Below are 59,156 nucleotides of genomic sequence, written 5' to 3'. Positions count from 1 at the left end.
CAGTGGCAATGAGAATTCAATATTCAGGAAAAATTAGGATTATGAGGAAATGTGCATTATCAGTGCACTGAGATAGTACCTTGTTAGCATTAAGCCAATGATTTATGTTCAAGCTACAGTATGTTATGTTTGATAAATGTGTGGGATTATGTTTAGGTTTCTCTTCAAGAAGTACAAATCCTTATGAGAAATAATTTAGGTACTACATTCTCAGGTATTGATTTTGACACTTTTTTCTTCTACTATAAAAAGAAAGGTGTAAGAAGTTCAATCAACTACACAGCAACATTATCCCTGCTCAATCAGTTGGCCCAAGTGCATGTGTTATTTGAACCACACATATTTTGGTCTGCTGCTGTTTTCACACATAAGGCCAGAGAGTAAACTAGTAGTTTGAGACATTAGTAAGATTGTGGTTTGGATCTCTGAGGTACAGAAATGTGATGTTTCACACACTGCTCTCTAATGGACCTTCTTCTATCTAGAGCCTCAAAGGAGAAGTGGCAGTAGGGGTACTGAGCACTTCAGAGACACCTGAAAGGAATAGTGAATGGTCTCAATATTTGATTTAATCCACCAATTTTGTCATTCCTCCCATTTCTCATAACATGATTTCACAGATCTCACGCTTACTAGGATAATCCATTTACCTGCAGGTGTGAAGACCAGGCCACATGCAACTACGCCAACGCCGAATCGTGCCAGTACGCAGCTGATCGAACAGCTGGTCGAAAAATCTATGCACAAACTGTCAGAAACCTCCCGGGGAAGCTCATCTGTATGCTCCTTGTCCTCACCAGAGTCTTGACCTGACTGCAGTTTGACATTGTGTCTGACTTCAGTCATCAAATGCTATCTTTTTTTTTTTTTTTTTTTACTGTCCAAAGTGGTGGGGTGGGGTTGTGGTATGAGGACACTGACCATAGGTGCCTTTTATTGATGGAACTTTGAATGCACAGACATACAGTGATGAGATCCTGACAACCATTTTGGTTTTCATCCACCAACATCTCCTCATGTTGCATGATGATAGGTGTGAGACAGATGTGATATATCAAGATGCTGATTACACAGCGCAATTATTGTGCAGGAGTGCCTTATAAGCGAAAGTACATCACATTGGACTCACACCCACAGACCACATGCAACCACACCAAACCTGGATTGTTTCTTCGCGTGCAAGCTTGAAGATGACTTCCGTGTGAGTGCTTGACCGAGAAGGCCTGATTGATGGTGTGGCGGAACAACAGAGAGGATCATCCATCAAACTGGTACTCCTGCCTAGGCAGAGAACTCCTAAGACTCTGTTAAAGTGACTGGATTCTTGATCATCTGATTACTTAAGGAAATAACAAATTTCATTTTAAATTAAATTCAAAAGATTTATTAGATTGACTGGGAAAATGGGTGAGAATTTTGACCATAAATTCTCATCCATTCACCATCAAAGAATAGCTTTACCTTTCTATGTGCCCCGATCATATATCAGCTATAACATGAGACCACTGATGACCCAGTGAGTTGTATTTACTCTAATGTGTGTGAGAGAGGATGTAAGATAGGATATCAATACCCAAGAGATGGAAATTACCATAATTTCTCCTTTTCTTGACCGTAAACCCTTAACACCAAAAGCAACATGTTCATCATGGAAACTCCAACCGTGTACGTCACAGCTGTAGATTTTGAGGTTCTAGTCTTTAGACACCTGAGATTGTACCTCTATTGTGTTGTGGGTGTGTTGCTGCTGCTGGAGAGAGCACCTGAAGAGTAGTTTTGTTGGAATTCCTTGTCACTGAGGTTACTATGTCCTTTACAAAAACTAAATGGTTATGTGACACTGTGACATGAAAGGGGATATTTTTCCTGCCCAGGGTCTTTTGTCTTCATCATTCCCATGTAGGAATCTTTCCTTTAGATAAAACACAGTGATGCAGCCATGCAGGAAGTGTCAGTACAGGAAAATCTTTCCAGTAATGGGTCACAATATCAGTCTTCTCTCCTACAGTAATCATCATGCGTTTAGTCAGTTTTGTGATAGCTGCCGTGTCTATATTGGATAAGATAAGCTGAAGAGTTGGTCTGTGTTTCACTTTCCTCATTGTTAATGATTTTTTTGGTGACAACAGTCCTTTATCACTATTAGTTATTTCCTTACCAATTATTGGTCAGAGATGTCATGTTCTTTGTACTTGTGAAAGACTGTCTGACAAAGTCACTGTAGCCTGTTGCTTTTACTTTACTTCAAAGTGAATCAGTGGTCAACCACAGGGATAACTTCATATTTGAGATCTTTCCATTATATATCAACGTTTCTTGAATGGAACGTTTAAGCTTCTGTCAAGATATGCCACAGTTAATTAATTAATTAAAATTAATTTCCCTTCAGAGGGATTAATAAAGTAAACCAACAACAACAACCTCTGACAAATCAGCTGTATACAGAACAGAACAGTGCATTGCACAGTTGTAACAACCTGTGGGATATTGGCAATATGGCAATATGACTTTAATTAGACAGTTGGGTTTATTTTTGGCTCACTCATCTCATCTGTATTGAAATCAGCATGGATTTGGGGCAGGACACTGTTTATATAATAATATAATAATTAACATTATTAGTGGAGTGAATGCTTTTCTCCACAGAGTACGAATGTTTAATGATGTTAGTCACGAGGGTCAGTGGCAGGGGCCGGCACAGGCAATGCGCGTGGCCGAGCCCATGGTTGCATGCGTTTCTCACAATAAATAATAATGTCAATGAAGCGTGCTTTTTGCCTAAACTGGCCCGACAATGGCTTAACACTCTCCACAAATGCAGTACTGTGTATGTGCTCAGTGTAGTACTGACCTCTGTCTGAAAGATTCAGCAACAGGTGGTGAGGAGAGCAGAATGGATCATTGCTGCCCCCTGTTCTCCATCCAGGACACCTACACAAACAATCAAACAAAAGATGCTGTGACCAAAATGTTGAACTATCCCTATAACACATCTCTAATCAGTCTCCCATTAGTCTCTTCAAACATAAATAAGATCATTTTGGTTTCTTGCACTGAATATTTGCCCCATTTTGTGTTTATTTTGTCTCTTTCACATCCCTGATCACCACAGACTGCCATATGTGGCCTGGCATCTGGACATGAGGTAGAGTTTAGAGAGTGAAAAAACACTGAAAGGTTTTGTTCTATGTCATTCGTGTTGTGTGTTACTGGGGTATTGCTGGCTGCCCTGTTCTCTCTGTGTGGCTCGATTTTGATGAGAACGAAGCCCTTCAGGTCATCCCAGGTACATCAGCTGCTCTATATTTTCACAATTTCTGTCCAGAGCCACTGACCTGGTTGGACTTTAACTTGAATCGACTATGTGATGACATAGGTGAACTTCTTTTCCTCCTCCTGTAGGCAGTCACTGTTCTGGCATGTTGCCTCATCGTCAAGCTGTCCGCCCCGGAAACATGCTGTCAGTCAACCAGGAAGTCCCAGAGGAGCTGGTGCAGGCTGATGAGGCTGTGTTCTGGGCTGATGTCTGTGCGTTCAAATAAGTAAAATATATACAAGCTGAAGCTGAATATTATACAAGTTGTGTGATTTCTGAATTTGATTTTCTTTTTCTAAGATCCATGATGGACTCCTCGTCCATGCCACTGATGTCAAAGTCAAAGTGTCTTTATTTGTCCCAAACAGGGAAAATTGATTTGCAGCCAGGAAGATCCGCACATTCAAACACATACACAAATAGACAACACCAAATAACATGTAACATATAACGTATCATGGGCAGATTAAAAGGACCTACTGCAAGATAAAATGATTAAAAAGTGCCAATAATGTACACTGTACAAACAAATAAATAATAAACAGCAGGGGCCTAAAGTGCAAATGCAACAGGTTACAACAGCCATAAACAGTCTGTATATACATACAATTAATTATCTACTGTTTAGCAACTGAATGGCCGTGGGGACAAAGGAAACCTTAAATCTCTGATCTGAAAAGAGCAGGCACCTTCCACCGACGGCCTGAGGGCAACAATACAAACTCAGACTGGAGGGGGTGATCCACACACTCCAGAATCAAGGGAGCCTTCCTAAGAACTTGCCTGCTGTACATATCAGTAAGCTGCATTTGACTCCTCCCTGTAACCTTACTGGCCACTTTAACAAGGTTGGCGAGCCTGTTTTTATTGGCCAGAGTCAGGTTTCCATACCAGGCAACCACACAGAACATAAGAACAGATTCAATGAAGCTTCTATAAAAGAGGGTCATCATCTCAGAACAGACATTAAAAGAATACATTTTTCTCAAAAAATAAAGCCATTGCTGTACTTTCTTTGTTGTGGAGGCAACATGAGCGTCAAAACACAATTTATTGTCAACGACCACTCCCAAATATTTATAACTGTCCACCAGCTCAATCTCTGCACCTTTAATGCTGGTTAATGCAGGACAAGGTTTGGACTTCCTAAAACTGATCATCATGTCCTTCGTCTTTGACACATTAATTTGGAGAAAGGATTTATCACACCATGATACAAAATCATTTATGGCGGACCCATGCAACAGCTGATCCTCTTCAAGAAGACTCACGATGACGTCGTCAGCAAATTTAATAATGTGACTGTTAGCATAGTTGCTGCGACAATCATTCGTGTACAGTATGTAGCCTATAGTAAAGGGGAGAGACAGCACGGAGATGTCAACACGTCCCAGAACAGGTTTGTGATCTGATGTTTTCCTACCTGTGCTTACCTCACACAGGTAAGACAAACAAGAATACATTAATCCCTGCAGGTTATAATTGTATAGTCTCTGATTTGGCTATTGATCCTGACTCTTTCTATTCCTGATCGACCCAGGAAAATTCCATTCTTCAGTGTTAACCTGTGTAACAGCAAAAGTCTGTGAAAACCTCTTGGATATGGTAGTTACAGTACTGCCATAGTTGTTGGAGCAGTTAATTGCATAAAATTCAAAAGTTTGAGATAGAGAGATTTTTATTTTTTGTGTGTGAGTCTACAAAATACAGAAAAGTCAAATCAAACTTTACTATGATGTATTTAAAGTGTACTCATGCTGTGTATTAAAGCTGTCAAAATCTGGCACAGTGTGTGACAACAACTAAATCTTTCCTCCTCTGGTCTCATCTAATTTGTGCATCCTAGAAAAACATTTTACTTAATCCAACGTGTTTTTTTTTTTTACCATTTTGTAAAATGTCTGTTAATAACTATAAACATGACTGTTTCCATAGTGTGGTTCTTCAAAGGCCAGACATCTACTATATCAGGTGCCACCACTACAGTTATGATTACTTACGTATATATCGAAGTATATAATAATGCAATAATAATTTAACTACTAAGCATTCAAGAACCCACAATCTAGAAACCCATAAAGAGTGATTCTGACCTCCCACCAGTCCGACATAGGCCTCTAATTGTCTAAATGGCAACACTTAATTTTCTATCTTTTTATGTCTTTTTTTCTTTTTTTAAACATCCTGCCTTTCAGACAATTCCTTTAATAGCCTATTTATTCCCCAAAAGATTTTGCACTGGTTTGGCTTAGGCAATGATGAAAGGAGTTGGTTAAATTTAATAAAAATGACCAGGTAGAGGCTAGACAGGACAGACAGACAGAAAGAGAGAGATGGAAGTAAGTCCAGAGAAGTAGGAGGCAGTCACCTGTTGAAAAACGCACATTTCCCTTATATTGAAAGCCTTGTCGGAACGGTGTGATGTGCCAGTAAACCCCTCAAATACTGAAACATGCACACTAAATCTTTGCACATGCTATTTTTTAGTGCTTATTGGTAGACCGTAGACAGTTGAATTGGCTTATAAATCAGGCGACCTGTGGAATAAACCACTGTCTGTCCAAACAAAACACATGTTGCTATATGTGGAAACCTGTTTTTCATACTATTTAGATTTTTTTTTTTTACCTGTGTCAATTTCATTTTAGTATTTTTAAGAAAAACAAAAAGAAATGCATAGCAGTGATTTTTCCATTTACATAACTTTTATTAAACGTTGACTATGACCTTGACAATACAACATCAGAGAACTCCCCAGTGAAGCTGAGACAAATTTAGGAGATACCGTAATCCCATATTTGCAAAGTTGGCAAATCTCAAACAAATGGGTTTTGAAGTAATCATATAAAAACATCAGCTGTCACCAAATGTCAGCTGGGGTGGGCTCCCCCGTGACCCTAAAGACTGAGCATTATGACTTACAGTAATGAATGACTGAATGAATGCAGACAGACAGTATGCAGTTAGACTTCTTAGGCCAGTTTCAGCGTCTCTTTAACTAAGACACCTACTCCATCATAAACCTGATGAATGGGAGCATTGCACATGAAGGCACAGGTGGTGACCAGCTTGTTTTTCACATCAACATGAGCTTCTTCCACTTCCTTGTTCACATGTTTGCAGCCCATCTCCTTTAAAACACCTGCTGTCTGAGCAAACGGCCACCTGAAGAGGACAACAGAGACACGAATGTACAATACAGTCTGTATGTATAAATATCCATAGACATTTGCTGCTGATGACAAACTCTTTGACTCACTTCTCACAGTCTTTGTCCTGTCCCACGGTGAGCTCACAGCCAGGCAGGATTTTGGCAGCGAGGACGGGGGAGATGCAGCACATGCCCAGAGGCTTTCCAGCTTTGTGGAAAGCCTTGATGATCCTCTCCATATCTGGCTGGATGGTGCAGTCCTTATTCTTCACTGCCCAGTCACTCAGGTTCTTAGCCACACCAAAACCACCTGATGAACAACACACACACAGGATTAGTTTACAGTAGCATACAGTAGGTTCATTTATGAGGTTCATTTATGGCTGACTCATCCTCACCAGGGATGATGGCGGCATCAAATGCTGAAACATCTAACTGGGCCAGATCAGTCACCTCACCCCTGGCGATACGGGCACTTTCCTGCAGGACGTTTCTTTTCTCTGCTGTAGGTTTCCCCTCACAGTGGTTTACAACGTGCATCTGATCTACATTTGGAGCAAACATCTGCACCTGAAATGAAACACTGACATGTAAAACATTCTTTATCAAGTCTTTATGGAGTTGTTATTAAAGTTGACTTTATCCCAGTGGGTCAGGATTATAAAAGTGTTGTTGTTGTGTTGATGGCAAATAAGTGGACCAGAAAGTTGAGCTGGATACAACAAGGACCTCATAATGGGACTGAACACTAAGGTGCAAAACAAAACAAAATAAATACATAAATGATAAATTAGCTCTCTCACTTTTGCTCCGGCACGACTCAGGTGGACGAGGACAGCAGAGGCCTCGTGGATCTCTGTGCCATCATAGACGCCACAGCCTGAGAGGATGACTGCAACACACTTTGCCATGATTCCTATAAACACACAAAGCACATATATTCAATGTAAGGTCGGAAGATATTTAGACTGTACAGACTACAGAATTTCAATTTTGTGATATGAAATGTTGGCTGTCAGGACCCAATTTACCAGAAGGTAGTGATTTTGTTTACATAGAAAATGATGCTAGATGTGAGAGGAGAGGCCGGGTACGGCTCTTGCCAGGTAACACTGTAGACATCAATTAAGAGAAGTTACATGAAGAAGTTTGAATCTCTGCTGGAATAAATACATGCACTATTGAAGATAAATATGTTGTACATTTTCCACTGTTTTTCTTTTATCACATTAATGTCTAAAATTAACCTGTTTGTAAAAAAAAAAAAAAGTCTAACCATGAAAGCAGCTACTGTATAGCAGTTATAGCAAGCAGAGTTAAAGTAAAAGTATATTTAGGTATTCCTCACCCTGTGTAGCCTGGTGGTTGTGTTGAGTGGAGCTGCCAAGTAGAGGTGTGCAGACTGAACTCTGGGGCAGACTCTTTATAGTCCTGCCAGCCTTTCCTGTCTCCACCCACATCAACTTGCTGTCCAACAGGCTGACATCATGAAACACAACAGAACCAGTTTTAGGGATAAAATGCTGAATCACTCCTCCCAGTCCTTCTGTTAATTGCAAACTTTTCATATGCAAACTCCATAACTCTGCCGATTAGAAACGTAAAAGTTCTCTACCGCTAATTGTGACTATATTTATGAATTAGGTGAGTTGATTTGTACACACATCACATCACTTTTCCTATTTCTCTCCACATGCAGTAAATCTGTTTGCCTCCGAGGTTTCCCTTGCGTATGACGTCAGACGCAGCCGTATAAAGCGCAGCTTTACGATGAGAAGCTCACTGACTCCTGCCATGGCTCAGCTGGACTCAATACATGCGTCTGTTGGCATACTAGGAATCTCTGCCGGTAAGATTTTGTTTTTAAAACAGTTTCAGATCTGATACTAACAATATACTTTGGTCAGTTGTTTTGTTGGGGCTGTTATTAAATCCGATGTTACTCGGGAATCCAAGCTTAAACAAATTAAAATATTTTAATTTTTGTTTATTTGGGATTTGTTTATAAAATGAAATCGTAGGCCTAGGGGCGTTTTCAACCCTGCAGCCCTTTCCCCACAAACATTTTCAGTTTTACAAGCTATTTTTGGCCCGTTGTCTTGTTGTTGCTAAATGAATTAGCCTATTATTCGGGAATTTAAGGTAGCATAAATGACAGACAAAAAAAAAAAATCTGCTGCAGTAACTTAGATATACATAGCCTACAATATGATATCAGTTTAATTTTTTTGCAGACTTGGTGATGCAGGAAGCAAAAAATATATGCTGCTTTTGTTATAACCTACAGGTTCACTTCTGCTTTTGGTGAACGACTATGCCAGCTCTCCTGCAAAAGACTTCATCCCCCACACTGCACTGGGGGTTCTGCTCCTCATCATTGCATCTCTCTTAGTTTATGCAGGTTGGTTTTGAAAACTGAAATCACACATTTAGCAAGGCAAGGCAATAATAGCCTAATTAATTTGTGCCTAAGCCTGTTTTGTTTTCATGAGTGAAAGTAGTAATCCTCTCCCTGGTCTCTCTCATCTGTCCCTTTCTGTCTCTCAGGTGTCCGGCGCAGTCTGTCCCACGCCCAGCTGTTTTCCTCTGTGTGTCTGACTGTCTCTGCCCTGTGGTGTGGTTCAGGTCTGGTGTACATCCTGGTGGGACAGGGAGTGGTACGGCCAACAGACCTGAGGTCCTCTCTGATCCCAGGTCTGGCAGCGTTCACTTTAGCTCTGTTCATCATCGGCAGCGTTGCCCTCATAGTAAAGAAAGCTGTTCTGGCGGTCATAGCTATTGTTATTAGCTTAGCAAGTGCCCATCAAATTGCTGGTCTTGTGGCTGCAGGGTTCGGTCAGTCTGCAACAGCTGCTAACTACCTCCTGGTCTGCCTGGTTGGTGTTTACTTTGGATTTGGGCGTCTGCTGTCCATTATCACTCACGGTAAAGTGGAACCTCCAGGAACAGGCCTGAAGAGAAAAGCTGAGCTGAAAACAGAGCAGGACCAGGGCTGTAGTGACGCGGTGTCAGTGGCTTTGGTGATGAACCTGCTGTCTGCCTCTGTGTTGGCCTGTCCTCTGTTAGGTGTGGTCCCTCAGCTCTCCATCGGTCACGTGCCCTGGCTGTGGACGGCTGGAGTCTACCAGCTCGGCATGTGTGTCCTCTTTTACAGAGCACTGGACACATTAGCCGCCACTTTTTGTGGCTTCACTGCTGTGTTGAGATTTGCAGAAGGCTACAGTGCTCTCTTATCGCTCTACTCAATCCAGCCTTTCTCCCCAGTTCCCTTCCCTGTCGTCTTCTCTGTGCTTTTCTTCATCTTGGCTCTGTTCAGTTTTCAGAAGAGCTTGGTGGAGTTACTCTACCAGTTATTCTTTGTGGCCTATTGTATTGCCATTGCAGCCCAGCCTCGAGGCTTCTTCCAAGCAGGCACTCAGGGTGTCCAGGCAGCTATATTCATAGTCTCTGCCCTCATGCTTTTAGTTACCACTTTCAACATGGTCTCCAGCACCAAGATTCCTACAGGCCAGGGCTATTTCAAGGTTTTATTCTCCAGGACGCAGCAAATTACCATCCGAGCACATGATAAAGAGCTGCACACACCTCACCTGGGCTACTCCAAATACGCAGATGCTGAGGTGTTAGGCCACGCCTGCAACGTATTGGCTGCTTTTGCCATCACAGCCACAATTGGTGACAGAAATCCTCTTTCTGTTCTGGTGCTGCCCTGGGTGGTGGTGGCTGGCGGGGTGCTCCAGCTGCTCTGTGGCTCAGTTGCTTTTTCTCGGGGTAAAACCTTCGAGAGTACAGTTTTCATCGTCTATGGCATGATGTGGACAATCTGGGGACTGACACGGTACGGTGGCCTGTACGGTGACACCAGAGGCTTCAGTGTGGCTGTCGGCATCATTAGCTTCATGCTGTTTAATGTTTTGGTGACAGCTGCAGCACTGTTTCTCAATCTCACCTGGTTTGCCTACACCTTCACCTTCCAGCTCATCCTCATTAGCTTCCTGCTGGATGCAGTGGGTGCTCTGCCTTTTGGTTATGACATAGGAGTCACCATCATCTTCGGCCTCGTCAGCTTTTATTGTTTCCTCGGCCAAATGTTCAACAGCACCTTCCAGTCCCCGCAGATCCCCTTTGGGAATCCTCTAATCAAGCTGAGTGGTGTTGGGGGAGGCGTAAATGTCTGTCCACACGTACCAGCCCGTAAGGCCACATCTGTCCAGCAGATTGCAGGTGAGATATAAAAGACAAAAATGCGGATTCCTAAAATGTACATATGATTATGTACTTGATATGAGATATTTTTCTTCTCTTCTTTTCTGCAGAAATCATGAAAAATGGCGGCATTTGTGGAATGCCTACTGACACTGTCTATGTCCTGGTGGCAGCTTGCAACAGGCCTGATGCTGTTGTTAAAGCTTACAAGTCAGTTTTTTAAGACCATGTCCTGACCTGCATTCATTTATTGATTCACTTTCGTCACCCTCTAATTGTTGTGTTTGACTTCAGGGTGAAGAAACAGGCGCAGGACAGACCCATGTCCATGTGGATCTCCTCAATCAAGCAGCTAGAGCCTGTGCGACACCTGCTGAGCCCCCTGCTGCTGGACTTCATGGAGGCTGCATGGCCCTCCTCCATAAGCATGGTTATACCCAGAGGTAGGTGTGTCTTTGCAGATGCAGATGCAGATGCCTCACTCTTTTGTCCTGTGATCTAGACATACAGTATGGCACCTTGCCTATTTTTCACGTGATGCACACAGCTCCCAGCACACAATAGACAAGGAAATACATTGGAATCATTCCAGCAACACTGACTCCTTCCTTTATAGTTGTCATTGATGAAGCGGAATCTGAATATGTCACAGACATTAAATATTATGATTTTTTTTTTTTATTTTTTTTTTTTAAGATTTTAGAAACATTTTCTGTGTAAAATAAACCAGAAATTAATATATAATGAAAAGAAAACCAGCTCTGCAGTAGCCTGCAGACTGTATGTAGAGAGACAGAGTGGTAAGTAGCAGCAATGCAGCCATGACACATACCTAACGTAGGTAATACAGTATGTTTCCATGTTTGTGCTCATGTCTTTGTGCCCTATGTTGCATGGTGTGGGTGTATTTCCAGAATGATATTGGTCTCTTGTCTTACACAGGTCCATGGATGGACATTTTTGGTTTAGGAGATGCTGCCAAACACATAGGGACTCCTCAAAGCATAGCTATCAGAAACCCAGACTGTGCTGTGGCCACCCACCTCATTAGTAAGGTAAGCGTATGACAAACTGTACACTGAAGGTCTCTAGGTTAAAACTTGTCGGCAGAATCTTTGAAAATAACTCTTGATTCTGCAGGTGGGGCCCATCGCAGTAACCTCAGCCAACCCTACAGGCGAGGCAGACACAACTCACCACAACCAAGTTTATGCCAAACTGGGAGACAAGGTACTGTAATGATAATAATTTCACTTTATTTGTTTCATTTTTTCAATTTATTTAAGAGAAAGTACAATGCATATTCATAAATATCTGCATGTTAATATACCAGATTGGAGCCCCAGGCTAATTTCCATAAATACAATAAGCACTTCACACAGTAAACTCTAAACATGTTGCTGGGTTAGGTGGAAGGTGTCCTGTGTGATGGCCCCTCCCCAGAGAACATTGCATCTACTGTGGTCGACTGTACTAAAATTGACACGGGACACATAGGTTTCTTCAGAGTTGGTCTCATTCCTAAATCCAAGGTAATATAACCATATTGTTGTGTTCATACAGAGTACAGAGTGTATTGTATGTTCTCACTAATGCTGTCTGCATCTGTGTCTCTGTCTGTAAGGTTCTTCAGATCTTTGAGGAGGTTCAGAGGCGACACAGACAGGGACAGACCAATCCAGCTTTTGAGTATGATCTGAATCTACCAGATACACAGGACCTAAGTTCAAGAGAAGAATACACAACAGAGTCGGGAAGAGGAACTGACAGCACAACACCATCCACAGTTTCACCTGAACAAAGCCCAGACCTCAGAAATGGGTCATAGAGTCAGTGCACTTTTTTAAAAAACGCTGCCAATTGTGTCTTGAATATTGTATTATAAAACGGTATGAACACTGGTGTGTTTCTTTATGTGTTGTTTGTAGAGCAAACTGTCAATTGTTTTTAACTCCCAAATTCTAATGTACTATCTTCTGCTATACGTATGTATACTTTTTTTTGTGTGCGTGTTGTCTGTGGTGTGGAGTCCATAATATTAACTAAACTGGTGAAACTGCATTAAAATAAGCTCCTTGAATACTCATAAATTATACATAAAATAAACTATATTTTTGATGTGGTTTAAATCATTTAAAGACAGGAACACTTACTGCATACTATAAGCTGCTGTCATGGAATTAAACACAGTCTGTTGCACTTTTATACATATTTAATACCTGTTGGTGATTGAATATGTTTAAATCTATACCTTGTGAAGAAACAACCTTTGTGAAACACCTTTGGTAATAAAGTAATAAAGTTCAATACAAATACTTTTAACGGCAATACAGATACAAGTATTGCAGTTCAAACAAGAAATTAAAACTCATTTCCTATGACAATGTCATCTGTTCATTATTAATTGTTATTAATTTTGTTTCTCCCAGAAAACCACACAGATGTGCTCTAGTCTGAGAGATTATTGATAATGTATATTGGTACAATATTGATGGTTTTCAATCTTTTTTTTATGATAAATGCCTTATATTCATTGCAACCACCATCAGAAAGCCTCACTCAAAACTATCTTTTCTATCTAGCACCAGATTCATGTCAGCTAAATTGTTTTATTTTAGGTTATCATGCTACTATCTCCAACCAAAGGTCCACTGAGTTTAAGATGAATCCCATGATGGTGATTTTAATTAAATGCATTCTCCATAATCTATGGATAAATTCAGCATGCATGTTTATGGTATGGTTTATTATTATTTTGTAAATATTGTTTGTTTGTTTTTGTTTTTTTATCAAAATTTTATAAAAACAAAACAGGAATTGCAGCCACTGTGGAGATTGACTGAATTAATGCATAAGAGTAGAAAACAGAGTCTGCAGTAAATCAGTTACATATTTTCTTGACTTGTAGGAAGAACATAGATAGTTACAGTCCGTTTGAGGAATTTTCACAAGTATTTTTTAGACTTGTTTATCTCCAGTACATACAACTCTACACATACTGTATAATGAAACTCATGGAAACTGCTATTCATGTCGTCACCATATAATTCCTTCCTCTCTATTAGTAATTTCTTCCTGTTAATGAATCTGTCACCAGGACAAGTTTCTCCTCATTTTATCTCTTCATTTTGTTTTGCTCATCATGATACCTTTTGTGTTAAACAAGGAAAATACCAATACAATGACAATGTAAACTCTGGAATTCTGGTAGTGAACCTCCTGTTCACTACCAGAAGTTTCCTTGTTTAACACAAAAGGTATCATGATGAATGAAGAGATAAAATGAGGAGAAACTTGTCCTGGTAACAGATTCATTAACAGGAAGAAATGAGGAAGGAATTATATGGTGACGTGAATAGCAGTGATTAAAAGTGATTAAGCAGTTTTAATTTAGTTTTTATTTTTGAGGAGTTTACTAGTTTTTATTTAGTTTTAGTCTTAGTCTAAGTTTTTCAGGTATTAGGAGAGCCTCTGTGAGACCTTGGAAGATGAACTTCCAAATTTGTGGGATTTTTCCCTTTTAGTTGCATAAATGTTCCCATCAGTCCTCATCACGTTACATTCGCTCTTATCTACCTGTGGGTCGGTCTCAAAGTAGTTTATATTGAGCTGTGGCGTTTTCTTCTTGCAACTTTAGCCATCTCTAAGAAAAATAGAAGTTAATGAGTTAACTTAAGTTCGGGAGCAGGGCCACGCCTCAACCACACCTCTAATCACTGGTCAAACCTACAAACACCCGGTCAACCCCTTCCTTCCTCTGTTTGCCTCGATTTCTCGACTCACTCTCATCCCTCCATCCTTCCCTCCCTTCCTCCATCCCTCTCTTCCCAGCGCATTCCCTTTCAGATCTCCTCCAAGGTATCGTCTGGGGGGCATGAATCCAGCGGAACAACGCAGAGACAGAACCCCCACTCTGAGTCTCCCTCCACCTGTCTCCAGTTCATCCTCCCAGACCAGACGCGCTGACATCAACCTTCCCTCACCTTCCCTCACCTTTTCCACTCTGTAGATATAATTCATTCATCCTCAACACTCCATCCCATTAAATCAGCTAATGGCACATTGTTGTGGCGTGGTCCTTGCTAGTGAGCTAAAACTAAGCTGATGTTATCTGCAGTTCAGTTTAGTTTTAGTTAGTTTTGCATTGTTCATTGTAGTTTTCATTCTGTTGTCTTCTTGTTTTTCAGTTTACTAAATAATTTTTTCACTGCTAGTTTTAGTTTTTGTCTTTAGTTAACTATAATAATCCTGTAATGGACTAAATACTGTAGATTGGAATCTATGATCTGATTAGGTATGTTTATTGTCAGGATACCATAGTTTTTCAGACAGTGCATTATTTCACTAGGTATTGAAAGAGGATCATTCTTCATTCTTTTAATTGTATGAGACAATGGTTTTGTTGGTTTTGTACACAATTCGTACATGCTGATATTGCATTTGTTCATAAAACCGAAATCATATGAAATGAAATAAAAAAGTGAAACATATAGACAATCCGGAAGTTCTCAAGGAAAATGTCCCATGATTAGAATAACACAACGTGTATCTTATTCTTTGGCCCATTACCATCTGTTATCAGATCAAGTATTACATTTACATCATATCATCTTTTTAATCTTGTGTTTTTCTGAAAATCAACAGTGCTTTAGCCAGTCTTATAAATCTTTTTTTCATGGCCTATTCATTGACAGAAGTTTGTGTTTCTCTTCAATTGTCCATTGTGTTGTCTATTTGTATTTTCTATACAAGTGTGGCAGGACGAAGGAGGGCCCGGGCGGGGGCGAGTAAGAGTCATGTGTGCTGACCATTCAACCAAAGGGATATCCCTGTGGCCAAGTAGCTATGGGCACATGATCAATTGGTGGCATAGTGACAGGACCGTCAACTGTCACACGAGGAAAAATGCCAAGGCCACTTTTGTCAGTGAGTCACTGTAAACCTCATAGCCAAAAATACCATTTCTCATAAGAGGAGTGTCACCGAGAATCGAAGCATTTTTGTTTTTTGTTTTTTTTCATTAAGCCACACGCTCTTCCTGATGAAGCTTCACAGTGATGCTCATGTGTGTTTATGAAAGAAAATTCCAAAACAATTGTTTCATTGTTTCACTGGGGCTTGACATTGTACTGCGATTTTCTGGCACCTTTCTTCCTCCTGGAAGTCCCCATGACTTACTGTAAATGATGGGGTGATCGGGCTTTCACTGTGGCCGCTCCTAAACACCGGAACGCTTCAGCCCCAGTACTACAAGCTATCAATGACCTGACATTTTTTAAATCCATGCTCAAAACATTTTTATTCAGAATGGCTTTTAACATGGAATGATGCTGTGACATCTTCTTGTTTTACACGTTTTCATTTTGTTTTAATATGCAATGTTTCAATGTTTGTTTTATTCTTGCTGTGTTCTTAAATTTTTATTTTTTTTATTTTTTAAATATAATCTGTAAAGCACTTTGATCATTTTAGATGCTGTAAAGTGCTAAATAAATGATTTGATGTTTATTTGATTTCTGAATGACACAACCAATTTACACTTGGCAACAGGAAGTGTGCCATTGACCTACATTACATACAAATCTTGATTGAATCTTCATTGAAAAACTTAAAGGGATAGTTCACCCAAAATGTCACTCATTATCTACTCACCCTCATGTCGACTTAGGGCTGGGACAAGTTTCAGAGTCCTCCGTGCCTTCTCTGAGTTACAGGGGGTCTCGGCGCAGCACTGCATGTCCATATGACAGTTGCGAATGGGCCTCACTTTTCTTCGTCCAAAAAGACACACCAAAAAACATCCAAATACCTCCATAGTGGTCATCTGTAATGTCCCTCTTGTATTGAAGCCCCAACATGAGAAATTGTTCCGAAAAAAATTAAATAAGTATAGGTTTTAAGCTTGTTTGTAGCGGAAGCTCCCAGTGTTGCTCTGCCAGAATCTTGCGCGATTTGCGGAGCCGTGAACTAGGTGTCAATGCAAATCGCGAGAGATTTGCACAGACACAAAGCAGTGAATTGAGACACTGGGAGCTTCTGCTACAAACAAGCTTAAAACCTATACTTATTTAATTTTTTTCGGAACAGTTTCTCATGTTGGGGCTTCAATACAAGAGGGACATTACAGACGAGCACTATGGAGGTATTTGGATGTTTTTTTGGTGTGTCTTTTTGGACAAAGAAAAGTGAGGCCCATTCGCAACCGTCATATGGACATGCAGTGCTGCACGGACCCCCACTGTAACTCAGAGAAGGCACGGAGGACTCTGAAACTTGTCCCAGCCCTTAGTCGACATGAGGGTGAGTATATAATGAGTGAAATTCGAATTTTGGGTGAACTATCCCTTTAAGTTCTTGCACTACTTGATTGTTACACTGTCCTGTGTTTTTCGAACACTATTGGGGTGATGTTTGATGATGATCATCCTTTTTCAATTATTAGTAAAACGTGGTTTAAAATCATATGACATCAATTATGATGAAAGATCTCATAACTCATCCTAGAAACTATCCCATAATTACAAGACAACACATGTTGCAGCTTATTCTTTGGGCCATTGGAATCTGTGATTCCATCACATATTTCTGTTACTGTATATTGTCACTGCAAAGGATTTGATTTATTGCATGTTGAATTTTGACAGCTGTCCCAACAACAGTAACCTGGTATTTAGACAGGTCAACACATTTTGGTATCTGTGCTTTGAGTGTTCTGAAATGTGTGTTGTTCACTTCCGTTCTAAGGTGTCACATCAGCTCAACCGTCCCTAAACATTTGCCTTAAACAGACAAAGATGTGTATTGGTCTTTCCCTGTCAGTCACGTACCTGCAAGTTCATTTGTCGGGTTGCAGCATTCCTTCTTCCTTCGTCTTGAGGTCCATGTCATTTCAGTGGAAATGTTAAATATTTGTTGTACTGTTCACTTGTATTCACTTAACAATGACAATTCTAGAGAGTTGTTCAAGTGTGTCTTTGATGCAGATTTGTGACCGATACAGAACGATAACATCTACATCTGTTAAGACCCGGAGGTAGATTTTTCTCCTTCCATCACTGTTGTGGTGATGTGTGATTTTATCATCAAATGCAGTTATAGCCTAAGCGGAAGCAGGAAGTAACAGCGCCATGGGACCTCAACTCGGAAAAAGTCTCTATGTAAGTGAACAGGAGTCAAAGTTTTATTTCGTGATCCAATTGAATTGTGCCATGAGAAAAAAATATGACCTCTACCTGTTTAAAGGTGACAGAGCATTTGCCGCTGCTGCACCCAAGCTCTGGAATGAGCTACCCCTGAATGTTAGACAGGCCTCCTCGCTTCCTGTTTTTAAATCTCTTTTAAAAACACACTTTTACTCCCTTGCTTTTAACTCACCGTAATTTTAATTTTTTATCTGTCACAAAAGCACCTGCAGTGAGCTGGTCCGTTTGTTTGTTTTTAAAGTGATTTTGTGTGTATGTGCTTATGTCTTTTATCTTAAAGGGATAGTTCACCCTAGAATGATATTTCGCTCATTATCTACTCACCCTCATGTTGACTAAGGGCTGGAAGAAGTTTCGGAGCCCACCGTCCCTTCTCTGAGTTACAGGGGGTCTTAGCGTAGCAGTGCATTTCAATGCCATGGTAGCAAAGGGACACCAGAGCTCTTCGTAAAAAAAACACACACAAAAAAACATCCAAATACCTCCATGATGCTCGTATGTAATGTCCGTCTTGTGCTGAAGCCCCAAATTGCGGAATTGTCCCGAAAAAAATTAAATAAGTCCACATTCCAAGCATGTTTGTAGCATTAGCTCCCAGTGTTGTTGTCCGGTCTTCCGCTGCCAGCGCGCATGCGCGATGTTCGCACTGAGACTCGATTCGGTCTCAGTGCTCTCATGTGCTCTTGCGCATGCGCGCTGGCAGCGGAAGACCGGACAACAACACTGGGAGCTAATGCTACAAACATGCTTGGAATGTGGACTTATTTAATTTTTTTCGGGACAATTCCGCAATTTGGGGCTTCAGCACAAGACGGACATTACATACGAGCATCATGGAGGTATTTGGATGTTTTTTTGTGTGTGTTTTTTTTACGAAGAGCTCTGGTGTCCCTTTGCTACCATGGCATTGAAATGCACTGCTACGCTAAGACCCCCTGTAACTCAGAGAAGGGACGGTGGGCTCCGAAACTTCTTCCAGCCCTTAGTCAACATGAGGGTGAGTAGATAATGAGCGAAATATCATTCTAGGGTGAACTATCCCTTTAATTCTTTTATGTCCTAATGTAAAGCACTTTGGCTTCCCCTGTGATTTTTTAACTGTGCTATATAAATAAAGTTGATTAAAACATAAAGTTTCATGCCGAGAAATCAGCAGTTTATCGTAAAACGGCAACGGAAGAATGTATTTTGTGTGAAGACCGCTCTACGGACTACAGATGTCCCACAAAAAATACGTCACCAACTGACATGGGAAAGGGCGGCATCTGGTGTGTGACGTCACCTATGCGACTTCTAGTCTTTCTGGTTACGGATTCTTCTGAATTTTATTTTACAATTGTTTTACAACAAAATGCTGATTTCTCGGCATGAAACGCGATGTTTTAAACAGGTAGAGGTCATATTTTTTTCTCATGGCACAATTTAATCGGATCATGAAATAAAACTTTGACTCCCGTTCACTTACATGGAGACTTTTCCCGAGTTGAGGTCCCTTAGGCTCTCAGATCCAGGAAAACTGGCATGTCATCATTTTCATCTTGTGTTTTCCTAAAACCCAACAGTGCTTTAGTCAGTCTTATAAATCCTTTATGTGTGAGTTTTTCATTGACAAAAGTCTCTGTTTCTTTTTTTTTCAATTGTACATTGTATTTTTCTCATCAAAACACTATTTGTATTGTAGATACAAAGAAAAATAGCAAGGCTACTTTTGTCAGTGAGTCACTGTAATCTCATAGCCAAGTTGTAAGTAGTGGGAGATTGTATCGTGATTAATAGAACTGATGTCCAAATGTTTTTCATTGTTGAGCAACATGATTGTCAGCATGATGAAGCTTCACAGTTCTTTGAGACACACCCTTTTTCAATTATTCACTGTAAACCTCATAGCCAAAAATACCATTTCTCATAAGTAGAGGAGTGTCAACGAGAATCAAAGCATTTTTGTTTTTTTTCATTGAGCCACATGATCGTCAGCTCTTCCTGATGAAGCTTCACAGTGATGCTCATGTGTGTTTATGAAAGAAAATTCCAGAACAATTGTTTAATTGTTTCTCTGGGGCTTGACATTGTACTGCGATTTTCTGGCACCTTTCTTCCTCCTGGAAGTCCCCATGACTTACTGTAAACGATCGGGTGATCGGGCTTTCACTGTGGCCGCTCCTAAACACCGGAACGCTTCAGCCCCAGTACTACAAGCTATCAATGACCTGACATTTTTTAAATCCATGCTCAAAACATTTTTATTTAGAATGGCTTTTAACACAGAATTATGCTGTGACATCCTTTTACATGTTTTCATTTTGTTTTAATATGCAATATAATATTTCAATGTTTGTTTTATTCTTGCTGTGTTCTTACATTTTTATTGTTTTTTTTATATATCTGTAAAGCACTTTGATCATTTTAGATGCTGTAAAGTGCTAAATAAATGATTTGATGTTGATTTGATTTCTGAATGACACAACCAATTTACACTTGGCAACAGGAAGTGTGCCATTGACCTACATTACATACAAATCTTGATCGAATCTTCATTGAAAAACTTAAGTTCTTGCACTACTTGATTGTTACACTGTCCTGTGTTTTTCGAACACTATTGGGGTGATGTTTGATGATGATCATCCTTTTTCAATTATTAGTAAAACGTGGTTTAAAATCATATGACATCAATTATAATGAAAGATCTCATAACTCATCCTAGAAACTATCCCTAATTACAAGACAACACATGTTGCAGCTTATTCTTTGGGCCATTGGAATCTGTGATTCCATCACATATTTCTGTTACTGTATATTGTCACTGCAAAGGATTTGATTTATTGCATGTTGAATTTTGACAGCTGTCCCAACAACAGTAACCTGGTATTTAGTTTTGGTATCTGTGCTTTGAGTGTTCTGAAATGTGTGTTGTTCACTTCCGTTCTAACGTGTCCCATCAGCTCAACCGTCCCTAAACATTTGCCTTAAACAGACAAAGATGTGTATTGGTCTTTCCCTGTCAGTCACGTACCTGTAAGTTCATTTGTCGGGTTGCAGCATTTTTCCTTCGTCTTGAGTTCCATGTAATTTCAGTGGAAATGTTGTTGTACTGTTCACTTGTATTCACTTAACAATGACAATTCTAGAGAGTTGTTCAAGTGTGTCTTTGATGCAGATTTGTGACCGATACAGGCACGATAACATCTACAACTGTTAAGACCCGGAGGTAGATTTTTCTCCTTCCATCACTGTTGTGGTGATGTGTGAGGACAATAATACTTTATTTCATCTCAAGAATTTTATCATCAAATGCAGTTATAGCCTAAGCGGAAGCAGGAAGTAACAGCGCCATGGGACCTCAACTCAGAAAAAGTCTTTATGTAAGTGAACAGGAGTCAAAGTTTTATTTCATGATCCAATTGAATTGTGCCATGAGAAAAAAATACGACCTCTACCTCTAGAGAGTTGTTCAAGTGTGTCTTTGATACAGATTTGTGACCGATACACAACGATAACATCTACAACTGTTAAGACCCGGAGGTAGATTTTTCTCCTCACTTATTCCTTTGTCTTTCCATCACTGTTGTGGTGATGTATGAGGACAATAATACTTTATTTCATCTCAAGAATTGTACGATTAAATGCAGTTATATATACAATAGAGATCCAGGAAAACTGGCATGTCATCATTTTCATCTTGTGTTTTCCTAAAACCCAACAGCGCTTTAGTCAATCTTATAAATCCTTCATTCGTGAGTCTTTCATTGACAAAAGTCTCATTGTACATTGTATTTTTCTCATCGAAACACTATTTGCATTGTCGATACAAGGAAAAATACCAAGGCTACCTTTGTCAGTGAGTCACTGTTAATCCATTAAACCATTTCTTGTAAGTAGAGGTAGATTGTATCATGATTAATAGAACTGGTGTCCAAATGTTTTTTCATTGTTGAGCAACATGATTGTCAGCACTTCCTGATGAAGCTTCACAGTTCTTTGAGACACATCCTTTTTCAATTATCAGTAAAGAGGTTTTTTTTTTTTCAATTTGTACTGTTGTTTATTGAAGCAAAATCATATGACATCAATTCTTATATGATGATTAAAAAAAAAGATCAAGAAAGATTTCATAATTCATCCATCTGCCACTGCTCAGGTGGAGTTTGAGGACTATAACTATTTTCATCTAATGGTATAATTTCATTTTTTTTTTAAAGAAATGGATTGGATATTTTTCAAAAGCAAAGAAGACAAGTTTGATAATTAAAAATGCTATAAATGCTATAAATGCTATTTCTCCTTTGAAATAAAACTTTGAAATAAAACTCATACAGATGCAGCTGCTGAAGCCATTTCATACCAGAGTCAGTACAACAGCAACATGCAAGATGACCAAGACAAAATAAAGAGGTCTGAACTATATACATATTTTTTGACTTGTATGAAAAGCATAGATAGTTACACTCTGTTTGAGGAATTTTCACAAGTATTTTTTAGACTTGTTTATCTACAGTACACTCTATAATAAAACTCATGCAAAATGCTTTTCACGTTACAATTCCTTCCTCTGTTAGTCATTTCTTCCTGTTAATGAATCTGTCACTAAGACAAGTTTCTCCTCATTTTATCTCTTCATTGGGTCTCATTCATGAAACGTGAGCAGCACGGATTTGCGTGTAAACCCTGAGCAGCGCAAATTTATGTGGATTTCCGCATTCATCAATCTTTTAGTAGTGCTGATTTTTTCGTTGCTACTCACAAAATCTACACCTGCTCCGGACTGTGTGTAGCGCTTGTGTAAATGTAGGAATGCAAATAAATATTGCTTGTCACTGTTAAAAATTACAATTTTAATCTGTATTACTCTCTCTCATGTTCAAAATACGTCGACGCCTTTGTAACACGTCATTTAAACATGACAAACAATTAGAAATATTTGGAGAGAGAGACGTTTTAGGGATCGGACACGCACAAACACGTCAAGGCTCCATCTAATGATGATAATAATCTGATATAAAACCGGAAAAAACTTTTTTGTGTTGCTACAGTATACATGTACGCTCGGTGGGCGCACATTTCACCCTGCGCAGCAGCGCAGTCAGCACCGGTTTGGATGGAGCTGCAGACGGCTGGTGCTTCTGTAACAATATAACCTGCCTATATAACTTCATGTGTTGATACAACCATGCTCCTCTACAGCTGAGGCTGTGAAGAGCCTCCTCCTCCCGTCGCTGCTGTAGCTCTGTAGTTGTGTGTATTTTTTTTTTTATAGTTCATATCGAACTATTATGGCTTTACTTCTTAAACGTTTTTTTAATCAACCAAGGATAGGCCTACTTAATTCACTAAATCTGTTTCTTCCCTCCAGCCTTTGACCTGTCCCAGTCACACCACTACTAACAGAAGAGAATTAAATATTTTTTCTGGACTCCACTTCACCCAAAATGACTTCGATCCGTGATCTCTCTTTTTTTTTCTCTCTCTCCCTCTTTCCTCGTTTGCGTCATGGCCGCAGGTGAGCAGGATGCACCTACCTCCTAATATGGTGGTCAGGATCTCCTTATATGGCTATTCATGGGGGAGATCTATGCTAATTGCTGATCACCGGGGGCGTGTTGTTAGTTTACGACGTGTTTACGATCAAATCTGAGTTTCCCGCACCGTTCATGAATCCGGAGTAGAGTTTTAGTAGAATGAGCTTTTATGTGCAAATCTACACACATATTTACTCACGTTTCATGAATGAGACCCAATGTTTTGCTCATCATGATACCCTTTGTATTACACAAGGAAAATACCAATACAATGACAATGTAAAAATGAATTAGGAGAAAGCCTCTGTGAGACCTTTGAAGAACTTCCAAATTTGTGGGATTTTTCCCTTATAGTTGCATCCCATAATGTTCCCATCAGTCCTCATCACGTTACATTCACTGTCGTACTCGAAGTGGTCCCATATTGAGCTGTGGCGTTTTCTTCTTGCAACTTTAGCCATCTCTTACAAAACTAAAACTAAGCTAATGTTATCTGCAATTCAGTTTAGTTTTAGTTAGTTTTGCATTGTCCATTGTAGTTTTTATTTAGGTCTCAAAATGTCATTTTTATTTTTATTTCAGTTTACTTAATTATTTTTTCACTGCTAGTTTTAGTTTTTGTCTTAGTTTTAGCTATAATAACCCTGTCATGGACTAAATATTGTAGATTGGAATCTGTGATCTGATTAGGTATGTTTATTGTCAGGATACCTGTACTTTTTCAGACTATTCTGTATTTTTCCACTATGTACTGAAAGAGGATCATCTTTCAATTGTATGTGAGACAATGGTTTTGTTGGTTTTGTACACAATTAGTTGCTGCAGATATTGCATTTGTTCATAAAAAAAGGGAAAATGTCCCATGATTACAAAATAACACAACGTGTAGCTTATTCTTTGGCCCATTACCATCTGTTTTTCATTTACTGTGATGTCATCTTTTTAAAGGTGTACAGAAATGGCCGTTTGTCCTGTTTGTCGCGCCGAGTTGTCACGAGCTGCAACACGAGTTTACCCGAGTGAGGAAAACGAATTTGATTGGTCGTTATCGAGCGGGCGGGATATTCAAAGCTTGGGGCAAGCCTGAGCTCCGTGTGTGTGTGCGTGTCTCAGACGTTGAATGACGGATGACGGATCCAATATCAGTGGCTGGTGAATCGTGTACAGGCTGACGTATAATCCGTGCGCCTGCTTTATCCAATGCGAAAAAAAGAATACACACTTTCATCCCGGATTTACTCAAAAATAGAATTTTGCACAAAGTTTGGCCTACAACGTCTGAAAGATGAGTTATCACATTAATTTTATCACCCAAAGTGGGCTCAAATTCAATTTTCTTTTCTGTACACCTTTAATCTTATGTTTTTCTGAAAATCAACAGTGCTTTAGCCAGTCTTATAAATCATTTGTTCATAGTCTTTCATTGACAAAAGTTTGTGTTTCTCTTCAATTTTCTGTTGTGTTTCGCTCATCACAACACTATTTGTATGAGTGTCAACAAGAATCAAAGCATTTTTGTTTTTTGTTTTTTTTCATTGAGCCACATGCTCTTCCTGATGAAGCTTCACAGTGATGCTCATGTGTGTTTATGAAAGAAAATTCCAAAAAAACAATTGTTTCATTGTTTCTCTTGACACTGTATTACCTGCGATTCTCTGGCACCTTTCTTTAAACCTGCCATAAAGAATCTGAGGGTGTTTGATACATACTTGAACTTTGATAAGCAGATTGACTCAGAACACTGCCTCACGCCTTTAAACTGGAATTTCAAGCTACAGTCACATCAGCCCTGTCCTCCACTCCCGAAGCTTCCTGTTACAGTAAGTTCAGGATCATTTAAAAACTCTTACGTTTGTTTTTTAAAGCTTTCCATGGCACTGCAAGTCAGTCAGCATAGCAGAGCTCTTCACTCATCTGACCAACTCTTCCTGGAAGTCCCCATGACTTACTATAAACAATGGGGTGATCGGGCTTTCAGTGTGGTTGCTCCTAAACACCGGAACGCTTTAGCCCCAGAACTACAAGCTATCAATGCCCTGACATTTTTTTAAATCCAAGCTCAAAGCATTTTTATCCAGAATGGCTTTTAACATGGAATGGTGCTGTGAGATCTTCTTGTTAAGCTATTAACATTTGCACAACAGTTAGTGAATTTCTCAAAACAAATAGTAGAAACTGCAAAACCGAGTGGATAAGATGCAAAAGCGCATCACTTGCTCAAAATTGATCATCCCTCAAAAGCAAGTATTCATGTCAATGAAACTGTCAGTGTCATTCATCCAAATGAGAAGTCTTGACACCATTGTGAACAAGATAGTCAAATGGCTTTGTCATGTTTTAATTATGACAGTTTATTCTCTAAGTCTTTTCTAATGCAAAAAAGTCAGGTCTTGGTGACACTACCCGAAAATGCTCAAGACAGCACTACACACTACTTGCACAGCCATGTGAAAACTACAGTAAAGTTACATATTACTGTATTTAGTTGAGTAACTGATACTATATGTACTGTATGTTTCACATTTTTACTGCATATACTCTTTGCAATTCTATTTTTTTCACAGCATTGTGCAAAAGAAAAATACACTACAGTTATCTATTTACAACAAACAAAAGAAACACCCTTTGGGTAGAGCTGTGCACAATATTGCAGCACATATTGTAACTTAACCTACAGAGTACTGCAAATCATTCCTGTACATCCAGACGTTCCTGTCTGTCTGTCCACATGAAGCTTAGCGAAAGTTCAGTCAGGAAGACTATCTCTCCAAGACTATCGAGACTATCTCTCCAAGCATGCTCACTGAGTCTATTTCATCTCTCCCGCTTCCCTCTTAATCCACCCCTCAGCACTTGACCTTCTCTCCTTCTCCAATCAGCTTTCAGCTGTCATGTTTAAACGTGCTCTCTCTTCTCTCTATTCTTTACCCACCTCCTCCCCTTTACCTCCTCAATCAAGATCCAGGCATCTCCATCTCCGTCCGGAGGCTTCCATGTCAGCAGGCATTGCCCCTACCACCACTAGTGTCTGGGCCAAGGGGGAAGTCCTCTTCAGATAGAAAGCTTCACATTCATCAATCTGCTCCCTGGGGCCTAAGCGCCAAAAGTTATTTGTTCACAATAAATGTCTTTCTGCTTCACATCCCGTCTTATTCCATTCTTAATAGTCTGTCCTGATTGAAATATTTTCATCTACATCACTCTGTCAATTGTAATGATTGAAACGGATTCAATATTCCCAAAGATATTGTTATCCTCGCCTTGCAACTCCCTCAACCTTGTTCGCGATCACCATTGCACAAATCTTTGGGAGCATTCGTGTTAATAAGACCACTGGAAGCAGACAGAGAAGGAGATTCAGTTTTCATAGTATAGATGGCATGTCCAAACTTCAGTTTGGACCTGGCTGCAGCCCAGGCTCAAGTTTTATCATCAAGGGTAATTAAAGCAGATATCAGCTTCACGGCCGTTTCGGCTAATGCTGCGTTCAAGGCAGGCTTTTGAAACCGTAAGTTACAGCTTCAAGTCACAACTACGACTTGGTAGCGTTCCAGGTAACCCGTAGCTCGTGTTTTTACCATCCTGTTGTCTGTGAAAGTTCCCTATAACGGCCACTCGTAACTTCCGACCCGTGAACTCGTACCAGATCGAACTGGTATGACTTCACAGGAAGGAAAAACACAAAGTACGAGTTTCTTTGAACGCACCATGAGTTAGCAGCCCCCGCCCTTGTCAGGCATCAATTGGTCCTCGTGCTACGTCACCACATTCACGCGCATCCCTTGGCTGCACACACAGCCCTTCATGCCGTTCTCTCTCCTCATTGGATAACACTTGTATCCCACAAGGAAAATTTTCTCCTCGGGTTACAGCAGAGCAGAGTGACGGAGAGACTCGTGTTTAGGCTGAAATACTTCATGTAAGTGATTGCTGACGGAAAATAGGACTATTTAGGACTTATATTAACAAAAACATTCCACTGATATCTGCTTTAAAGGTACAGTTATACATCCAAATACAATGAAATGCCCCTGCTGTGTTTCTCTCATGAAAATATGAATACAAATTACTTTATTACAATCCCCAAAGAGAAATTCATTTGTCTGCCAGCTCATCTACCATTTGCAGAAGAATTAAAAAGTCTGATGGCTGTGGGTATAAAAGATCTTCTGTATCTCTCTGTCCTGCAACGAAGAGAGAGGAGCCATCCACCACTGTTACTTCTTTGGTCCATCATGGTGTTATGAAGTGGATGATCCGTGTTGTTCAGGATGGCCTCCACTATTGTCATTGTGTATCTCTCCACCACTTCCCCCAGAGAGTCCAGACTTACTCCGATCACAGAGCCAGTCTTCTTGACAAGCTTATCCAGCCTCCTTGCCTGCTTTTTCCCCAAACTTCCTCCCCAGCAGACTGCCACATAAAATAAAACACTTGCCACCACAGACTGATAAAACATCTACAGCATCTTAGATGTTTAGGGATCTGTAGAGTGCATCTGTGTGTGTGTTTTTTTAAAGTATATTTTTGGGGGCTTTTTCGCCATTATGTAATGTGCAGGAGAGTTGAGAGAGAGACAGGAAATGGGAGGCAGAGAGGGGGGGGAATGACATGAAGGATAGGACTGCACAGTGCAGGATTCGAACCGGGGTCACCTGCAATGACGCCCCGAGTGCATCTGTGTTGAGTGACCAGTCCAACTGTTATCCAGGTGTACACCTAGATATTTATAGGTTGTCACCACTTCACCATATGTCACCATAATAATAATAATAATAATAATAATAATAATGTAATAATGGATTACATTTATATAGGAGCTGATTTAAAAAAAAAAGGCTGATCAGATCCTGAATGATCACATGCACCATCTAGGGTTCTGAAGGAGTGGTAGGCCAGGGGGCAGAATCCTCCAGCAAAACATTAGAACTGTGAGATATGGCAAGTCCTTTCGTGCCAACAGCAATTAGAATGATCAACAGCAGATAATGTTGAATTGACCTGTATGCCTGTGTGAATGTATTCTACGCTTGTATTTATATTTATTTATCCCTATTTCTTTTTTATCTATCTGACATGGGCTGTGCAATGACCACGTGAATTTCCTCTTTGAGGATAATAAAGTTAAACTTGAACTTCTATTGTTACCCAATACCCAAAGCGTGTACAGCAACCATTATTCATTCATACCACATTCATACTGGTGGTGGTAAACCACGTGTGTAGCCACAGCTGCCCTGGGAGCAATGTGCGCCAAACGGCCCCTCCGACCACCACCATGATCATTTGTACACATGCAAGGTGGGTAAGGTGTCTTGCCCAAGGACACTACGCCAGAGACTTGGAGAGAGCGTGACACGAACCGCCAACCCTCTGGTTATTGGACGACCCGCTCTACTGCCTGAGCCACTGCCGCCCAAAACCTGCAGAAATCCATGATCATTTCCTTTGTCTTTGAGGTGTTCAGTATGAGGCAGTTTTTGTGACTCCAGTCACTGAAGGTTTTTATCTCTGTCTCTCTCTATCTCTCTATCTCTATCTGTAATAAAGGCCATAACTGCCACGCCAGCAAGAGCACACCCGAGCTCACGAAAGCACGAGCGCTTCCGAGTGCACCCGAGTGAGACGTGACTGGAGAGATCGCTCGGAAAAAGAAGTTTATGCTCTCTTTTCCTGCCGAGGTCTGCCCCTCAGTATCACTCCCCAATGTGGTCACCTACTCGAGTCTATCCACCTCAGGGGCCCTCACAACCTTCACCATCCATGGCCCCTGAGAGGATCCACCAGGGGCCAAAGCCAACCATACCCACCTTCGTCCATCGAGACCCTGGAGAATTTGCATGATTCAAGATTACGTTGGAGAATCTCCTACCAACCAACAGCACTGAGCACTTCAAGTATTAGATACTAGTGGACCATCTTAAACTGGAGAAAGCACGCCTAATTGCTGACTCCTACCTGAATTCACCTGCTCCCTATTATGATACCATGGCAGCGCTTAATGAGAAGTTTGGGCAACCCCACCTGTTGACATTGAAGAAGATTGCTCATGTGATGGATTCTCGGCAAAACAATGGGTCTCTTTAAGCTGTAGGAATCACAGAGTTTTACATGCAGGTTTTAAGTAAACATAATAAGTTATCATCTAGACTGGCAGCTCTGCATGCTTTGACAATTTTAAAATCCTTTCTCATGACATCCTTCCTGTTGGTCTGTCACTCATGACTGAGTGCCCCACAAGAATATGATCATTGTTTGGTGATTCATTAAGCACTAAACCTGTTCAAGTCATTCCAGTCAGGCGTGACTTGATGGGTTTGTGTAACCTTCCTCTTGGCAACTCTTATCGCCCACGTTTAGCTTCAACTTCAGTTTCAGTTCTTAACTTCCGCTTAAACCTTAAAATAAATGTCTATTCACTCTTGTTAGTCAAGTATCGGTAGTCCTGAATATGGTGGTGGAAGATAAACAACAGTTAGCTGGATAGAGGGGAATTTCCTCAGTAGAAGAAATTATCAACTCTTTCAGGGGAAAAAAGGACTTACATGGGCACTACATGCAGTACCCAGAGGCATTCAGTTATTCACTTACAGGGACATAAATAATCTTTTATTGGCCCACCTGCCGGCTTCCACACCTCTCCAAATGACATGTAGACATCTCATTGTTTTTCTCTCTACCACAGGCTTGCACACTTTCCATGTGAGTAGGGCTGTTGTCATACAAGTGTTACACACAATGAAGCCATGAGGTCCTATGATATTTGACACATCTGTTTTTGGTTGGCTACCTATCATGTTGATGGAAATGGCAAACGTCTGTTCACTATGCCGTTTTTTTAAAAGTATATTTCACTATGGAGTTGTTAAAGTTAAAAATAAATATGCAATCAGATCACCATGTGTCTTTTTGCAATATGAGCAAGCCCTTGTATTTTTCTCAGACTCAATCTAGTGAGCTTCTAAATGTGGTGCAGCACCTCAGCTCTGCATCATGTCATCTTGAAGTTATTTAACCCTTATGTGGTGTTCGGGTCAAATTGACCCGTTTCAAATTTTTACTAAAAGAAAAAATATACAAGGATACGACTTTTCGACCTGAAAATCCATGGCCTTGGCTTATTTTATGTGAAGAACGTGTGAAAGAAAAAAAAAATATTGACATGATATGCTACAATACCCCTACGCATTTATGTCCTTCATAGGATGTTCGGGTCAATTTGACCCGGATGAAATACATTGACTGACAGACAGGCAGACACACACACACACACACACACACACACACACACACACACACACACACACACACACACACACACACACACACACACACACACACACACACATATACAAACAAACACACACACGCACACACAAACACACAGAGACACACACACACTTACATGGACACAGACACACACAAACACATGGACACACACACACTTACATGGACACAGACACACACAAACACACACTTACATGGACACAAACACACAAACACACAAACGCACGTACAGAAACACACACACTTACATGGACACAGACACACAAACACACGCACGCACACACAGAGACACACACACACACTTACATGGACACAGACACACACAAACATGCACACACACACACACACACACACACACACACACACACATATATACAAACACACACACGCACACACAAACACACAGAGACACACACACACTTACATGGACACAGACACACACAAACACACACTTACATGGGCACACACACACGCACACACACAGAGACACACACACTTACATGGACACAGACACACAAACACACAAACGCACGTACAGAGACACACACACTTACATGGACACAGACACACAAACACACAAACACGCATAGACACACACACACACACTTACATGGACACACACACAAACACACGCACACACAGAGACACACACATGGACACACAAACTTACATGGACATAGACACACACAAACACACGCACACACTGAGACACACACACACACTTACATAGACACAGACACACACACACTTACATAGACACAGACACACAAACACGCAGACACACACAAACTTACATGGACATAGACACACACAGACACACAAACACACGCACACACAGAGACACACACACACTTATATGGACACAGACACACACACACTTACAGACACACAAACACGCACACACATGGACACAGACACACACAAACTTACATGGACACAGACACACACAAACACCCCAAGGATTTACTATAGTGGATTTTTTACATACATTATAATTTTATCACAAAAAACGAATGACACTTCCATTGTTAAATGTGATCTAGCAGAGATTAATTGCAAACATGATTCATGTATGTTATCTATATTGTTTGGAACTGAGATAAAGAAAATATATGTTGGAGTTTTTTTATGTAAATATTTAGTTCTATATTTCTTTTAAAACCAACAATAATGTTCCGGGTCAATTTGACCCGAACAGTTCCAAAGGGTCCAAAATGTGAACATAACACAAGGGTTAAAAATGTTTTCAGTTGTTTGATAGAGGATGTTCTTGGGACTGTTGAAGCATTTTTTGCAACGTAATCAGGACAAAACAGAGATATTGATAGTGGGCCCAAAGGCCTTGAGACATCAAATAGCTACAATCTTTGTTAACTCCCCTGTCTATTACACAAAGTGAGCATGTCAGAAATTTGGGAGTGATCTTAGACTCTGACCTTAATTTTTAAAAGCGCATCTCTTGACAAAGAGGACTCAACTTGACAAAGGCCTTGTCTGGCCGAACTGTTGTCAAATAAATCTCTAAGTCTTGTAACTGGAGCTGAGTGTGCGGCGTTCTTCTTCTTCTTCTTTTTCTCAACTTTATCCATCGACAGCACCTCTACAATTACGGTGTGCGTTGTTCCTTATCCTAACATAAAAGCGCATCTCTAACATCTCCAGAACAGCATTTTATCACCTCAGAAATATCTCAAAACTGAGATGTCTCATGTCCAAGTCAGACTCTGAAAAGCTGGTCCACTCATTTCCAGTAGATTACTGCAATTTTCTTTATGCCGGTTTACCAAGCTGCATAAATAAACTTTGACTCATATAGAAGCCATAGTGTTAACACAAACTAAAAGGTCCAAACGTATTACTCCTCTCCTATCATTTCTCCACTGGCTTCCAGTAAAACATAGAATTGACCTAAAAATACTCCTCATTGTTTTAATGGCCTAGCTCCCTCTTATATTTGTGACATGCTCACTAATTATACACCTGAGAGGTCCCTTAGATCATCAAATAAAGGGGTCCTTGCAGTACCAAGAATACAACTTAAAGCAACTCATGGTGCCTTCAGCCATTATGGTCACACTCTTTGGAACTCTCTTCCTTATGAAATTCCTTCAACTCCAACAGTGTCTTCTTTTAAAACTAAACTAAAGATGTTCCTTTTTAAGCAAGCTGTATGTGTTCTATCGTGTCCTGTCTTTTGTCTTTTCTGTATCATTTCAAGCAAATTGAGTCTACGCCTGGCGTATATGAAATGTGCTATATGAAGCTAAGCTTTTATTGGGTTGAAACCATTAATAAACTTGCCAAGGAAAAAAATACCTTGTTGTGACAGATGTATGCACTGAGTTTCATTTTCATATATTCAATGACACATTCAGTCATAGATACAAAAATAGTATACACATTATGTAAAGGCGATTTATTTGTGTTGAGATGCAGCTCATGGTTGCACAAAAAGCTTAAACATAAATAGCATACAGAATCAGCTGAAAACTTTACATTACATGTTTCTTTACATCTTAATTGAAAAATATTTTTTTCAATCTAGCAGAAAAGTTGAAGACAATGAACACAGTGAATACACAACACTGAATATTGTAATAGTAGACCAGCACCTTTACCGGAAGACTTACAGTACAACTGACAAAAAGAAAAGGTTAAACCACCACAACACACAATCTTGCTCATTCATAGTTTTTCCTCTCCCCCCTATCTTCTTTACCCCTTGGAAATGACAAAGCTGAAGAAGAGACTTCAAAATGGAGGAAATGATAATCACGCCATTGTGCTTTTCACTCTGTCAAAGGTTTGCTGAACCTTTACTGCAGGGACGCAGCCTTCCCTCAGAATGGTGATAGTCCCTGTGAAAACAATAAAACAGATTGATTGAGAAAGTGTCATCTTAAAAAAAATAGAAATAGAATGAACAATAATTTTCTGTGAGAAATTTTGCTTTTTTCACCTTCATCAATCCTCAGGCAGTTGACTACTGTTGAGGCAACAACTTCATTTGAGTTCCCATCACACAGAACTCCGTGCAGCTTGTGTCCCAGACGACTGTGGTAAAAACAGAGTATTTCATTTTTTGGACTTGAACAATGTGCTCATTTAACTGCACAACTGACGAGAGTGTAATCAGACTTGGAAAGAACTTACTGTAAGTACAACTAAGTTCTGTAAAAAGATGCTTACTTGATGACCATGCTGTGGTGGGTGCTGTCTACCTCTCCACTGGGATTGGCTGAGGTGATGGCGAGGGGTCCAGTGATGTCACATAGGTGGCAGGTCACAGTGTGGTCAGGGACACGGATCATGATGCTGTCCCTGGTACCAACACGGTCATAAGCTGGCCCCACTCCTACACACAAAAAGGTTGTAAGTCTCAAGTAAAATGCTAGTAACTGCCATTTATTGGAGCTAAAGTCAGTCATAAATGTTTAACTGAATCTGCCAAGTGTACCTAGCCTCAACAGCCAGTCGCCTTTGCTGACAATGCAGCTGATTCCTCCAGGATACACATTCCTCATAAACTCCCAGAGCAGAGGACTGAAGGGAGGCTTGGCTGCTACCAGCTGGTCCACACTAGAGATGCAGATACAGATGGGCTTCTCTGCTGGTCTGTCCTGAGGCAGATCAAAGATAAAAGATTGATTACTGATTAAACAGTGGAATCTAGATTTAATGAAATATCCCATGTTACACTATAAATAATGTCTTATTGTTTATCTTTACTTTAATGTTGTAGATCTTTTCTATAGCTTGAGGGTTCTTGCAGGAAGCAGCCAGGGCGTAGACAGTGTCTGTGGGAATACCACAGACTCCACCTTCCTCCAGAAGGCCAGCGATCTTCAGGAGACCGCTGGTATGTCGTGAATTTGCCACTGGACAGGGTGACTTTTCAGAGGTGTCCTGTTTCATTTGTTTCTGTGAAAGGCAATGAAACAGGTGAGGTATCCACCACATTAAGTGACTAAAATAAAACAGAAAAGAAAAATACAACACAAGAGCAGTCTCTTTATTGCCTACCTTTACTAAAGGAGGGCCCATAGGTAGAAGTCTCTTTGAGAAGATGCAGTTGAGCAATGATGCCAGAGCTCCATATATACAAATGATTGAAGCCAGAGCAAGCATGGCTACTGTGAAGAAGGTGGTCACAATTTTGTAATCAATGACAATGATATTTTTAAGAGAGAATGTGAATAGAAGACTAGACTTACTTTCTAGTTGGTATGGCAGTCCTTGCAGGGTGGACAGCAGGAGACAGACCAGAACAACCTCCATGATTGTTGTTAGAAACAGCAAAACCAAGTTCCTGTGGGCAGCTGATGAAACAATGGAAGGCTCAACTACTACTAATGATGACAGTTAATTTTCACTTTTAAAAAATTGTGGATAACCTTACCTATCAGGATAAGGAAAGTATTAACGACCAGGAATGCAATCGCTCCTGCTGTAAAGGCATATGATGCTTCTGTGGGAAGTTGTAGCAGGTCACCTGAAAAAAAACTTGAGATTAGAATTTGGGGGAATTTAGTCAGAACAATCTCCATCTAATGACATGTTTCTACCAACATACCAGCAAACCTAAACCAGGTCCAGGTTGCCCACACTGCTACATAGAAGGACGAGATGACAGATCCAAAGCGTCCACCTCCAGTGACTTGCAGCCGGCTGACATAGATCTGGATGATGGCTCCAGAGATTAGGACCCAAGGGACAGTCAGATTGAGGAAGGAAGGATTTGTGCTCGAGACACGTGTATGGAGGGCTGAGAGAGCTGCAACCCCATTGGAGAGGTAGAACAGGGCATCTGAAACCTGAAACACTCCCTGGTCTTCTGCTCTAGACTTGCCACACGTGAAAGCTTTCTGTAGTTGGTCAGTGGAGATGGGCTGTGGGCCTACAGGGATGAGAGACTTCTCTGCTATTGTGTTGATGAGGCGTGAGAAGGTACCATACAGGGAGGCTGCGGTGAACAGGGAGCAAGCTACACCAAAGAAGATGTAGTAACCTTGGACTGGGATCTGGGGTATTGTTGATACTGTGAGCAGGACAAAGAGCAAGTTGTGGATCAGTTCCAGGACGTCCATGTTCAGGCCTCCCACGCAGAGCACCAAGGCTGCTGCCACAAAGAACCAGTCCCCCACCATTGCTGCCCTCCCTGAGACCACTGTATTCTCCCCAACAATCAGTACAGATAGAACAAACTCATCCCAAGCCTTGATAAGCCAATATGTAGCATGTAGACCAAACTTTGTTGTATGGTAACAATCTTGGCGCAGATAGGCGTAGTAGCTTGAGAACAGCTGGGTGACTGAGATGATGGAGACCCATGTAACTCCTAAACCAAAGGAGTCCATGTACCCAAAGCTGTAGAAAGCAAAGACAAAGGGGGCAACAGTGTCACAGAAGAAACCCAAGGCCATGGGCTCTGCATATTTTGTGTTTTTCTTCTTCTCTTGGCCAATGCTCTGGGCACTTCCTGAGTTAGCGGTCCCTAGCAGGAGAACATTAAAGAGTGGGGTGCCAAAGCCTTTGAGGACCCATCGCTGAGTCAGACCTTTGACAAGCAATGCAGCCGAACCATAGATGGCAAAAAGGAGAATGAGCAACTCCAGAACTCCGGAGACCACAAGAGCCCAGGAGCTCGCCACTACAGCTACTGCTTCAAAAATCAAGGTGGCTGTAATGGCCCCAAAAACAAAAGGCATGATGTAGTTGACTGTGGCCGAGCAGAAGGCTAGGAGGAATGACAGAAGGATGTAGGGGACCAGACCAGCAATCGCTGACTCGTTTAGGGTCAGAAATATATTGCAAGTGTCTGAGGTGGAATTCAGACAAGTGTTGTTTGTCGTGTTAGTGGACAAGGACATGTTGTTTGTCATTTGATCTGCTAGAGGTACTGTAATAGGAGTTTCATTGGTGGCACCAAAGTAGATTCTAGTCGCTCCAAAACTGCTCCAAAGGGCAGCATAACCAATGAAGGCAGTGCCACTCAGATGATCATATTTTCTGAAGGAAAGCAGTCCTGCCACCAGTTGGCAAATACCACCAATCAGAATAAGATGGACACCTGGAAAAAATGTTATAAATTAGCATGACCCCATTTTATGTTACTTTTAAATTTTCTTGCACATTTACTGCAGGTTTTACCTGCAAGGATATTCTCCACTCCTACTGGTGAAATTCCAGTACGTGCTGTATTGAAGTTCTGCAGAAGTACCAGGAATGCACTGATCCCATTGGATAACATGCCCAACACCCCTGGTTCACCATAGAAACTTGCTGGAAACCCATCTAGTGTTGCCATAGTAACTCTGTTGACTAATGGATGTTTTGCTCGAACAGCTGGCAAAGAATGTAAACAATGTTTTGAAAAATCTAAAGGCAAGATATCGATGAACAGCCTAAGTAGTGAGTGATGGGTGATATAATGCAGTACAGATGGAAAATCTTGGTGCAATTCATTTTCTAAAGAAACACGGTGCTGTAAGTACAGTATTTCTGACTTAAGTAACATGTACAAAAAGAAGGTAATGTTTTAATAGGAAAAAAATACTTACAGCTAAGTCTCTCAGAACAGGAAATTGATTAGGAAGTGCTAATAAATTCATGACATGACACGACATAATACCTGACTCTAGACAAGCTGTGCTTTAGGGCAAGCTATTGGGGATCATGCGTGAGAAGTACTATTTGATAAGACGTTCCTGTTTTGTATATACGTATATACATACATATACATATATGTGTATATGTATTCATATAATCCATCATAATATTATATTATGATAGAATAGCCAAATGAACCAAAAAAACTGAAATTTCTACTCATGAGCTTTTTTCATCTTAGCATCTCAATAAGCAAATTGAAGTTACCTCAGTCACAACATCAATAACAATATTATAATAAGCCTTACCTTATCAAGATGCTTGCACAGATGAAGTGGCGTGAAGCAGAGATGCAGGTGTATCATAAATACGGCTTATGGCTTGTAGGAGGAGTTTAATAAAATAGTGCTGACACCAGCCCACAGTGTTACCACCTCTTCTGATAATGGTGATGCTGATTACAATGGAAATTCCTGACTTCAAACTCTGTGTCTGCCCTTCCTTGTACAAGTAAGGTAACCGGAAGTCATTCCCAGGGGCTTTATAAGGTAGGCACCTTGCAAATGAGAAACAGCATCTTTCACTGCCTCTTGCACTGACTGTATCACTAACAGGAAAAAGGAAAACACTGTACTGGAGCCATGATGTCTAAACTGCGGGTAAATATTCACATTATTTTTGTAGGTGTTTTTAGCTGGATGAATAAGACAGTAATGAAGGGTGTACATTTAATTTTTATAGTTGGGCAAATTTAAACTGACTAAATTCAGTCTGCAAAAATATTTAATACAAAATTTAAAATAATTGAATTGCATACACTATACTCAAGAGTTTATCTGTATATCTACAGCGGCCAATAACTAATGCAGTAGATGATTTCCTTAGCTTTCAGATATATTCAACTGTCTATTCTTGTTCCACAGAAAATTATGCCAGTGTGGGTCGTCAGAGGAATGCATAACTCTGCAGTGCAAGGTAAACCATCCTCTGGTTAAAGGTGGTTGGAGCTCTTGACTGTGTGAACAATAGTTGGTTAAATTGTATTAAATCAATATTGACCATCTGTCTGCTTGCTAGCTTTTTTCCATGTTATTGGTTTAACTTTTGGCATAAAGTGCATCATTTAAACACAGAGCTAATGCCTAAAGTGTTTAATTTCATATGACACTAAGATGACACAAGAAAATACTAGTACATGGACCTGAGTTCAGAGTTCCTCTTGACCCTTCAGAAAGCAGTAGCCTACAATGCTGTCAGACTGTGAGAGACAAATTACTTCATTCATTCAGGCTGTCACAAAAAAAAAACTCTCAAACTCTATTAACTATACTAATCATGCAAGTGTGGTTTCTGTTCTGCCACAGGATGTGAAAGATAAATAATCCTCTCCTAATAATGATTCCTGTATTCTTTTCTTCTTTTCCTACACCTCTGCAGTTCTGAAGAGTCCAGCCCCTGAGGACATAGTCACAGCCAGCTTTGGGAAGTTCATCAGTGAAATAAAGCCTCAGCATTTGTCCCCCACCGTCCTCCACCGCAGCAAAAGGATGGTGCTGGACAGCATTGGGGTTGGTCTGATTGGCAGCACAACAGAGGTGTTTGAACTGGCCCTGCAGCACTGTCAGGTGAGGCACAGGACGGAGAGATTAAAAAGAAGGGACGAATGTGACAGTGAGAGACTGTGAAAGCAAATAGCAATGCAAATGTTGAAAAATGAGTTGTTGAAAAAACAATAGTTATAATTATACAGTATTTCTCAGTTGAAGGAGTCTTGAGCTATTCAAAGGTATTATATTTAAAGAATGCAAATTATGACAAACTGTGACACATATTTTGTCTCATGCCCTTGTGACGGCTCCCTGTGTTTACCTGTCTCTGTCTTTTCCCCTCAGCACATGTACGCGCCCGATGACATCAGCTCTGTTTACGGACGTAGGGGCACCAGGCTCTCCCCGACACTGGCAGCTTTTGTCAATGGAGTGGCGGTGAGTGTGAATAGGTGGAACCGATGTGTCACCATTGTCTGCACTACACCAGACAATTTCAGAGGCACTAAATATTCAGCTTCATTACCCAAGTAGCCAGCCCAAAAGGACAAACAAATAATAGTGTTCTTGCTAGCAGCATGTAAAAGTAATGACCATTTCACTGTTTTTAATTAAACAAATATCTCTGTGCTATGCAATCATGACTAAAAAAAAGTTATCCTCTTGCTTCAGACTCACTCCATGGACTTTGATGATACATGGCACCCTGCCACTCACCCCTCAGGAGCAGTTCTTCCTGCTGTGTTGGCGCTCAGTGACATGATGCCCGCTAATAGAAAACCTAGTGGCCTGGACTTCCTGCTGGCTTTCAATGTCGGCATCGAGATCCAGGGACGACTGATGAGGTTCTCTAATGAGGCCCACAACATCCCCAAGAGGTGAGAACCCCAGAGTCCTATTGGTAACGCCAACTATAATGTATGGGCTAATAGCAGCAGGTGGAAATAAGGATAAAGCCAGTTCCTTGCTAAATTTTTTTTTTTTTTTTTTTTACATAAGTCTCAAGAGATCCATATACAGTATGACTCTGCTGATCTTTGCAGTGTGGTTTACAAGGCCGGTGCAATGTAATGTGCAGTCTGTCAGTGGTGCCAATGAGCTGTGAAAGGCGTGTTACAGGGACAGCAGAGGCTCTGTGGGTAATGTTAGCACAATTAGCCATGTGGAGGAGAATCACACTAGACTCCTTTTGCCAAGTGTTTACACCCAGTCAAATGACCCACCACAGCATTTGCTTGTTTTTCAAGTACTGAAATGACTAAAACTCAACTTCCTTTAACATCCCTGAAATACACTGTCTCTGTCTGTGGAGAGGAGAGTCACGTAGTCACTCAGGCTGGGACATATTTACACACAGGATTTCTGCTGAAGCCAGGAAATTTTAAAATGCTCCTTTAGTCACGAGACTAATTTGCTCCAAAACAAGTAACCAAAGGCTCTCTTCTCTCTCATCACCAGGTTTCACCCTCCCAGTGTGGTGGGGACAATGGGAAGTGCAGCTGCCTGTGCTCGCCTCTTGTCCTTGGATGACTCCCAGTGCAGTCACGCCTTGGCCATAGCTGCTTCTCTATCTGGAGCCCCCATGGCCAATGCTGCCACTCAGTCCAAACCCCTCCACATTGGCAATGCTTCACGCTTGGGGCTGGAGGCTGCTCTGCTGGCCTCCCGAGGCCTGGAGGCCAGTCCCCTGGTGCTGGATGCTGTGGCAGGGGTGGCCGGCTTCAGTGCTTTTTATGAAGACTATGTGCCACAGCCTTTACAATCACCCAGTCATGACAGCCATATGTTCCTGCTTGAGGAGCAAGACATGGGCTTTAAGCGTTTCCCCGCCCATCTGGGGATGCACTGGGTGGCAGATGCCGCAGCCTCGGTCCATAAGCTTCTTGTGGGACTCGGCCCTGGCACCGTCTCCCCAGCTCAAATCCAGGACATCCAGCTCAGAGTCCCCAAATCAAAGTACATCAACAGGCCTTTCCCTGAGTCTGAGCATGAGGCGCGCCACTCCTTCCAGTTCAATGCCTGCAGCGCTCTCCTGGATGGCGAGGTGACGGTACAGTCCTTCACACCCGCTGCCATGAGCCGCCCTGAGCTGCTCGCTCTGCTGAGCCGTGTTCACATGGAGCATCCTGATGACAACCCAGCCAATTTCAACCGCATGTACGGCGAGGTCCAGGTGACACTTGTTGGAGGAGACATTCTGAGCGGGCGCTGTGACACCTTCTACGGTCACTGGCGCAACCCACTGACCAATGAGAGCCTGAGGAAGAAGTTCAGAAACAACGCAGGGTCGGTGCTTCCCTCAGAGAAGGTTGAGAGGCTGATTGATGTGGTGGACGTGCTGCACAAACATGAGAGCTGCACCTCCCTTCTCTCAGAGCTGCAATGAACATTTACAGACACACAACAACCACACAGCAAAAATATCAAAAATTTAAAAGGGATAAAACATTCGCTGTAGTACCTTATAAGGTACTACAGCAAATGTTTTATCCCATGATGATGCTGAAACACTTGTCCATGCTTTTATCTCAAGACTGTTCCCAGGGTTAGCATTAAAAATGGTGAGGCTGCCTTCAGTTACTACGCCCCAAGATTATGGAACAGCCTACCCATTCATATCAGATGTGCCCCAACATGAAAACATTCCTTTTTAGCTGTGCCTTTCAGTAGTCTGGTATATGCTTTTATTGTTTTAACTGTTTTTATTTTATTTTATTCATTTATTTATTAATTATTTGTGGCCCATTATTGTTTTTATTGTTTTACCTGCCTTGTGGAATGCCCTGTAAACCACATTGTGCTTCCACCTGAAATGAAATGTGCTCTATAAATGAAGTTTTGCTTGCTTGCTAGATTATTACATGTGCATGAGCATCAGCCATGCACCCTACCCTGTACACTATAATTATATATTTTGACTAGTTCTTCACTATTTTTGCCACATTTTCCATTTGTTCCAGTCTGTTTAAATGTGTATGTATTAAGTATAATTAAGTAAAATTGCAAAGGGAAAAACATAAATGATTTCTCTTCTTGTGCTAGTCTTAATAAACTTGTGGTGATTTTCTGTCAACATAAAATGGACAGCAACGGGGCAGATGGGTTTTTACAACCAGTTCTACAATGTTTTGATAATCGTTAAGTTAACTGACAATTATATTGTGTAGTTCTTCCATTTGATCAGATTATTTGTGTGTGAGTTTATGTAAGAGCAGGACAACTGCCAGAGATTACAATAAAATATGTGTACAGTACTTTAATTTAATGGTAAAAAACAACAACAACATAAGTTAAGGTGGCTGTTAAATGTGCGTACGTCACAAGGGAATGATGTGGTGGGTGGACGAGCTGCACAAACATGACAACTGCATCTCTCTGCTCTCACAGCTGCAATAAACATGTACAGACACACACACAACAACCACATAACAAAAATATCAAATATTTTAAAAGTTGCTATAAGGTATTACAGAAAATTATTATATGTGCACTTCATGAGTATGAGCATTAGCCGTGTTCCCATCCTGTACAATATAATCATATAGTTTAACTATTTCTTCAATATTTTGCCTCATTTTCCATTTGTTTCAGTCTGTGCATGTATGAAGTATAATCAAGTTACAGTAAACTGAAAAGGAAAAAGCACAAAGGATTCCTGTTCTGTACTGTGCTAGTCTTAATAAAGTTGTGATTGATTTTCCTTCTTCTTAAAATGTACAATCATAATAAATAAATAAATAATTTCAGAAAGCACCCATGTCAATATACATAACAATGTCAATGTGCTGTAGTGTGTTGTGAGGTTGATGTTAAATGTGCATACGTCTAGTGTCACAAAGGAAAAAGTCTTCTCTGATGTCATAGAGCTCACAATGGGAGGTATGCAAAATGCTGGGAGGAGGTTAGCAGCAGGACTGAGACACACATACTATGTGCTTCAATGGGGGGATAAGTTGGTCATGTCCATGCCATAACGCAATCTGTAAGAAGATGTCCTACATGATGGATGGGCAGAAAGGCCCCACCTGTTGCTTCCATCTCTGTGGGTGTGAGCAGACATGATCTCACTGCCAGAAAGGGCTGTTGTTATGAGAGCACTAGCAGAGCTGCTTCCACTGAACCAAAGGCTGCACTGTCAGTGGAAACAGATGGCAGCCAAGCCTGGGCGAGCAGACGATGGCCATGGGCTTGGCGTTACTCTGTCATCATCGTTCACACTCGTATTGCTGTCTACAGAATGTGAAAACTCACCAGCAACTCACAGGAAGTGAATTTCACCAGGACAAGACTGTTCTGTGTCTCTGTTGCAGTGTAATCTTTGTTACCGCCACTGTGTTTTGTTATTTCAGTCCAGAGTAGACCAAGGTCATATTCAAAACAGAACAAAGCAATGGGATTGACTTATGCTGGGAGAAATCTTATTTGTTCCACATCTTTGTATGTATGCACATTTTAACCATAGCACTGTATATGGTGGTTACGCCCTTGACTCTGTTATAGCTACACTACCTGGGTTGGGGGATTAGGGATGGGGCAGATATGAATTAATTAATTTGTAGTTTTATTTCAGTCCGTTTTTGTTTGTTTTTTTAAAAAAGGAAGATAAAACCTGTGAGATTACAACCGACATGTCAGAATGAAGACGGTTGTTTGAGTAAATTAATCTGGAGGCTGGAGCACTGTAGAAAATGTAAATTTTCATTCATTTTTCATCGCCACTTAGAAAAAAAACACATTATTTAGAGTAAAATCTACCCTTGAATCATGGGATAGTAAGCCCAGTGAATCTAAGAATTAGTAAAGTAATATGTATAACGTCTCTGGTAATACTCATTATATTACTTTACTAATTCTGAGAATTGTGCGAAAGGAGATGCTAAAAAAGTGAACCTGAGCAATTTTACAGATGTTATAATATCACAGATATGTCCAGGTGGAATTTCACCTTTCTCAGGCACCAGACTGGAAAACTAATTGTATTTCACTAATAGCCTATATCATAATGGTTATTCATTCCATCCAAATACAACTGTCTTTGGGTCGTTTTGATTTCACCAAGACCTCTTCACATTTTCCCATTCAAATAAGACCATACAACAGAAATGATGTTTGACTCCAACTGGAGCAGATATTTTACTAATAAAAATATGCATAGAAATTTGAATATAGCTAAACAATGCGAATAAGAATGTACACAAACCCAATTTTGCAATAACTAGGAGCAGGTGTTTGTGGTGTCAAACTAAGGAGAAACAAACAAAAACAACAACAAACAAACTTCATGGGCCTGTTTCAAAGTGAGAAACACAGCTGACGCTCCAGAAGGAAGTCACCCCAAAGATAGTATGATAAAAAGAGTGCAGTCTTCACCCTAGAAACCCCTTCGTCTTTATGTAAACAGCCAGGACCTTCACAATGCATTTCAGACTTTAATTATGTGACGCTTATTCTTGCTACTCTTTGGCTGCTAGAGTTTCTGTCGCACAGTGATGGGGGAGACATCTTTGTAATCAGAAGAGTCTCTACTTTCATACGACACCTGTTTGTGTGGTTAGCTTGAAGTGGTGACATTAGCAGAACAGAAGCACAAAAGCGGACGTGCTATTTTAACGTATTTGTTACATGTGTATTGCCTGGGTTTGAATTGTGTTTCGTTCCTGGTATCTGAAAAACTCTAACTATCCATCACTCCCCATTATGGTTTGGCACTATGTCATAGTTAGTGTAAAATGTGCTATTGTACATTAATGTTTATTTTAGACAACACGGTGTAATCCCTGTTTACATAGGCCTTTCAAATAACCAATAGGCATACAATAAACACCCAGGTTGTGCTAGTTGACAGCTTATAGAACAAGACAGCCTGACTTGGCATGAAATGATCCAATTATTTAATTAGACGCCAAAGTCTTCGTAAATTCCCTTTCAAATGTCAGCAAGTAGGGCAATTTAGTGTTCCTATCAGCATGGTTACTCAGCTGTTGGGTTTTAGTTTGTTGACTACCGGTATTCAGAACAGGCACCAAGACGCTTGTTAGGGAAGTGCAATTAAAATATGGAGGAAACTGTTAACGTTGGGGGACATGTCTTGCATAAGTCTAAAACTTTATTTAGGAGGTGTGTCTTTGCTGTATGAGGCTAAGATTTTGATTGGGGACTTCACATAGGGACCAGTTCAAGTTACTCCCACTCACCTTTCATTTAATCACTTAATGAGACAGAGCCTGACGCCAAACCTGCTGCAGCCATGCTGAAGGATACCTATGCTGTGCTTCAGCTTGCAATGCTTACAGTCAATCCTGCTGCAACCATGCTCAAGAATATGCTAACTATGCTGTGCTTCAGCTTGCAGACTGAACTGTAAAAGTCGTGTGTGCGTACATATATACTTTTAACCACCCCAGTTTGCTTATTAGGATTCAGAGATTAAAAGTCAAATCTCCATTTTTCTACTCCACACAAGCATACATGCTATTTTGTATGTTCTGTGAATAGTCCACTATATTTGAAGCAAATACAGCAAATTAAATATTGTTTATTGCAAGTCTGAACCAGCTTGCACTAAACAATAAACAATGCTGAACCAATGAGCAAGTACAATTGTTGCCATATACAATTAATTGAAAAAGTATGTTTATTTTGATTCATATAATATCTGTAAAACATAAATCACAAGAAATAGAATTTTGTTTTGTTTGTTTTATTCAAATGGGCAAGATACTGTGTATCAAAAACAAGAAAAATCCTTATGTTAACTTTTGGTTTCTCAAGAGAAAAAAGCCTTCATAAGAAGCCCCTTGCTTACAACTAAAATCTTTCACTTTTCATGGTATTACAAAAAACAAAACAGCCTTTCTCCACATACATTTTAAATAGCAAATAACAGTCAGCATAACTACAAAGGAACTGTGTTTCTGCATAGTCCGCTGATGTTATCTAGCCCACTCTAAATATAGTGTTCTTTGAACTACAATAATTTTGGTCTAAAAGCCTCATAGCTCAAACAGAAGTTGTGCGGAGAATGCCTGGGTTAGTGCCAAGTTTTCATGCATTTATAAGTTCGCAAATGAGGCCAAAATGGTCTCAGGAAGATTTCTCTGATATTCACTGGTTGTAGTTTGATACTTCGATGAGATTGTGGTCTGGATCTCTGAAGTACAGAGATGTGATTGTCCCCACAGCCCCAGTCCTCTGCACCGGACCCTCCTCTAACTTGACTCCACAATCCTGCAGAAGAGAAGAGAAAGCAGAAACTGAGCCCAAACACTGCAGATACATCTAAACAAAATGTGACATGGAAAGTCAATTAGAGGTCAAGTGGTGTTAAAAATGTAGCAGCCACCTTCCTATGACTAAGACAGACATTTGTAATTCAAGACAATCGGCTGAAGTACCTTCAGATGTGCAGCTACTGTAGCCAGAGGGGTTTGGGTGATAAGGCACAGGTCTGCAGAGCCAGGGGTTGGATGCTTGGCTTTTGGCTCAAACTCCTGACCCAGCTGGTGAAGGTTAAACTTCTGTTGGCCAAAACCCAGAGCCTTACGGTTTCCCTGCAGAGACGCAGAGATGACATAGATCAGTGATTTTTAATCAAAGCCTGCCACCTAGTGGAAAGCACAACATACTTTTTTCTTGACCCCTGCATTAGCAACCATGTGTCAGTATTATTGCTGTATTAAACACATATAAGCATCCATTTAAGACTGAAGCCATCAACAACAGAGGCCTTCCTAAGACTCGACAACCATGTGATTTTCTTTTCAGATTTGTCTGACACTAACTTCTGAATTTAAAAAAACAACAACTTTAGCCTACAAGTAAGGAGATCTATTCTGCTCGAGCTGTAGGCCTACATTTATCTTTGAACCCATGTTGCCAATTTTTCTCCATGACTGAATGAATGAATACCTTGAAAGTGACGACCTCCATGCCAAGGACTGAGGTGTAGAAGTTGATGGTGTCTGGTACACTTTTCACGGTAAGAACCAAATGGTCCAGATGGCTCAGTTCTACTGGGCAGGTTCTTTTGAATCTGACATCCAGTTGTGTTTGAATGAAGGAAACCTATAAGTGAGAGGATGTATAAGACAGTAAATTCTTTGTCATGGTGCTGAGTAGGAGCGTTTTATTCCTGTATCAACAGCGCCCCCTCGTGGTGAATGTGTAGGCCTACTGCGTACTGAGAGCACCTGAAAGGACAGTGTAAACGACATCTGGAATATTAACTTAATGGTGTAGCGCTCTGCAGCAATGTAGAAAACTAATATTAAATCCACAAATGTAAGCTGAAGGACACATGTCAAATGAGTCGGTAATTTAGCTTGTTTTTGTTTTTTCGGAAACGACAGTCTCAGCCCTGACTTACATGGCTCATAATAGTGGGAACAGTTTGTCAGCGGTTCTCTAAAGTTTGTATAAAATAATATAAATTACCTTGAAACAGTTCCTTTGAAAATGCGACAAACGACTCCCAACAGCCCGCAGCGCCATCCTCACCGAGGTCTGTCTATCACCACCGACACTTCCGTGTTTCTCCCTGTGGACTGTGAACCGTCACTACCTTTCATATAGTCTGTGTGGGTTGTTGTTGTACCCATACTACACACTAAAACCCCCCAGCTCTCTGTAAGTGTAGCATTAGTGTTGCCATTTTAATGGTTGTATACTGTGGCTTGTCCAACAAAGTTAAGGGACATAAAGACATTTGTTTGTTTGCCACCTGAATGAACATGACAACTCCTGCCTGTAGGGGTGCCACCAGCAACCATAACACTTCTTTCCGAAGTGCAAATGGTCCAAAGCATCACAAGTGATCACACAATGCACTTCTTTGTGTTCACCTGTGCAGTCTACTAACATCAAGTTAAACCGTTCGGACTTGTTGATCAAATTATGTTTTAGCATTTGGAGATGTTTGTTGTACTGGGCCGGGTAGTCATAGGTATTTCCAAAAATCTGCCCACACTTCTGTGTGACTGAAAGAACACCACTCTATATAGTGTAGTCCAGTAACACCACAGGTCCAATAATAGACACAGAACTGAACTTACACATTTGGAATTGAAACCTGTAAAATTATTAAAGTGCATGTATAGTGCACATGTATATTGCATGTTATGGCAGAGTTGTTGTATTGTTGGATGGGTATACCTAATTAAATGGACATTGAGTGTATTTTGTATTCAGTGCGAGTGAATGAGTGTGATCTAAAAACACATCTCACAATCACATCATTAATAAAACATTGTCATCAAAGATAAAAGATTCAAATAAATTATTACAAGGTAAAGTTAGTCACTAATAAAATGTCCATATATATATATATATATATAATGATCAAACAGCACGGTCAGAGTACAGAGTGCATGACGGCAATGCATTTTGTAGCATAACAACTTTAATTCAGCGGTTAGTTTAGTCATTTAAAACCCAGTTAAGATACTGCACTGGGTGAGTCACAGAACAAGGCCAAAACTAAAGCATGGCCTGAGAGGGAACATACATTTCATTTACATGTTTATGGTTTTTAACAATGACAACTTCTTGCATTCAAACTTCCCAAGAAAGGGAGTAATATTTGTGATAAAGACATCAAACAGTGAAACAAGAAACATGACAGGATGGCATTCATAGCAATGCCCTTTTCTTCCCTCAGCTAATGTTCCTGTTCATCAACAGTGCTATTAAAATCTACAGAACTTCTAAATAAAATAAAATGAACTTCAACACATTTTAAAACGTAATAAGTCTTCATTTAAGATTTTAGCCATTAACGACAGTTTTTTTAAGAATAGCATACATCTATATTGTGGTTTGTATTGCCGTACTTTCACCTTTGCATGTATTGCACACTGATATGGAGGATCTGCTCGTGAGACAGTGGGTGGGCATCCTCACTTTTCTTCTGGATCCTCAATGAGGCAGAACAACAACAATGTCAACTTTTTCAGACTTGGTTTATATCCAAAACCTGAACCTTTGGAATAAAGACTTCTCACCTGTACACTGAGGTGAGGTTGAGAAGGCCACATTTCAATTTAGTTTTTGTCCCCCAGGTCGTTTTCACTCTATGCCAATACCAGTTTAGATAAGTCAATTAATAATCCATTGTCCACAATCCATTGTTAGTGGCAAAATTAAGCATCAGACCAACAGCTCATGGATGTTAGCACAGAATGATTGTGATGTCGTTTTGCATTAAAAATATCCTTTTACAAGTGGGTGGGGGAGGAGGGAGGGAGTGAAGCAGAAGTAGAAGTGACATTTAAATGTCTATAATGTCATGCCTTTTAGTATAGTACTTTTGAGGTGGGAAAATTCACATGCCAACAACTTGATCTCAACTCCAATATGTACTACCAATATCAAGACATCCCTTATTTCTGGTATGGATACTACTCAATCTTTTTTAATGATCAAGAAAATAAAGATGTTAAGAGTCAAACATAAACTTGTGCTTTGAAAAAGAAAGTAGCTGAATTTCTCTCTCCCTTATTACTGTACATTCTTTTTTTTCTTTCTTTTTTTTAACAATTCAGCACACTGAGAAATACCATGGTATATGCCACTCCAAAATAATAGTTTGTTTCTTTCAGTTGAACAAAAAAGGAGAGTACAAGTCACAATGTAAATGGAAAACCAATTTATGTCCTACATCCTGTGGACATCACAATCTCTAACTCTGCTGTGTACACTGATACCACTTATATGTTTAACACCAAATTTAGAAATGCCATGACAAGAGTAATTGTGACCAACACTACCCTAATCTCCATGACATAATTTACAGTCCATACCCAATTCAATGATACAAATAGTATGATTCAAAATTATTTTTACAAGCTTATTTACAGCTAATACTTTGAATTGGTGTAACTAAAAATTGTACCAACACCCCACTTATAGTATATAAAGGTGCCATTTAGGAGCTAATACAAAAGAGGAGATTTGAAGTGCCTGAACTACCTGCAGATGTGCAGCATTTACAACCCAGTGATTCTTTATTAGATACAGATCTGCTTTGTGCACATGGCTTGATGCAGTGCAAAAACTGCTTGGTCACTACAGGTTGATTTAAACAGCATGCATTGCTTGTGTCTAACTTTGGACTGCATTGATCAATGTTTTACTAGAGTGAATATGTCCCAATGTCACTGTATGGAGCACCCCATATCAAACCTGCAACTGCATTATGATCAAACTCACAAATGGTATGAAAGAAATACATTTCAACAGTGGAGACACATTTCCTCAAAAGCCTCTCATAGACTTGTATTTTAGATTTAGGTTGAGACAAAAGGCCTGCAGTCTGTAATGAGCTACACCACACTTTCTCGATTGGCTGATACCAGGACAGCCCTGCGGCAGATGGGACAAGTAGAGTTTTCAGACAGCCAGCGATCGATGCAGTGCACATGGTACTCATGAGAACAGGGCAGCTTACGTAGCTTGTTACCCTCTGCATACTCTGTTATGCAGACACTGCAAGTCTTCAAGGCATCACTCTCACCAAAGTTGCGCATGGAGAGGTTGTCAATCTGCTCTTTTGTCAGCCCTTGGGGCTGGTCCTCATCGTCATCATTTAGGAGGAAGAAGTGAGCCAGCCGTAAGAAGGGTAATGAACTGGGCTCCTCTAGGCTGATAGGTGGTCTCGGTCGAGCCCTGCCACCAGAAGCAAGTGGACCGGTGGCAAGGCCCTCAACCATATCAGGCTCAACTGTCCTTGCTCTGACTCCAGCAGCCACAGGTGGTTCATCAACGTCGGCAGCAGCGGGAGGAGCAGCAGCAGTAGGAGGTGCATCTGGGTTGTTGAGGGCTTCACCCAGATCCGAAGGTGTGTTGGCTCCACGGTTTGAATCTGAAGAGTCAGAGTCTGAATCCATGAGGTATCCGAGTTCACCAAAACCAGTCATAATCTGCCTAATCATAGATTGGAGAGCCATTGAGGTTGCCTCTCCCAAACCTGCATCAGAGATTCTTCGGATAGGTATGCGAATAGTGCTGACGTAGGTCCTCACACCAGCACGCTCAGAGCGTGAAAAAGTCCTACGAAATCCACCACGCTCACTTTCATAAAGAAATGTGTTGTTTGAGTTCTGAGAGCGTGAGCGTGTACGGCTGGCAATGCTGTCTCTTTGCCTATATTCACCTGGACGCACACGACGCACCTGGAGATCGAGCATAATAGTAGGAGGGCGGCGCCCCCCAGCTCCGGCTTCCCCACCCCCCTCTCCCCCACCAGCTTCTCCTTCCTGAGATTCGACATTTGGGGCCTCTGGAACCGTTTCTGCACTGGCCCTGGGTGGCTGAACATCATTGTCAGCAGGGCTCGGCCTAGAAAGAACATGTTGTCGAGTCCGTGAACTGCCCTCCACTTGAGGCACAGGGGGAGCACTGGCGACAGGGCTCGGGGCTTGGGAGATGTGAGCCTGGCGTAGATTAGCAAGACCATCCAGCTGGTCCAAGCTGAGAGGGGAGCGGCTCCTTGCCGTACGGGCCCTGGTCCTGCGAGGTTCTGGACTACGGCTCCGGGCTCTCCTCTGTCCTCTGCGTGGAGAGGGAGAAAGTGGGGGTGGTGGTACTGGTGGGGCAGCAGGCGAGCTGGGAGGTTCTCCTAAAATCTCTTGTGAAACAACCTCTTCTAGTTCTGGCTCTGGCTCTGGCTCTGGCTCTTGCTCTGGCTCTGGCTCTGGTTCTGGCTCTGGTTCTGGCTCTGGTTCTGGCTCCGGCACTGGCTCTGGCTCTGGCTCTGGCTCCACTATGACAGCCAATTCCTCTACAACTGGTTCTTCAACCACTTCTGTCTCCATGGGGACTTGTGGTTCAGGGTTTGGTGCCACTTCTTGACCCTCTGGTGACTCCTCTGGAGACTCCTGCTCCCCTTCTGCAGCTGCCTGCTGCTCAGCGAGGTTACGGTTCACACTGATCTCAAGGCTGAAGCGAAAATCACCACTGTTTGGGTTGGTCTGGCTCACTGCCCGCCATGACTGGTTTCCACGATGACCGGTTCTGGTTGTGTTGCCTGTGCGTCTCACTGTGTTCAGCCAGTCCAGGAGACTATCCCCACCGGCAGGATCCTCAGAGCTTTCTGGTTGTACTGAAAAATCAGCGGAGTTAACAAGTGACAAATCATATCTGAGTTTGACAGTGAACCATGCAATCAGAAAAGAACAGAAACAGCAAACTTACCAACTGGATCTTCTCCAGTTTCTGCACTTGCTGGTGTGTTATTCTGCTGTTCTGGACCATCTTTGATTTGCTGAAGTCTATTAAACAGCTCATCCTCTGTTACTTCCCCTGGAAGAGACGTTACAAAACAGAACAGAAGTCTGATATTTAAAAAGAAAAAATTATTTTGGCTATTCACATATTCCTTTCCTGACATTTTTTTTTGTTCGTCCTATGTGCTTACTTCCTCTACGCCATTTTTAACTTAATGCAGAGAAAGAGGAGACAATCTGTAGAGACTCACACTGTAATAGTTGCATGTGTGGAAGTAGAGAGATATGGTGAAAAAAAATCTGGTGTTTAGTTGTTTTGGCCCATAGATCTGTTTTGTTGCCTCTGAACAAATCAACAGGACAATACTGAAAACCACCGGACTTACCAGGGCATGCCACTGTCCACTCAAGGACCTCTACTTGCAGGGTGCTCCACTAAAGGATGTTCCAAACTTACATTCCCCCTCCCACTGTCCTGGGACAGAAACGGATTGGGCGTCTTCAGTAGTCCGTAGGCTGTTGCGTTTCCAGCAGACTGACAAATCCAAAACTAGAGGTCTAACTTTACTTTCATCACAACTTGTAATTCTAACGTATTTCCAAGTAAGAAATGTGTAAAGACAGAGAAGAACATAGTTTTGGCTGACAGGTCATGAGAAGGTATGCTGTTCATTTCAGGACTGTCTTTGGCCTTTTTTTTTTCTTTGGGCTAACTTCCACTAGTCTGTTATAGAAATCTGAAGAAAAGCAGTGGTAGTATTTTGGGGGAACACCACCACCATGTGAATATATGTATATTTGAAAGTCCTTGACACCAAAATAATTCACAATTTATCAACCCAAAAAAGACTGGGCACCTGGGTTGTAGTATAGTTTGTGTGGCATCAGAGCATGATATATAACAGATAATGCGGTTTAGTTATATACATTGGGCACATTGTCACTACACATGTCCTACACAACGTGCAGCTCTTCTTAACCACTACTTCATTTTAAAGGGACAACGAGGAGTTTTGGAAAAGCGAAGCGTTTTCACACTACATTTATGAGCCTCCGCGCGCACCGTAAAATTCTTTGACCGGCGTAAGACGGACTCATGTTTTCATTCATCAATAATTAAAGTCAGAGGTTCAAAGAGTTTCACATACCGTCGTAGTTCCGACCATAAACGGCGATTCGGCTGCGTTATTCTCATGACTCGTTGCGAAACCGAAAGTAAGGAAACGCTGGTCGGCTCGACCAGCATTTCCGCCACCACTAATAATAACAAAATAACGATAGAGACAAAACGATATATTTATCGAAAATGGGCCCATTAACAAGTGTGGGTAGCGGAGATTCATCCACATTAACGTGAGACTTTTTTATAACCAAATAGAAACTCCTCGTTGTCCCTTAAAAAGGCACTGTGACCTACTTTTCATTCCCAACTGATGTGAAGCGTTATACCTCCAGTGCACATAAAAGCCATATGGCCATAACTTAATAATAAAAGATTTAGGATTGTTAAAGGTCCAGTGTGTGAAATGGGGGGAAGACCGTGACAGCTAGCGGTCAGATTCTAGTTCGCAGCGCTCACTCGCTCGCACACACTCGCTCGCACTCACCCCTCCCATCAACAAAGTGACGGTGGCCTCTGAGGACAAAAAAACTTGTCTACTATGACTGGGACGACTGGAGCGATGAGGTGAAGATCTAAACCATATTACAATATGTTATAGGTTATCAGTGAGAGGTCCTTCTTCTTCTTCTTCTTCATTGGTTTATTTATGCGCACAAAACCTGCAAAACGATTTTTCGTTCAGGCTGCTGTACAAACATGGCGGCACAAGATGGCGACACTCTCTAAGCATGACCCTTGCTATATAAAAGAATAATTATAAGGCTATGAAAACCAAATGATTTTATTTTATATTTATGTTATACTTGTACAAATATATTCATGGGTAGTATATTCAGATTTTGCCAGTAAACCTTTCCAAATATGACACTGGACCTTTAAAGCCTATTGTAGAACTTAAATAATCTCCCAAACAACCGTTTAAAACTCTGCAGAGGAGGACTAACACTAAGGGGAGAGATAAGGGAAAAAAAGAAGAAGATTTGATTGTTTGAAAAAAAACACACACGCTTTGTAGTATCACTTGCTGATTTTTTTGGCCATAGGCATCTGTGTGACTTCCCTTGATGTCATTTTAATTCACGTTGAATACCTGAAGTGTATTCTCACACAATACTCATACTTTTCCAATAACCAATTCCCCTTGAGTGGTTTAAAATATAAATGTTATTGTTTCCACAGTCATAGCAAATGTTTACAAAAGTAAAGATGAGTGTAATAAGAAAACAGGTTTATTACCTGGGGTGCCTAAGAGATTGTTGTCTCTCATGAGACGATAGTCTTCATCACTGAGATTGTTGACAAACTGGTAGAAGGCCTCCTCCCTGTCCAGCCGGTCCAGCTGCCTCCTGCGCTGCGACTCAGGCTGGTCACTGCCACCCTGCTCTTGACTGTCAGACCCTTCCATGGTTCAGAAGGGAGGGGGGGTTGAGGGGAGTTCTCCAATCCTCAGCAAGATCCAGTTGCTGCTCTGAGAAAAAAAAGTTTAACTGTTTATCAAGAACAGATGGTTAGAACATCAACTTGACTTCACATTCAGCTATGTGGAGTTCAGACTCTCATATGTAGCACAGGACTGATCAAAAATGGGTTCACAATTGAGAAACCTGAGATAGCCTTTTTGACACTTTTGAGTCTTTCTACCATCCTTTCCTACTCTATGAACACAATAGCTGCCCTGGTGCGTTACTGTCAACTAGGGCAACGTTAACATTCATTAAGGCGAAATCTCGGCTCATAACACATCAGCATCACAGTGAAACATGGTCAACATTTTAGAGAAACACTGACTCAGTGGCTACTATTAGCACGATTTACATCCACTGATTGCAAAACAAACTGTAAACAGAGCTGCTATCCACGCAGCACTCGCTAACTCAGCCGCAACGTTTTCCCCGTAACGTACAATTATGCGTTTTATCTGAACGTGTTTGAAGATATGGTCGTTTAATATTATTTAATTTACGAACACTTGATGGACTGTGTGTTCCTAATTGCATTGGGAAAGCAGAATGTTGGTCAAAGTCGAGATGAAAACAAAATGGCATCATCTAGCTGAGCTTACGCTCGCTAGCTTTTAGCCTCGTAAAGGGCTGCTCAACACTGTCAACTTCATCCAGCGCTGGACATTTCAGTGAACCCTTCATATTATGGTAATTTAATACAAAGGCAAATGAAGAGCGGTCGGTTTGGGTGGCGAGTGTGGTGTTTTGTGTACAGTGGAAAACAAGCCTATCAAATGACCAAACAACCTCAGTTATGTTGAGCTTTCACTACGCTAAAGCTTGTTAGCTCTAATGATAACTAGCCGAGCTGCTAGTTGCTGCGTTCACTGCCAACGGCAAATTTAGCAGGAGCTAACGCTAACTTAGCTAGTAACTTCGTGATACGTGTCCTCTACTCCATCAACTTGACATAAACATCTACCGACCACAACGTGATATAATTAAACAAGTAAAATAAACAAGTGTCATTTGTTTTGTTTTTTACTGATAATTCACAAACGAACCCCGAGGGTGTCATTTAAAAACACATTGACGCTACTGTTAGCATCACCGCAAGCTAACGAAGTAAACGACGTCAATCAATGACGTTCACAACCAGTACCTAACCAAAGCAAACAAGCTAAAATTAGCTGGCTAATGAAAATAAAGGCTATCACATCGAATTACACATCTGTCACCATATCCCTGATACATTACCTGTTCACTGATGTTACAAGCAATGTAATCGCACTGTCCAATTGTTCTCCTGATACCCTCTGAAAAACGCCTGGTTGTTTAGCTAAGTGCGATTTCAGGATTCCATTTTCTTTCTTTTGGGAAGGCTACAATGATGTTCCGGAAACTGGGTGTAAAGAGACGTTTTTCCCTCAGTTTAACCCCCCAGGTAGACACAGGCACCGCACTAACCATAGGCCACTACACAACCTAAACGGTTTGAGTGTGCGCCTGCCAATCGTGACGGAGGAGGCGGGGTGAGCCGTACGCAACCCGGTAAGTGGCGCTGCCTGAAAGACCAGGCTCAGGGCAAAACAACCTCCTTTTGCTCGCTTTAGAAGAGTGTTAGAAAAAAGGATGTTTGTTTTGGACAGTGTGCCGCTGTTCAGCTGTAGCGTCACGATGCGGTTGTAAACGCAAATACGCTTACCCGCTGCAGAATCCAGGCTGCAGGACAAATATCTGTCAAGTGCAGCCCATATCAGCCTATTTAAATCGCCAGCAGGCTATCATAACATGAAGGATTTTAATTAAAACCATCTGTGACACGTTCATGGGATATAACCAGCAGTATCAAGTCATCTACGTCCCACTATACATTGCAGCAACCAGGGCTATACAAAATTCCATTGGTATTGATTGAAGAATATAATAGGCTAATATTTAATCTAATTTTGACCATTTGTAGCCCAGTGTGTTTTTGAAGTAGGTTATAGCCTACATTGTTCTGATGAAGCAAATGCAATAGCAAATGGTCACAATGGATTGAATATTTATATGATATTTACACAGAATAAATGTCTGATAGTAATTATCAAAGGGCAACTGACAAAGTGCATGCTAAAATCATGTCATTGTCTGAATCAGCATTGCCATATTTTATCACATGTGTGCAACTCATGGTGGTGCCATGTCACTGATGAGGAGGTTGTTCCTGCTCTTTTATCAAAAGAGATGTACTGCATTCATGCAAGCCTTTGTCACATCTATAGGCACAGCCACACCACTGCTTACAACACAGTGTCAGAGGATGGACAATTTATCAAGGCACATTCAAAAGGAAAAAAGACGGAAAAACACAGCACGGTACATTCATGATAAACCCCCAAATGTTTCACAGATGTCTGGGTCACTATCTTTAAAATACCACAAGCTCTTAGATCAAAGACTAACATTACAATGCAGTCAGTGCATAGAACTACTTTGCAAATTAAAGTTTTTACCATTAAGGTTTAATTTCCTTTTTAGTTTTGACAATGAAAAAGATTTACAGGATTTTTTTTTTTTTTGCTAAGTCTATGTGTTACTAACTTGAATTGTCTGCTGCTTTGTATTTTGTCAGTAACTTAACAATTATTAGTTATCATTTGCTAACAACTTGAGCACACTAAATTGTGCTGAGAGAATGTTTTTGTACACATAACTTTGTGGCAGGACACAGTAAATGACTATTTATATTTGTATATTAAATTAGAATGAACTAAATGAGGATATTGATATTAATCTGGCAAACACTACCCCACCCCCATAAAAATGCATGGCAAAAACATCCAAGTAGTCTGCAAAATTTAGAAACAAGTCCTGCACCAAGTCAATGACATGATGCAGGCTATACTGTTAATTTCCCCTGATCATTAAAATTGGGATGGAATGAATTGTAAAAACTAGGCCTATGGATTTTAGAGGAAGAAACACCACAGGCTTGTAGCAGGCCCTAGACTTTTGTGTGGGTGGAGGTGGGACAGTATTGATACATCAGCATGCCAGCAGAGACACAGTGGTGACCCTTTGGCTGTGGGTGGCATCTACTTACAGGCCATTTTTAAGCCAATGTGCAAAAAACCAACTAGCACCCACAGCAGCTATCATTAAAAAGCTGTTATTCTGATTTTATTTCCATTTTACCAACACCCAGAAATACACAAATATTAGTAAAGCTAAAGGAGGCTCTTTGGTAGTGGTTGAAATCCTCTGTAGTGGCTTAAAGGTGTTCTCACTCACAAAAAAAGGATTTATCTCGGATTAGTACAATAGCATTTTAACGCATCAGATTAGTACGTGCAGGTTTTTAAATTCCTCTTTTTTGTTGTAGAAGAACAAATCTGCCAGCCAAACAAAAATGTCTTTGAGAAGGCTAATTGTGTTGTTTGTTGACTAAATAAGTAGCTACTTGCCTACAAAGCACTGTCAAATTGACATTTACTGATTCTTTTATGTTACTTTCTAATCTTCTCTAAAATGTAAAAAAATAAAATAAAAAAAACACGCACACACAAACAAATTGTTCTAATGAGAGAGCCAACTATGACTGTCTACGCGACGTGAGCACGCATTGACAAAACAACAAGGATCTAATTTAATTACCACAGGTGTACCTCATCCATTGCATTAGACGATCCATCTTGTAATTTGCCTGCACCCTTATCTGCTATGGGTGACTAAAGAACAAAAACAATGCTAATACCACCTGACAATTTTGGAGGCATACATCACAGGATCTGTTTATGGTCTGAGACACTATCTCCAGCTCCAATTAAGCATGCCAGAATGAGTTGCAGTGTGGACCACTCTAGCCCAGCTCAGAGTTATGGATGAGCAGTCACTCTAGCAGTGCCTGACCCTGAGTGCTAATTAGATATGACATTAAACTAACATGAGCCAAAGCCAGACTCGTGCAGAAATTAAAATGCCTTTCGTCTAAGAATCTTCTAATGTAACAAATAGGGACAGACTAATTGGAATTGTTAAGGTTGAGTCTATACTTGGACATTGTGCAGCAACACCAAACACTGAATGTAACAGATTATATTTTTCCCTATTGCTATTATTATAGTATAGCACCACTTGTGGGGGGTGCTACTTCACTCCTGACATCTCATGAGCTGTCTCTAATACTAATTGTAATGTATATTGTAATATAACCTATATAATTATCATTTTGAAAACACTGAACTGATTTGCAGAGAAGAGAATTAGTATGTAGATGTCTATTGTTTATACTACAGTTGCTGACTGTAGTTACTGGCAAAGGGTGGGCGGGAAAAAACACAACCCAACTCTCTTCAGAAAGCAGCATTCAAAATCTTATTTTAATTTGTATATTTACTCCATAAACATTATTACAAAACTCAGCAAGTTACCAATATTACATTATCACCATACAGGCTTGATCACAAATATTTAAAACCTTTGCAACAGTTACAACAAAACAAAAAACAAAATAATACTCAAATAATTTACATGAAAATCTATAAAACAGCAAATT

The 59,156-nt window shown here is 40.8% G+C and overlaps 5 protein-coding genes across 6 annotated transcripts; 2 read left to right on the top strand and 3 right to left on the bottom strand.

Annotated features, from left to right (window-relative positions):
- Positions 1 to 6,052: 6,052 nt before the first annotated feature.
- LOC310992075 (glutamine amidotransferase-like class 1 domain-containing protein 3, mitochondrial) lies at positions 6,053 to 7,846 on the bottom strand. Its single transcript, XM_083980052.1, has 5 exons — positions 7,816 to 7,846; positions 7,271 to 7,383; positions 6,866 to 7,037; positions 6,576 to 6,777; positions 6,053 to 6,481 (listed from the first exon to the last, which is right to left on the bottom strand). The coding sequence occupies exons 2-5, from the start codon at positions 7,376 to 7,378 to the stop codon at positions 6,289 to 6,291; spliced, it is 675 nt and encodes a 224-aa protein (XP_083836178.1). The 5' UTR covers positions 7,379 to 7,383; positions 7,816 to 7,846; the 3' UTR covers positions 6,053 to 6,288.
- Positions 7,847 to 8,261: 415 nt separating this feature from the next.
- On the top strand, positions 8,262 to 12,501 carry LOC310992920 (uncharacterized protein; the record flags this gene model as incomplete). Its single annotated transcript, XM_083981150.1, has 9 exons — positions 8,262 to 8,316; positions 8,755 to 8,868; positions 9,015 to 10,691; positions 10,784 to 10,883; positions 10,968 to 11,116; positions 11,616 to 11,728; positions 11,814 to 11,903; positions 12,083 to 12,205; positions 12,298 to 12,501. The coding sequence occupies 9 exons, from the start codon at positions 8,262 to 8,264 to the stop codon at positions 12,499 to 12,501; spliced, it is 2,625 nt and encodes an 874-aa protein (XP_083837276.1).
- Positions 12,502 to 38,780: 26,279 nt separating this feature from the next.
- Positions 38,781 to 41,217, top strand: LOC310992918 (cis-aconitate decarboxylase-like; the record flags this gene model as incomplete). The annotated part of the gene is made up of 4 exons (XM_083981148.1): positions 38,781 to 38,909; positions 39,177 to 39,269; positions 39,504 to 39,709; positions 40,290 to 41,217. Exons 1-4 carry the CDS (start codon positions 38,832 to 38,834, stop codon positions 41,215 to 41,217), a joined length of 1,305 nt encoding a protein of 434 aa, XP_083837274.1. The 5' UTR covers positions 38,781 to 38,831.
- A 4,304-nt stretch (positions 41,218 to 45,521) lies between these two features.
- On the bottom strand, positions 45,522 to 47,379 carry glod5 (glyoxalase domain containing 5). The gene is made up of 4 exons (XM_083980887.1): positions 47,265 to 47,379; positions 46,740 to 46,895; positions 46,226 to 46,381; positions 45,522 to 46,058 (listed from the first exon to the last, which is right to left on the bottom strand). The coding sequence occupies exons 1-4, from the start codon at positions 47,319 to 47,321 to the stop codon at positions 45,936 to 45,938; spliced, it is 492 nt and encodes a 163-aa protein (XP_083837013.1). The 5' UTR covers positions 47,322 to 47,379; the 3' UTR covers positions 45,522 to 45,935.
- An 843-nt stretch (positions 47,380 to 48,222) lies between these two features.
- rlim (ring finger protein, LIM domain interacting) lies at positions 48,223 to 56,108 on the bottom strand. Of its 2 annotated transcripts, none has more exons than XM_083980970.1 (4): positions 55,874 to 56,108; positions 54,411 to 54,642; positions 52,020 to 52,127; positions 48,223 to 51,927 (listed from the first exon to the last, which is right to left on the bottom strand). In XM_083980970.1, exons 2-4 carry the CDS (start codon positions 54,577 to 54,579, stop codon positions 50,150 to 50,152), a joined length of 2,055 nt encoding a protein of 684 aa, XP_083837096.1. In that variant the 5' UTR covers positions 54,580 to 54,642; positions 55,874 to 56,108; the 3' UTR covers positions 48,223 to 50,149. The 2 variants fall into 2 exon arrangements, with proteins under 2 accessions (XP_083837096.1, XP_083837095.1); XM_083980969.1 differs by having other exon boundaries at positions 54,411 to 54,637; positions 55,874 to 56,087.
- Between the last annotated feature and the right edge of the window lie 3,048 nt (positions 56,109 to 59,156).

The sequence above is a fragment of the Trachurus trachurus genome (assembly GCF_905171665.1).
Source record: "Trachurus trachurus genome assembly, chromosome: 10".
Lineage (NCBI taxonomy): Eukaryota > Metazoa > Chordata > Actinopteri > Carangiformes > Carangidae > Trachurus > Trachurus trachurus.
This window is presented reverse-complemented; position numbering and strand designations above follow the sequence as displayed.

What these genes read in the sequence shown, in the direction of transcription:
- glod5 (XM_083980887.1), bottom strand. Translation starts at nt 47,321, where the DNA reads ATGGCGCTGCGGGCTGTTGGGAGTCGTTTGTCGCATTTTCAAAGGAAC. An exon ending in TTCAAAGGAACTGTTTCAAG is followed by an intron (nt 46,896 to 47,264) that starts GTAATTTATATT and finishes TCTCACTTATAG; the next exon opens with GTTTCCTTCATTCAAACACA. An exon ending in TGGAGGTCGTCACTTTCAAG is followed by an intron (nt 46,382 to 46,739) that starts GTATTCATTCAT and finishes GCGTCTCTGCAG; the next exon opens with GGAAACCGTAAGGCTCTGGG.
- LOC310992075 (XM_083980052.1), bottom strand. Translation starts at nt 7,378, where the DNA reads ATGGCAAAGTGTGTTGCAGTCATCCTCTCAGGCTGTGGCGTCTATGAT. An exon ending in TGAGTCGTGCCGGAGCAAAA is followed by an intron (nt 7,038 to 7,270) that starts GTGAGAGAGCTA and finishes GTTTCATTTCAG; the next exon opens with GTGCAGATGTTTGCTCCAAA. An exon ending in CAGGACAAAGACTGTGAGAA is followed by an intron (nt 6,482 to 6,575) that starts GTGAGTCAAAGA and finishes TGTCCTCTTCAG; the next exon opens with GTGGCCGTTTGCTCAGACAG.
- rlim (XM_083980970.1), bottom strand. Translation starts at nt 54,579, where the DNA reads ATGGAAGGGTCTGACAGTCAAGAGCAGGGTGGCAGTGACCAGCCTGAG. An exon ending in CAATCTCTTAGGCACCCCAG is followed by an intron (nt 52,128 to 54,410) that starts GTAATAAACCTG and finishes CGTCTCTTCCAG; the next exon opens with GGGAAGTAACAGAGGATGAG. An exon ending in AACTGGAGAAGATCCAGTTG is followed by an intron (nt 51,928 to 52,019) that starts GTAAGTTTGCTG and finishes CTGATTTTTCAG; the next exon opens with TACAACCAGAAAGCTCTGAG.